The sequence below is a fragment of the Haliotis rubra genome, unplaced genomic scaffold (assembly GCF_003918875.1).
Source record: "Haliotis rubra isolate DU_JTF1 unplaced genomic scaffold, ASM391887v1 Scf54, whole genome shotgun sequence".
Lineage (NCBI taxonomy): Eukaryota > Metazoa > Mollusca > Gastropoda > Lepetellida > Haliotidae > Haliotis > Haliotis rubra.
The window spans coordinates 3,127-75,215 of NW_025767235.1; the positions used below are offsets into that span (position 1 = coordinate 3,127).

General features: G+C 41.6%; 1 protein-coding gene, 1 long non-coding RNA gene and 1 other non-coding gene across 3 annotated transcripts; 2 read left to right on the top strand and 1 right to left on the bottom strand.

Moving 5' to 3' along the window:
- The first annotated feature begins 16,677 nt into the window (after positions 1–16,677).
- On the top strand, positions 16,678–16,751 carry Trnan-guu. Its single transcript has one exon. It is a non-coding gene; the product is annotated as a tRNA-Asn (tRNA).
- Positions 16,752–19,769: 3,018 nt separating this feature from the next.
- On the top strand, positions 19,770–20,626 carry LOC124253432. Its single transcript, XR_006892212.1, has 2 exons — positions 19,770–19,925; positions 20,171–20,626. It is a non-coding gene; the product is annotated as an uncharacterized LOC124253432 (long non-coding RNA).
- Positions 20,627–21,336: 710 nt separating this feature from the next.
- Positions 21,337–33,527, bottom strand: LOC124253431 (Na(+)/H(+) exchange regulatory cofactor NHE-RF3-like). The gene is made up of 5 exons (XM_046687199.1): positions 32,847–33,527; positions 27,681–28,064; positions 23,694–24,089; positions 22,450–22,827; positions 21,337–21,980 (listed from the first exon to the last, which is right to left on the bottom strand). The coding sequence occupies exons 1-4, from the start codon at positions 33,343–33,345 to the stop codon at positions 22,454–22,456; spliced, it is 1,653 nt and encodes a 550-aa protein (XP_046543155.1). The 5' UTR covers positions 33,346–33,527; the 3' UTR covers positions 21,337–21,980; positions 22,450–22,453.
- Positions 33,528–72,089: the final 38,562 nt, after the last annotated feature.

Sequence of the window (72,089 nt, forward strand, 5' to 3'; positions counted from 1 at the left end):
TTACTTACAGAATATAAGCCAGCACATGCTAGAGCTTTTCGCTTGCATGGAATGAAATTAATGAAGGAAAAAGACCATTACTTACTTAATATAATGGATATAATGAATCAAACCACACTGTTTAAAAAATCCACTGATTACATTTAATGGAAAATCCCTCTCATGTTTCAATCGTTCATTTCAAGTGGGATTATTTGTATTGCATGTGTTTTGCTTGGAAGTCATTCCCAAATTCCGTATCCAGAACAAATTATTACGAGAAATAGTCCATGGCATCTACCTAGGAATAGACACAAGTACAATACAACAATGTTATAGGATTTAAACATGTGCACTTCCAAAAGTCTAGAGGTGAGAAGGATCATTTTACACATCTGTTGTTGGCAAAAACTTCCCTCACGGGGACATTATCTGCACACCAAGCTGAACAGGATGCTTATCTGTTGAAGTATTTACAGCTAAATATTGTTACGAATTTTCCAGGAAAAAAATATTTCCAAGGAACCAGTAGCTATCTGCTGGTGGGATAACTTATTACCTTAGATATTAATTGGAAAGATATTTGGCTAAAATGTATGCTTAGGCAGATAAAATCATCAGGATTCTAGGGGTGAATTTCAAAATTGCCTCATAATGTTATACTTTACATACATGAAAACTCTCCGAAATTGGACTGTCAAACTACAGATGTTTGCCCAGTGTGTCTAAATTAAGAAACAGAAGACATTTTACCATCTCTTCATCTATTGCAAAGAGTTATCTTCCTTGCAAAACCAAGCCGTGGCAATTGAAATGTTGACGGATGCTTGTGCCATGATTCAGGGTTTACCTTTGGACAGCTGTCACTCCTGGTTACTGTTAAGATTCCTACCAGAAAAGAGAATTATCATGTAAACCATTCATAGATATTGTATTAATAAGTATATCGTCTGTCTGTATTTAAAGGGAGAGTTATAATGACAAGTCACAACACCATCTCATTTGATGTGAGGGGCATTATTCAAGACTATATAAGGCGTCATTTTAAGATATTTTGCTGTTTAAATATTCGAAAGTAAATCAATCACACATCTTCATTCAAAAAATACATTATGACCAACAATACACTATGGAGTTGAACGGAAATGAGGTTGTTCACAAACGATCCGTTAGGATTAAGATGCTTTTCACCGTTAAGTATATATTTCTAAGGAGTAAAACTGTTTGCACTTGGGAAATGTGTTGTATAGTCATAAATACATATTGTTATAGAAACTGTACAAAACTATTCAATATATCTTTCCTGCCTTTAGAATAGAACTGTTAGGTCGCTGCCACCTAAACTCTGTGATAAACTCGCACTTTAAATTTTTGGGTGGTAGTGTCAGCTACTAATCTGCATCTGTAGCCAAACTCTAGTATGTAGAATAAATGCTTTTAAAGAAAAACAAAAAGGCGCTGGTTTAAGAAAAGCAGTCGCTGGGAGGCGTGGGTTTCAGATCCCACCACTGCCACATTTAACATTCCATCTCAAAATCTGGAATCGAGTCACTGTAGCAATCAAAACTTTGGTAATCTGGAAAACATTTATCCCGTGAGGCTCACTTCATTTGCTACCTCGTTAAGCATAGTCAATTCTTGGTTACACCAGAAATGAATATCACCTGACAGGCTTCTGAAGCCCTAGAAAAGAGGTGGTCTATTTCAGGCCAAAGAAGAATTATCCCGTGAATATACGTTTGCTATCGTTCGCTTTGTCAGTTCTTGGATTTTACACCCAGAATATAGATATCACCACCGAGAAGCTTGAAGCCCCTTAGAAAAGAGGTCTTATTCCAGGCCAGAAATGGAGAAAAATGAACGACGGGGTTTAGTGGAAAGTCCTGTTTACTCAAAGCTTTGTGGCAGGAGAGGGTGAAAGCAGAATCCCATCCTGCTGGGAACATTTTGAGAATCCAGGGATGGACATGGCACGAGGTTCCAAGTAACTTAGAATTTACTTGAATTTGAGTTAGCATAACATGTGATGTGTATCAAGTTCCCTGACCTGACTAGTGTAGTGAGTTATCTAGGCTCGTTAGGATAGAAGTCAGGGCTGAGGTCGTCCGTATGGGTGAAGTGGCCGAGCGGTCTGGTTGGGCGCCGAACTTGGGCAATCTTCAGTCTACTCGGAGGCGATAAGGGTTCGAATCCACGCCGCAAGCCACAATTCTTACCGCATTCCTCCATCTGGAGAAATCGAGTCCACCATAACGAAATCGCGGCTTGGGCAATCATCAGCGTAATTGTCCCGTGAGTATACATTTTACTATCGTTCGCTTTGTCCATTCTTGATTTACACACCCGAAATAGATATCACCTGAGAAGCTTGAAGCCCTAGAAAAGAGGTCTTATTTTAGGCCAGAAATGGAGAAAATGAACATTGAAGTTCGTGAAGTCCTAATGATACTCCAGCTTTGTGTGGCGGGAGGGGTGAAAAGCAGAGTCCATCTGCACTGAACACATTTTGGGAGTCCGGGGATGGATACATGCTTCTGAGTTCAAAGAAGTAGCAGAAATTGCACCGAAGATTTGGTTAGCATAACTTGTATGATGTATCCAAGTTCCCTGGACAAAGTAGTGTAGGAGTTATGCGAAACAATTGGAATAGAATCGGGGCTGGGAGGATTCATTGCTCTGGGTAGCGTAAGCCGAGAGCGGTCTAAGGCGCTGGTTTTAGGCACTTACGTCTCTTGAGGAGCTGGGTTCCGAATCCCACCGCTACCACTGGTGCTTTGCATTCCTCCATCTGAGAAATCAGTGCCATGGCGATAGCGGGTTGCAGACGTCACGAGCGCATTTGTCCCGTGAATATACATTTGCTATCGTTCGCTTTTGTCGATTCTTGAGTTTACACCCGGAAATGCCCAATTATCACCTGAGGAAGCTTGAAGCTCCTACAAAGAGGTCTTATTTCGGGCCCAGAAATAGAGACAATTAACATTAGAAGTTTAAGTAGATACCATTTGCTCCGGCTTTTGGCGTAGGAGGGGTGAAAAAGCAGGAATCCATCTGCGAGACACATTTTTGGGGAGTCAAGGGATGGACCTTAGCAACAAGGTTCCAAGAATGCCAGAATTTGCCGGAATTTGGTTAGCATAACATGTGATGTGTATCCAAGTTCCCGACAAATGATGTAGGAGTTATCTGAAACAATTAGATAGAGATCAGGGCTGGGGTCCGTATGGGTAAAGCGTGGCCGAGGCAGTCTACAAGGCGCTGGTTTTGAGCGCGAGTCTCTTGCCCTGAGGCGTGGGACAGGAATCCCTTCGCTGCTGCTGGCCTTTCACGCATTCTCCATCTGGAGAAATCAGCAGTCACCATGGCAATCGCGAGCTTGGCTGATCATGAGCGCAGTTATCCCGTGAATATACATTTGCTATCGTTTCAGCGCATGTCAATTCTTTGATTTACACCCAGAAATGGAATATCACCGAGAAGCTTGAAGGCCTAGAAAAAGGAGGTCTTGGCTCAGGCCAGAAATAGAGAGCAGAGTAACATTGAGGTTCGTGGTCTAGCTGCTCCAGCTTTGTGCCAGGAGGGGTGAAAAGCAGAATCCATCTGCTGGAAACATTTTTGGGGAGTCAAAGGGGATGGACATGGCACAAAGGTTCCAAGTACTTGAGAATTTACCCGAATTTTGGTTAGGTATAACATGCTTGTTAGCTGTATCCAAGTTCCCGACAAGTAGTGTAGGAGTTATCTGGAAACAATTGGAATAGAATCAGGGCTGAGGTCCGTATGGGTAGCGTGGCCAGAGCGGTCTAAGGCGCTGGTTTAAAGGGCACCAGTCTCTTCGGAGGAGGCGTGGGTTCGAACTCCACCGCTGCCATACAATTCTTTTTATTCTATATCTGGAGAGATGAGGAGTCACCATGGCGGAATCGCGAAGCTTGGGTGAAATCATAGGCTGCAATTGTCCCGGGAATGCTCACATTTTGCTATCGTTCAAAACTTGTCAATTCTTGATTTACACCTTCGAAGTGAATATCACCTGAGAAGCTTGAAGCCCTAGGAAAAGAGGTCTTATTTCAGGCAAGAAGAAGAATTGTCCCCGTGAATATACATTTGCTATCGTTCGCTTTTGTCAGTTCTTGATTTTACACCCCATTACAGATATCACCTGAGAAGCTTGAAGGCCTAGAAAGAGAGGTCTTATTTCAGGCCAGAAATGGAGAAAAATTAACGTTGAGGTTGTTGGTCTATTACTTTCAAGCTTTGTAGCAAGCGGGAGGGGTGAAAAGCAGAATCCATCTTCGCTAGACATTTTGGGAGTCGGGGATGGACATGGCACAAAGGGGACAAGTAAGCGCGAATTTGCCGCAGTTGCTTAGCAACATGTGATGCGTATCCAAGTTCCCGGCAGTAGTGTAGGAGTTATCTGAAACAATTGGAATAGAATCAGGGCTGGAGGTCCGTGGTATGGGTAAGCGTGGCCGAGGCGTTCACAAGGCGCTGGTTTAAAGGCCGCAGTCTCTTCGGAGGCGTGGGTTGAATCCCACCTCCAAGCCTACTAATTCTTTTGCATTTCTCCATCTGGAGAAATCGGAGCCGCCATGGCAATCGCGAAGCAGGCAATCATAGCGACGTAATTGTTCCCGTGAATATACATTTGCTTTATCGTTCGCTTTTGTGGTTCTTTGATTTACACCTTGAAATGCAATATCACCTGAGAAGCTTGAAGCCCTAGAAAGGAGGTCTTATTCCAGGCCAGAAATGGAGAGAAATGCAACATTGAGGTTCGTGGTCTATTTACTCCAGCTTTTATGGCGGGAGGGGTGAAAAAGCAGAGAATCCATCTGCTGAACGATTTTACCAGGGAGGTCAGGGATGGACATGGCAACAAGGTTCCAAGTACTTAGAATTTGCTGAAATTTGGTTAGCATAACATGTGATGTGTATCCAAGTTCCCGACAAGTAGGGTGGGAGTTATCTGCGAAACAATTGAATAGAATCAGGGCCAGAAGGTCCGTATGGGTAGCGTGGCCGAGCGGTCCTAAGGCGCTGGTTTAAGGCGCACCAGTCTCTCTTTCTGGAGGCGTGGTTCTGAACTCCCACCGCTGCTACAATTCGCGCGCATTCTCCATCTACCAGATCGAGCCGCCATTGGCAATCGCCGCGGCGGCAATCATGAGCGTAATTGTTCCGGTAGTGTACATTTGCTATCGTTCGCTTTTGTCAGTTCTTGATTTACACCCGAAATGAATATCACCTGAGAAGCTTGGAAGCCCTAGAAAGAGGTCTTATTTCAGGCCCGATAGAGACAACTGAATTAACATTGAGGTTCGTGAGATCTATTTTGCTCCGGCTTTTGTGGCAGGAGGGGTGAAAAGCAAGGAATCCATCTGCTGAACATTTTTGGGAGTCAGGGATGGACATGGCAACAAGGTTCAAGTACTTCTAGAATTTGCCGAATTTGGTTAGCGCATACTGATGTGATGTGTATCCAAGTTCCGACAGAAGTAGTGTAGGAGTTATCTGGGGGAAACAATTATAGCAGATAGGAATCAGGGCTAGAGGTCCGTATGGGTGGCAATGGCCGAGCGGTCCTAAGGCAGCTGGTTTAAAGACACCAATCTCTTCGGAGGCGTGGGGTTTCGAATCCCACCGCTGCCACAATTCTTTGCATTCTCCATCACGGGAGAATCGAGTCCACTCATGGCAATCGCGCTCTTGGGTAATCATGAGCGCAATTGTCCCGTGAATATACATTTGCTATCGTTCAGCATCCAGTGCCAGTTTACACCCAGAAATGAATATCACGCACAAGGCTTGGAAAGCCCTGAAAGAGGAATGCTGGCTAGGCAAGAAGAATTATTCCCGTGAATGCCATTTTGCTATCGTTCAGCATTAGGTTCTTGATTTACACACGAAATGAATATCACCTGAAGCTGACCTAGAAGAGGTCTTATTTCAGGCCAGAATGAGAGACAATTAAACATTGAGGTTCGTGGTCTGTTTCTCCGGCTTTTGTGGCAGGAGGGTGAAAAAGCAGAATCCATCTGCTGGGCATTTTTGGGGGTCAAGGAGTTGGACATGGCACAAGGGTTCAAATTGCTTAAAATTTGCTTACGTTGGATTTGGCAACATGTGATGTGTATCAAGTTCCGACCAGTAGATGTAGGAGTTATCTGGAAACAATTGAATAGAGATCAGGGCTGAAGGTCCGTATGGGTAAGCGTGGCCGAGCAGTCCTGGGCGCTGGGTTTGGGGCACCGAATCGCTGGAGCGTGGGTTCGAATCCACCGCTGCCACAATTCTTTTTGCGTTTCTCCATCACGGAGAATCGAGCCCGCCATGGCAATCGCCCGGCAGGCAATCATGAGCATGAATTGTTCCCGTGAATGGCATTTTGCTATCGTTCCGGCACATGCAGTTCTTGATTTACACGAAATGAATATCACCGAGGCTGACTGAAAGAGGTCTTATTTCAGGCCAGAAATGGAAATGAACGCGGTGAGGTTCGTGGATCCTATTTACTCCGGCTTTTGCTGTGCGGGAGAATTGAAAAAGCAGAATCCATCTGCTGAACATTTTGGGAGTCAGGGATGGACTGGCACAAGGTTCCAAGTACTTAAGTTGCCAGGTGGTTATGGCACCAGCACATGTGATGTATCCAAGTTCCGACCGAAGTAGTGTAGGAGTTATCTAGAAACAATTGAATAGGAATCAGGGCTGGTCCGTATGGGTAGCGTGGTAGCCGAGGCAGTCTAAGGCGCTGGTTTAAGGCTTTGAGAATCTCTTCCAGGCGTAGGTTCAGAGATCACGCTGCCACAATTCTTTTGCATTCTTTCCATCTGGAGAAATCCGGGCATAGCTGTAGCGATAGCGGCTTGGGCAATCATGAGAGCGTAATTGTTCCGTGAATATACATTTTACTATCGTTCGCTTTTTGTCAGTTCTTGGTTACACCCAGAAATGAATATCACCTATAGAAGCTTGAAACCCTAGAAAGAGGAGGAGTCTTATTCCAGGCCAGAAATAGAGACAATTAACATTGAGGTTCAGTAGGTCTATTTACTCAGCTTTTGTAGCGGGAGGGTGAAAAGCAGAATCCATCTGTGAACATTTTAGAGTCAGGGATGGACCTTGGCACAAGGTTCAAGAGATACTTAAATTTGCCGAATTTGGTTAGCGCAACATGTGATGTGTATCAAGTTCCCGACAAGTGAGTGTAGGAGTTATCTGAAACAATTGAATAGAATCAGGGCTGAGGAGTCCGTACTGGGTAAGCGTGAAGCCCGAGAGCGGTCTAAGGCGCTGGTTTAAAAGGCTTGTGATCTCTTCAGGCGTGGGTTCGAAGATCCACCGCGCCACAATTCTTTTGCATTCTCCATCTGGAAAATCGAGTCACCATGGCAATCGCGGCAGGTAATCATGAGCGCAATTGTCCGTGAATATACATTTGCTATCGTTCGCGCTGTCAATTCTTGATTTACACGAAATGAATATCACCGCAGAAACGTGGCCTAGAAAGGGTCTTATTTCAGGCAAGAAGAGATTGTCCGTGAATATACATTTGCTATCGTTCGCTTTTGTCAGTTCTTGATTTACACCCGGTGAATATCACCTGGGAAGCTTGAAGCCCTAGAAAAGAGGTCTTATTTCAGGCAAGAAGAATTGTCCCGTGAATATACATTTGCTATCGTTCGCTTTTGTCAGTTCTTGATTTACGCAGAAATAGATATCACTGAAGCTTGAAGCCCTAGGAAAGAGGTCTTATTTCAGGCCAGAAATGGAAAATTAACGGTGAGGTTCGTGGTCTATTTTACTCCAGCTTTTGTGGCAGGAGGGGTGTAAGAATCCATCACCCGCTTGAACATTTTGGGGAGTCAGGGATGGACATGGCACAAAGGTTCCAGTACTTTAGAATTTGCTTACGAATTTGAAGTTAGCATAACATGTGATGTGTCATCAAGAGTTCCCGACAAGTAGTGTAGGAGTTATCTAAGAAACAATTAGATAGAATCAGGGCGGCTGAGGTCCATTAGTGGGTAGCCCGTGGCCAGGCGTTAGAGCGCTGGTTTTAAAGGCACCGATCTCTTCGGAGGCGTGGGTTCAGATCCGCGCCGCGCAATTCTTTTGCATTCTCCATCTGGAGAATCAGTCACCATGGCGATCTTGGCTGGGTAATCCTGTAAGGCGCAGTTGTCCCGTGAATTATACGAACGCTGTCGTTACTTTTGTCAATTCTTGATTTACCCGAGTGAATATACGAAGCGGAAGCCCTGCGAAGAGGTGCTATTTCCTGGGGCAGAAGAATTGTCCCGTGAATATACATTTTGCTATCGTTTCTAACTTTTGGCAGTTCTTCCGGTTTTACCCGAAATAAGATATCACTTTGGGAAGCTTAGCGGAAGCCCTAGAAGAGGTCTTATTTCAGGCCAGAAATGGAGAAAATTAACATTGAGGGTTCGTGGTCTGTACTCCAGAAGCACGTGGCAGGAGGGTGAAAAGCAGAATCCATCTGCTGAACATTTTTAAGAGTCCAGGGATGGACATGGCACGGAGTTCAAGTACTTAGAATTTGCCGGAATTTGGTTGGCATAACATGTGATGTGTATCCAAGTTCCCGACAAGTAGTGTAGAGTTATCTGGAAACAATTAAGATAGAGATCAGATGAGGTCGTATGGGTAGCGTGGCCGAGCGGTCTAAGGCGCTGACACAGGCACCAGTCTCTCTTCAAGGAGGCATGGAGTTTAGATCCACCGCTGCTGCAATTGCTTTTAAAATTCTCCATCTGGAGAAATCGAGCCGCCATGGCAATCGCGAAGCCAGGCAATCATGAAGCGTAATTGTTCAAATGAATATACATTTGCTATCGTTCGCTTTTGTCAATTCTTGATTTACACCCAGAAATGAATATCACCTGAGGCTTGAAGCCCTAGAAAAGTCTTATTTCAGGCCAGAAATGGAGACAGTATATTGAGGAGTTTGTGGTCTATTTATAAAGCTTTTGTGGCAGGAGGGTGAAAAAGCAGAATCCATCTGCTTTGAACATTTTGGGAGTCAGGGATGGACGCAGCACAGGTTCCAAGTACTTAGGGTGCGTTTGGTTGGCATAGCTTATGTGATGTGTATCCAAGTTCCCGACAAGTAGTGTAGGAGTTATCTGAGAACAATTGAATAGAATCAGGGCTGAGGTCCGTATATGGGTAGCGTGATGGCCGAGCGGTCTAAGGCGCTGGTTTAAGGCACCAGTCTCTTCGGAGGCGTGGGTTCGAATCCACCGCTGCCACAATTCTTTGCATTCTCCATCTGGAGAAATCGAGCCGCCATGGCAATCGCGGCAGGCAATCATGAATAATTGTTCCGTGAATATACATTTGCTATCGTTCGCTTTTGTCAGTTCTTGATTTACCCAGAAATGAATATCACCTGAGAGCTTGAAGCCCTAGAAAGAGGTCTTATTTTCAGGCCAGAAATGGGAGACAATTAATGTGAGGTTCGTGGTCTATTTACTCCAGCTTTTTGTGGCGGGAGGGTGAAAAAAGCAGAATCCATCTGCTGAACATTTGGGGTCAAGGAGGATGGACATGGCACAAGGTTCAAGTACTTAGAATTTGCCGAATTTGGTTAGCGCAGCATGTGATGTACATCCAGGTTCCCGACAAGTAGTGTAGGAGTTATCTGGAAACAATTGAATAGAATCAGGGCTGAGGTCGTATGGAGTAGCCCTGGCCAGGCGGTCCTAAGGCGCTGGTTTAAAAGAGCACCAGTCTCTTCCGGAGGCGTGGGTTCCAGCGAATCCACCGCTGCCTCAATTCTTTGCATTCTCCATCTGGAGAAAATCAGTCACCATGGCAATCGCGGCAGGGAATCATAGGCGCAATTGTCCGTGAATATACATTTTCATCGTTCGCTTTTTGTCAATTCTTGATTTACACCCGAAATGAATATCACCTGAGAAGCTTGAAGCCCTAGAAAAGAGGTCTTATTTCAGGCAAGAAGAATTGTCCCGTGAATATACATTTGCTATCGTTCGCTTTTGTCAGTTCTTGATTTACACCCGAAATGAATATCACCTGAGAAGCTTGAAGCCCTAGAAAAGAGGTCTTATTTCAGGCCAGAAATGGAAAATTAACGACGAGTTCGTGAAGACCTGTTGCTCCAGCTTTTGTGGCGGGAGGGTGAAAAAGCAGAATCCATCTGCTGAACATTTTGTGGTAGTCAGGGGATGGACATGGCACAAGGTTCAAGTACTTAGAAATTTGCCGAGATTTGGTTAGCATAACATGTGATGTGTATCCAAGTTCCCGACCGTGTAGTGTAGGAGTTATCTGGAAACAATTGAATAGAATCCAGGGCTGGGAGTCCGTATGGGTAGCGTGGCCGAGAATAGGTCCTAAGGCGCTGGTTTAAAGGCACCAGTCTCTTCGGAGGCGTGGGTTCAGATCCACCGCTGCCACGAGATTCTTTTGCATTCTCCATCTGGAGAAATCCAGAGGCCGCCATGGCAATCGCGGCAGGCAATCATGAGGCGTAATTGTTCCGTGAATATACGCTTTATCGTTCGCTTTTGAGTTCTTGATTTACACGAAATGAATATCACCTGAAGCGGAAGCCCTAGAAGAGGTCTTTATTTCCGGGCCAGAAATGGAGAAAATTAACATTGGTTCGTGGTCTGTACTCCAGCTTTTGTGGCAGGATGGGTGAAAAAGCAGAATCCATCTGCTGAACATTTTGGGAGTCAGGGATGGACATGGCTTCAGGAGTTCAAGTACTTAGAATTTGCCGAATTTGGTTGGCATAACATGTGATGTGTATCAAGTTCCCGACAAATAGTGTAGGAGTTATCTGAAACAATTGAGATAAGTCAGGGCTGAGGTCCGTATGGGTAGCAGTAAGCCCGAGCAGGTCCTAAGGAAAGGCGCTGGTTTAAGGCACCAGGATTGCCTCCCTTGATTTAATTGAGGGTGGACGTGCTTTCATCGGCTCTCTGTAGTTTCAGCAAGTTTTCATATTTGCCGACTGATAAACACATCATGGAAGTCCTTAAACAACCGAAGGGATTGTGAGAAGTCACCACCTATCAGTAATAGAGAGGTGTGCTTGACACAATCTGCACGATGAAAGAACTGGGCTCAGATCATGACTGTGATGAAAACAAAGAAAATGGCGGACTGAACACGTCTGATTTTCACAAACGTGAGTACAAGAAAGAGGCTACATTGAGAGTTGAGACTGGATTTGACAAAGTAAAAGCTTCTGATAGTATTAATGCGATAGAAGATGATTTTGGTGAAGACAGTGTATTTGCATGTGTACCGAGAGGCGACTGGTATGAAATCACTGTGTGTGATGTGGAAACCGCAAACATTGTGGCGGGGGAGATTTCCATCAGTGGAAAAGCATACAACTGTAGACTTGTTACTGATAAATCCTTGGTTGTGTCATTTTTACATCTAAACCCCTACATCGAAGACAGTCAAATCATAGACATGCTACATGCATTCGGCGTAGAGGCAGTCTCAGATATCAAGAGACATTTCATAAAAGACGCAAAGAGGAAAATCACAGATGGAACTAGGTATGTCAGAGTTAAATTTCCATCGGGATTAAAGTCGCTTCCATACAGTGTGAAATTCGACACGTGTGATGGACCTCAACATTTCAGGGTCATTCATAATGGACAAGTTAAAACGTGCAACTTGTGTTTCGAAACAGACCATGTCATGGCTGAATGCCAGTTCGTGGAGTGCCGTGTTTGCCATGAAAAGGGACACATTGCACGAGCTTGTCCACGAAAACGACGTTGTGACATTTGCAAACATTTTATGAGACAATGCAAATGTGACATAAACAGGAATGAAGAACCAGTCACAGAACAGACTAGACATACATCTGTTTCAGAAGATGAGGCAATTCAAGACAGTGTGTATGTGGATCCATATAGTTTATGTATGGAACCGATTGAAGGGGAGACAGCCAATTATGAAAATGACTGGTGTTTGTCGGTCCCTACTAAAACCAACAGCAAAATAAACGACAAAACGGATAGTGGATCTGTCACTGAGCCTGATGATGTTGTACAAGAGAGAATGAATGTGGAAAGTGAGAACGAAAAGGGTGGGAGTAAAAGTGCGAATGAAGAAGAAGGAAAGGGAGAGAAAGAGGTTATTGGCGAGGAGAACACTGATCACAAACCATCTCCAGCCAATGGTAAGCAGAATACCAAATTTAAAAAAATACAAGGTATGAATGAAGAAAGCGTTGTCAGCTTGTCTGAGGAAAGAAAGAGGAAAAAATGCAGTAAATGGAGAAGCAAATGAGAAAGGTCAAGGCTAGAGGTAAAGTTGATGGTAAAACACATGATGTGAATGACTTTGAATGTGAATACGAAGATTAACAATGTATCACCTCTCTTACACCTTAATTGTCATTGTGGTAATCATGTCATGGAATGTGAATGGACTGAGAGATGTTTCTAAAGTTCATCATGTGAAAAATTCACATGCTGATATTTGTTTTCTTCAGGAAACCTTCTGGGATGACGATTTCGTAAAACACTATAAACATCTGTGGCAAGGGCAAATATTTTTCAATAATAGTCCCAATGAAAAAAGGAAGGGAGTGGCAATACTCTTCTCGTCACGGTTTCCCAGCAAAGTAAATTTTCACAGTTGTGACAACACTGGTAGACTTTTAAAAGTGACTTTTGAAAATGATAACGTTCTGTATTCATGTGTAAATGTTTACGCACCAAATAATGCAACTGAGAGAATTGTGTTTTATGACTTATTAGTTACATATTTATCAGGAGATAATGTGATAGCAGCAGGAGATTATAATGAGATAACAGATGTATTCATGGATAGAGCAGCTAATATGAAATCCTTTAATATAAAAAGTAGTAATAAATTACAAAACATCATACGGTGCAAACACCTATGTGATATATGGAGATACAGAAATCCTGATAAGAGAGAATTCACACGACAGCAAATTGTTGAAGGTGAAATGAAACAGTCTCGTATTGATTTCATTTTGATATCAAGATCCCTAATTCCTCATGTAATGAATACATATATAAAATATTCAACTAAAAGCGATCATAATATCACATGCCCTAATTTATATTTCTCTCATGTAGAGAAAGGTGCTGGATTATGGGTTTTCAATAATCAGTTGCTTCAGAACACTGAATTTCGGCTGAGGGTGATAAGCATTATCAATGAAAGTTTATTATGTCCACTTTATGAAGAAGAAACATTGATATGGTGGGATAACCTTAAATATAAACTTAAAAAATGTGCAATTTATTTTTCTTGCAAAAAAAGCAAAGAAGAAAAATGTGAATACTACAAATTGCAAAATAATTTACGACGCGAATATGACAAGTTATCTAAACATCCTAATCGTGATCTTACGTACATCCAAAGTCTTCATAGAGATTTGGAGAAATATGAACAAACTAAATGTCAAGGGGCTATTCTACGCTCAAAAGTTCAGTGGGCTTTAGGATATGATAAAAATACATCTTTTTTCTTATATTTAGAAAAATGAAAACAAGAATCTAATTGCATCAAAGAAATTATGACAAAAATGGTTTAACTCGTAGAACTGAAGATATTCTTGATCACGCATATTCATTTTATTCCAAGTTATATTCAATCGGAGAAACTGATCTATATAAGCAAGATAAAATTCTAGATTTAATAACTGATGTTCTTCCAGATAATGATAGAGAAAGTCTTGAAGCTGTTATTTCCATAGAAGATCTAACTAAAGCTCTGAAAGGTATGAAAAGAAATAAATCCCCAGGCAACGATGGACTTACAGTTGAATTTTATGCTGCATTTTGGGAGGTACTTAAACCCATATTTGGACGAGTGGTGAAATGTGTGTTTGATGAGAAAACCATGTCAAGATCAATGAAAAAAGGTGTTATTAGCCTCTTCTATAAGAAAAGGGGTGATAAAACAGACCTAAGAAATTTTAGACCAATTTCGTTACTCAATGTTGATTGTAAACTTATATCTCGTTCACTTGCTCTTAAATTAAAAACAATTATGTCAAAAATAATTTCGCCGGAACAGTCATGTTGTGTTCCAGGAAGGGATATTTCCGACAACATTCTCTCTGTAAGAGACGTTTTAGAAATAGTGGATAAAAGGTAATGAAGATGCATATCTAATCACGATTGATCAAGAAAAAGCATTTGATCGCGTCTCACATTCATTCATTTTCAAGATTTTGGAAAAACTAAATTTTGGTACATCATTCATTTCTTGGATCAAAACTTTGTACACTGACTTAAAAAGCAGTGTAAAAATCAATGGTCACCTTACACCATATTTTCCAATAGGACAACCTGTCCGACAAGGTGATCCCCTAAGTAGCTTAATTTTTGTTATTGTTAGTCAACCCTTGAACTTACTCCTTAAGGCTAACTCATCTATACATGCGGTGCAAATCACAAATCAGTGCTCATCTTTAATATATCAACATGCAGACGACACTACTGTTACAGTGTCTGATGCACAGTCTGTATATATAATACTTTCGACACTGTGAATGACTATTGTGATGCAACCGGGGTAAAGGTCAATCTAACAAAATCTCAAGTTCTGTGTTTAGGTAAAGCTCGGTCAAACAATATGAATTTTAACTTACCTGTTACTGTTAAAAATGACTGTGTCAAAATATTAGGGCTTTTCCTTGGTCCTGGTCAAGCTCAATGTGAAAGCAAAAACTGGAAAACCAAAATATCCAAAATCAAGTCTCTGTTAGGGTTGTGGTCACAAAGAAACTTATCCTTACAGGGTATGTCTATTGTGATAAATACGTTCATAATGTCAAGGTTGTGGTATATTGTACATGTAGTGCCTGTTCCAGAGTGGGCAAGGAAAGAAATAAATTCAGCAATTTCACATTTTATCTGGGGCGGTAAAACCCCACTGATCAAGCAGTCGACATGCTGTGGTCATTTTACACAGGAGGGATTATCAATTCCATATTTTAAATACAAAATATATGTATTTAGATTAAAAGTCATTCGAAAACTCATGGATGTTAATTTCCATGCAGTATGGAAGCAAACGTGTTCTATGTTCATGTCCCAACAGTATTGTTTACAGTCGTCCTGGTTTGACCCATATGAACACGTTCTATGCTGAGGTTTTGATTGCATGGGACGAAATCACGTGCGGCAGGCGACTGCTTGTCACTAAGCACGAGGATATCATGTCGCAGCCTTTGTTTCATAATCCGCACATTTGCTATAAGGGCAAAATGCTGCTGTTTAGATTTTTCATTGATTCAGGCATTGTCACTATTGCCGATATTTGTTATGAGTTTATCCCCGGCTTTTTACCCCTTCCAGCAATAAAAGAAATTATACACGATCACAGACATGATATACCTGTGTCAGAGATACAGACAGCATACTGTATTATCATTCAGTCACTACCAAGTGAGTGGTTGCCAATTTTGTCCAGTAAAACGATAAAACATAACAATGAACATTATTCTGATGCTGTTATTTGCAAAGATGATGTAAATATTTCTTCTAAAGATCTCACAGATAAATTTAATTATTCCTTATTTGTTACTGCATTATTTTGTGAGCCAACAGCCATTTCATTCTGGGATAACTATGCAATTGACATTAACTGGCCAAAAGTTTGGAAAAGTGTATTCTTGATAGATAAATCCTCTGAACAAATTGATTTGGATTTCAGGTTAAGCCATAATATTATCTACACAAATGAAAAATTATTCAAATATGGCAAAACAGACACTAACCTGTGTTCCGGTTTGTAAAACTGAAGTAGAAAATTTGCTTCATATGTTTGTATTCTGTGATGAATTGTTTGACACAATTTCCGTTCTTAAATCTCTGTTCACAGATTTAATGATGGACACTGGATTTTCATTTAATCAGTTAGTTTCCTGGCTTCTATTTGGTTTTAATCATGACAAATCAGTCTCGTCTGAGCACAGTATCAACATATTGCTATCTGTATATAGAATCTCTGTTGTCAAGAAAAGAGCGGTTCTTTCTTTACAGAGATCCAATCTCAGTCTGGAAAAATTATTCAACTGTTACGCAAAACAACACTTTAATCTGTTGTGGGCAAGGTTTCAATCTGAAAACCGTGCTGATAAGTTCATTCAGGGATATATCATGCCAGTAAACTTCCTGGAGTTAGACGGTAGTAAGCTTGTATTTAAGTATCCGTTTCAAGAATGAAATGCATGTAATGTTATACATGACTTGAATGCAATTCAACATCTGTGATACCTTTTAGCCCTTTTATGTAACATTGTAAATGCCTCATGTACAGTATCTTCTGTAATAACATTTTATCAAAGAGAAAAAAAGGATTCCTGGCTTTCACCCAGGCGGCCCGGGTACGATTCCCGGCATTGGAACAAATTCTTTTTCCATCTCACAAGAAAATGAGTTCAACTGCAAGAAGTATGCTTTTGTCATGTGCACAGTCATAAGTAAAAGGCATGCATTTGAATTCATAGATTTAAGTTCATGTATATCCTAGTGTCCACATTTTCCAATACATGCATCAAGTCAGCCAGTGTGTTATTGTGGAACACTATCCCATCCCTCACACACCATGAGACGTTTCCTTCTGCAAGGACACTTACCTTCCACCACACCAGTCACATCTCAAAATGAGCCCCACCTCGTCAGTTCCGTCTCTGTGGCGCAATCGGTTAGCGCGTTCGGCTGTTAACCGAAAGGTTGGTGGTTCAAGCCCACCCAGGGACGCACTTGCTTTTTGTAAACATAAGTAATTGATATTTCGCTCTTTTTCATTTTCATTTTTCATTTTAAAAATCACGCATTTCAATTGATAGATTTAAGTTTAAGCCCACCCAGGGACACAGTAAACCCTGTAAAATGAGGGTTGATATTTTGCTCTTTTACTTGCTTCACAGTGTTTTTTTTCATGTTGACATAAAAGTTCAGACAGCGTGACATGGCAACGTTTACGTCAGCAACATTTACGACTACCATTTGTCTTAGTCATGGCTCCGCAACGCCTACGCATTACCTGCGTGAGACACCGATCTTGTGATATTCGTGCCCATTCTTCATGCACTGCCTGCCTACGCTGAATGACGTGTTCAAGGAGCTGACCGTTGATGTTGTGGGAAACTGCGATCGTGTTCATCCATCTAAACAGGTTTACGTCGGGCGATATCGGTTGTAACGCAAACGTTAGTGCTCATATCGCAGAATAGTAACAACATACAACCTTCTGACTCGAAGTCCAGTCTCACGAAGATGACTCTGCATTGTCTTTGCCGACCCCCTACGCATACCAGGCACAATTGACCTGGCGTCCGTCGCCGTGAGGGTCCGATGACTTAGATGAAAGCCCCGTATGAACCTGCACGTTGCTGAGGCTTTGATCCTTGGTCTGCCAGATCTTGAGTGATGTCTTGACCTGTATTGGTGATACCTGTTCCAAAGACGTGCAACTGTGCTGAGCGAATGAGGACTGTGACCACCCTGCCTCAAAAGGTCTGATGGCGTTATTTCCAGTTGCAATGTCTAGTCGTTGCACACTGAAAATGACTAACATTACAAGCAATAGTAGATAGTTTCCATAAAAATGCCACGTCCTTACCATCCATTTCTCCAAAACGTGTGTAAATGTATTCCACTTATATTTCTAAACAAAATCAAACTACACCTGATTTCAGTCACAATAATACCAAATAATCTATTCGAGTGATGTAATCTAACCAATCAGAAAACAGAAGTCAACTCTGTGCCGTATGTAACTTGGGGATATGTGCAGAATGTTTAGTTCTCCACATCACTCAAGGTCGAACAGATCTGTGGGTTTCTTTTTCTCAACAATCTAAATGTTTGATGGATGTGTATATATGACTAGCATGTGACACAATGTTCTATTTTTGTATAAGTTGTTACTACTATGCCACTCAAAACTCTCCATAGAATATTGATATTAGTAACCCATTCTTGTCGTAAGGGGCAACTAACGGGATCAGGTGGTCAGGCTCGCTGGCTTGGTTGACACATGTCATAGGTTCCCAATTGAGCAGATCGATGCTCATGCTGTTGATCACTGGATTGTCTGGTCCAGACTCAATTATTTACAGACCGCCGCCATATAACTGGAATATTGCTGAGAGCGGCGCAAAACTAAACTCACTCACTCACTCAACACCCTTCCAACCGAAACATTAAATTGTCTCAAAGACACTTCCAGGCCAATCATGAGTATTTAATAGACACGGCTTTTACCTGCACATATACTGTTCGAAAGCAACAACGGAATATTACAGGTTCCTACACTACCGTATAGAACAACAAAACAGTGAATGTGCATGTGTCTCATACACTGAAGGGTATAACAACAAAACAGTGAATGTGCATGTGTCTCATACACTGAAGGGTATAACAACAAAACAGTGAATGTGCATGTGTCTCATACACTGAAGTGTACAACAACAAAACAGTGAATGTGCATGTGTCTCATACACTGAAGTGTACAACAACAAAACAGTGAATGTGCATGTGTCTCATACACTGAAGGGTACAACAACAAAACTGTGAATGTGCATGTGTCTCATACACTGAAGGGTACAACAACAAAACAGTGAATGCCCATGTGTCTCATACACTGAAGTGTACAACAACAAAACAGTGAATGTGCATGTGTCTCATACACTGAATGTGCATGTGTCTCATAAGGGTATAACAACAACAAAACAGTGAATGTGCATGTGTCTCATACACTGAAGTGTAAACAAAACAGTGAATGTGCATGTGTATCATACAACAACAACAAACTGTGAATGCCCATGTGTCTCATACACTGAAGTGTACAACTGTGAACAAATGTGTACAACAACAAACAAAACAGTGAATGTACATGTGTCATACACTGAAGTGTACAACTGAATGTGTGTCTCAACAACACAACAACAACACAGTGTGAATGTGCATGTGTCTCATACACTGAAGTGAATATAACAACAACAACAACTGTGAATGTGCATGTGATACACTGAAGTGTGTGAATGCCCATGTGTCTCATACACTGAAGGGTACAACAACAAAACTGTGAATGTGCATGTGTCTCATACACTGAAGGGTACGACAACAAAACAGTGAATGTGCACGTCTCATACACTGAAGGGTACAACAACACAACAGTGAATGTGCATGTGTCTCATACACTGAAGGGTATAACAACAGTGAAACATGTGTCTCATACACCGAAGGTGCATGTGTCTCATACACTGTCTCAAGAAGGGTATAACAACAAAACAGTGAATGTGCATGTGTCTCATACACTGAAGGGTACAACAACAAAACAGTGAATGTGCATGTGTCTCATACACTGAAGTGTACAACAACAAAACAACTGTGAATGTGCATACACTGAACTGAAGGGTACAACAACAAAACAGTGAATGTGCATGTGTCTCATACACTGAAGTGAACAACAAAACTGTGAATGTGCATGTGTCTCAACACAACAGTGAATGTGAATGTGTCTCATACACTGAAGTGTACAACAACAAAACAGTGAATGTGCATGTGTCTCATACACTGAAGGGTACAACAACAAAAAGCAGTGAATGTGCATGTGTCTCATACACTGACAACAACAAAACAGTGAATACACAACAAAACAGTGAATGTGCATGAAGTGCGTGCATGTACAACAACAAGTGTACAACAACAAAACAGTGAATGTGCATGTGTCTCATACACTGAAGGGTACAACAACTGAACAGTGTGAATGTGCATGTGTCTCATACACTGAAGGGTATAACAACAACAAAACAGTGAATGTGCATGTGTCTCATACACTGAAGTGTGTGAATGTGCATGTGTCTCATACACTGAAGGGTGTACAACAACACAACTGTGAATGCCCATGTGTCTCATACACTGAAGGTGTAAGAATGTGCAAATGTGTCTCATACACTGAAGTGTACAACAACACAACAGTGAATGTGCATGTGTCTCATACACTGACAAAACAGTGAAGTGTACACTGATACACTGAAGTGTACAACAACAATGCCCAACAGTGAATGTGCATGTGTCTCATACACTGAAGTGTACAACAACAAAATGCAGTGAATGTGCATGTGTCTCTCGTACACTGATACACTGAAGGCAGTACAACAACACTGAAGGGTAAACAGTGAATGTGCATGTGTCTCATACACTCGATTTTCGTGATGTGAATCACTGGATTGTCTGGTCCAGACTCGAGATCGCCCTCCTAGAGTAGGTTAATTGCTGAGCGTGGCTCTAAATAACAAGCAACTATACCAAACATATCCTGCCGGATACAACTACAGAATATGATATGTACATGTGTATCATATGCACACGGATATACCTGTTTGAGTCAACCCAAAGTGCATAGAAAGAACAACTTACTCTCTTACTTATTTGCATACGGTTTATTTAGTAAAAATATAATATCTGTTCACATAGACATATTAGTATATAAAGACACGATTTTGTGAGGAATATACACAATTAACAATGACATATAATATCAAGATGGCGAAACACCTGCTACACCAAGGGAAACATACATGGTCCAAACGTATTGCATTGTTGCACTGTTCACTGCAGCAGGGTGAAACTATGAGGCATATGCGTATATATATTTTCCTGTCACGCAACCCCGTAAACATCGTCGTGCATATTCCGTGTATTCCACGTACACCAGCAGACTCTTGTTCAGCGAGGATCCAGATAATCTGTCGATAGGATAACGTCCATAGGGCCCTACAACACTGCACGTCAGCACTGTTTACAAGAGGGACATCAAATAAAACATAACAGGTTCTGAACCTACTTTCGCTTTCTTTTTACATTAAGCAGTCCTTACCATGTACTTAAATGCAAAATTAGTAACAAAGAAAACTGATATTTGTATCTGTACTTCATTTAACATGTTCTCTGTTTATTCGTTAATCTGAACATGACGTCATCCTTTAGATAAACTTGTCGTTAACCTTCACTGCGTGTTTACCCGACGTCTAGGGTCATGAAGCATTGCTACACTATAAGTACATACAGTCTCACCGTTGTAATCTCACCATGCTAACTACAAAAGCAAAAATAATTGAAAAATCCTCGGTTAACATAAATGTGGTAACAAACTACGTTGGCAGCAAAACGTCTATGTTATAACCAGTTCACATGTGGGCAGCATAACGTTTATGTTATAACCAGTTCACATGTGGTCAGAATAACGCCTATGTTATAACCAGTTCACATGTGGTCAGAATAACGTCTATGTTATAACCAGTTCACATGTGGGCAGCATAACGTCTATGTTATAACCAGTTCACATGTAATAACGTCTATGTTATAACCAGTTCACATGTGGGCAGCATAACGTCTATGTTATAACCAGTTCACATGTGGTCAGAATAACGTCTATGTTATAACCAGTTCACATGTGGGCAGCATAACGTCTATGTTATAACCAGTTCACATGTGGTCAGAAAAACGTCTATGTTATAACCAGTTCACATGTGGGCAGCAAAACGTCTATGTTATAACCAGTTCCCATGTGGTCAGAATAACGTCTATGTTATAACCAGTTCCCATGTGGTCAGAATAACGTCTATGTTATAACCAGTTCACATGTGGTCAGAATAACGTCTATGTTATAACCAGTTCACATGTGGGCAGCATAACGTCTATGTTATAACCAGTTCACATGTGGTCAGAATAACGTCTATGTTACAACCAGTTCACATGTGGGCTGCATAACGTCTATGTTATAACCAGTTCACATGTGGTCAGAATAACGTCTATGTTATAACCAATTCATGGGCGATGAAGTAGTGTACATACACGCACTGGGTAATTTAACACAGAATCAGTTTCAAAGGGAAATGAATGTCTTTGATTTCAGCTGCAACGGCGATGCGCGAGTAACGATTTGGCACGCATCTTTTCGTGAAGTTCCATCGCCATCTGGAAAGAAACACAAATCGATCTGTTATTGAAGGGTATTTTCGGTGATAAAACTTCCGTTTACAGACAATAAGGCCTTGGAGTTGTTTATTCATACGAGAAGTGGCATATGATGTGTTATTTTGCAAGATATATTTACATGGTATTGGCAACTGTTGCCAAAATACCATCTGACAAAAAATCATGTGCGCATTCATAAGTCAATTAAACCCATTCATATGTAGAGGCCCACACAAAGATTTAATTTACGGCCCTTATCAGCAGTGATCGGGCCATTTGTATATTTCAACATATACTGAGGGCAACACGTTTGGTGATCAAAATGCAAATGGTGAGTTGTCTACTCATAAAGGTACATAATTTAATGCAATAATTAGCCTATTAGTTTTTGATTGACAGACTAATGTCTAATAGACATCTTCAGCAAATATTTGAGTAGCATATGTATTTATTATTTATGACCACGTACCAGTTTATCGGTCAGGGGCTTCAATGACATCCACATCTGTCATGTTTCCGTTAACCATGATACCGGCGTCCAGAAAGTATTGAAACGTAGCGCTGTCGGCTACTAGAAGCCTTGTTTCCTCGGGAATAGCCACAACCTTTTCTACAAGATCGTTCTGAGAGTCATCCTCCACATTGACGCCGTTCACCTCGACAATCCGGTCGTTTTTACGCAGTCCCGCGGCCTCGGCAGGGGAGTCGGGGTCAACCTTCCCGACACAGATGCCTCTGACTCCTTCCTCTGACTGCAGGTAGAAGCCGTAGCCGTCAAACGTCGACCATTTCTTGAGGTGACACAGGCGGGCCCTGTATTGAGAGTTACTGTTTCTGGACTGTGGTTCTGTGGAACAAGAAGACAAAATGGTAAAGCCGCTAATGACAAATGTTGGGTTTTTAACTTTTATTTGGAAAACCGTGCGAGTGCAACCTGTAGACCCGGGCGAGCTTGCATTTTATTATCTAGCGTGGACGTTTTGAAATATATTATCATCCCATACTTAAGACATTATACTGCAGTCTCTACTACAGGCTAGCTTGGGTTATTGAGACAATAACATAAACCAGAATAAACATATCATCTGCTCCGTTCATTGATACAGAATTCCGTACAATGGCAGTAAGGCCCATGAAGGGTGTGACCCGAGCAGCTTGCCACAGACGACAAAGATTGGGTAGGCTGGGCAACAGCAGAGACGGCTGTGCGCTAATACAACACGTATATAGACAAATTAAGGTTTGCCGCTGCTTTAAAAAACAATGGCGGAACACGTTCCTGGCAACGAAGCGGCGAACGGTATGCCAGAGAAACAATTTGTTATCATGATCGAGGCCTGTTACACTTTTGACATATTACGGATGCTTCATTAAATTTGTTGGTGATTTCTTCAACCACTTCACGAAAACAATGTGCCGCATCTCCGTTCACTGCAATGTGTCGGTGCTTCCATCTGGACCAGAAAAACCAAACCAGTGGATTACATTACGATCAACCCTCCTGAGGATCGTCGCAATTAAGTCAGTCAGCTGCCTCCTGATCTCCGCTCTTATATCATGAACTGAGGAACTGAGGACCTTTTTCGCACCAAATATCCAATGGTGAGATCATGTTTGTAATTGTCAAGTAACGTGTCACAGAAACATCCATTTACTAGAGTAACTGGTCACAGAAACATAGATACACTTAAATCATTGTGATCATCAACTTACCTATGACAGGGGGTGGAGGAAGTAGTTCCCTCTCCGGGTTAGTTAAGTAAACAACATCTGCCATGGAACCCGAGACCTGGACCTGTTGTCTCTTGTAGTATCGCTCTGACTCAGGGTCCACCACCAGGAGTCTTGTCTCATTGGTGTTGCCGTCGATTCCCATCTGGATGTGTCTGATGGCCCCCGGCTGCTCCTCACCTTCAACGTTCACACCATTGATCTCAATGATTTTGTCACCGTCCAGTAATCCGGCTGCTACCGCTGGGGACCCCTCGTCAATGTTGGTGATGAAAGTGCCCGGGACGCCCCTTTCTCCATGCAGGATGAAGCCGTACCCAGAGAAATCTGCCCATTTCTTTACGTGACATAATCTCACTTTTATGTTTCCAGTGTACGCTGAAATATACGAAAGAACAAGCATTGAAAGTACCACCCGATATACGAACAGTAACATCGTCCCCATCGTCATTACTTTGAAAATATGGAATGCCTCACTTTCCTCATCACGCGCCCTAACCGGAAAATATCACATTTAGGACAGGTGTAGCAGCAGCTGATGCATCGTGAGTGGAACAATCTGCCAAGGACATTCTTCAAGAATTGATGTGATTGGTGTGTGTCGGCGGTGGCAAAGAATGGTGTGAAATTGCATGATAGAGCTGTGTCCTGTTAAATATCCTATTGTATAATGAAAATCCTTAATCGATACGAAATGATAAAAGACATGGCTGCAGGCTGAATATTTATTCATGTGAGCATTTAGTGTTTCATTTACCCATTACAATGGGGTTTTTCTTCGTATTAACTACACCCTATCTGGGTCTTACCGTTTACATTGTCTTCAAGACTTCAAGATTTTCAAATGCACGCTAAGAAGGTTAAATTACTTCAATATTCTTTTCAAGACATTCAAACATTATGGAGCTTCAGTTCAACAGTAAACGACTGTTGATCAAGATCAGTGTGATGGGATGGTGGCGAAATAACGAGTACAACAGGCTGGTCGCGACCATGGCTATGGTGGAAGACAATACGATAGGGAGACGCTCACAGGCAAACAAAGTGCACCGTCTCACACGAGGCAAAGAGTGCGGATGGGGCATTTTCTCAACGTGGAAGCATTGCTGACATGATATGTGTGGGGTTGATTTTATGAGTGAAGGAAATTCATGGTTTTTCATTTGCGAATGCGATGATCATGTTATGTACGCGTTATTTATATGAATGATGCTTTCTCGGTATATATTGGTTTATCATCATTATCACCATAACCATCATCATCATCATCATCATAATCACCATCATCGTCCTGGTCAGTTATGCAGGTTACAACAACTCATAAAAAAATTAATTTTGGTTTAATCATAACATTAATACGAGTATTATATTTTTCAATTGTCAGGGACCACTATTGGGCAAGATTATATCAAGAATTCACGGGATGGTAGTTCTACTGTAGAAATAGTTCACAAATAATGCCTTGGTCTGATTCAGAAATATGTTACACAAATAAGAAAGTATGAGTTGATGCACAAATCTCTTACGCAGGTAAGCAAGTCTAGGTTTACACATATATGCGATTCATGACAAGTCGAGCAAGAGTAGATAGGGCGAAATATGCTCGCTCTGTCAGTTATCTATGGGTACATTAGGCAAGGAATGTCTAGAGTTTCATGAATGAGATTTGATTTCGTTTACCTAGTTCTGTCTATAGAGACAAGTCAACGTGTGGCACATTTACAGGTAACACAGCAAGTCTACATGACAATGTGGCCCGCAGCTAAACAGTCACCGCTGCAATATAAGCTTCACACAAACAGGTTTTACCCGCGGCGGCTTTTTGTCCCTGACAATACCCCTGTCACCATGGTCTCTTGTGCTGAAGGGAATTTCTATATAGGTCACAGTCTATTCACACAGGTCTTTCTTACCATGGGGTGGTGTACATACATATACATACGTATGAAAAGATGTTTCAAGGATAAAATCGTCGAGTTGTGATCCAGGTTTGATCTGCAGTCAGCTAAAGTATATACTTGGGTGCGCCTGCTAGAGCAGGTTGCTTTCTTGTGCACTATGAATACTATACTGCTTGCGGTCCTTTGTTGACCTGCCGCCCGGCCGTATTCACTAATATTTGATCGTCAGTCGTAGTTTGTGTGTACTTTTGTATTTCGTATATCTCGGGCTTTGAAGGAAAACAAGTTCATAGTTGAACGTATTCTGCTGTGTGTGGAGTGGGATATTCAGATGTGGGTTGGGTTGTACTGTTTGGCGTGTGTGTGTTATGTGAGGGAGTAGAAAGTTATGTGTTCGTGGAGGGTATTTGGGTTTGTGCTTGTGTGAGGGTATCTTGGCGTGAGTTAATGTGGATGTATATCGGCGAAAGTGTGAGGACAATTGTGTGAGCGTTGGTGTGGGGGTATATTAGAAAGTGTTCATGAGGGCAATTGGACGAGTGTTAGTGTATGGGTATGTGGGGGTTCATGTAGGTTGTATAGGTATGTGACCTTCAGGTGTGTAAGTATGGAACTACAGCTGTGTAAATGTGGGATTTTTACATGTATTATCACGGTTCTTCTTGTGTGAAAGTATGGCATCTTGTATTAGTATATCTATGGTGTGTTCATATGGTACTTTCAGATGTGTTGATCAGGTGTGTTCATGAAGAGATCTTAGGTACTGTAATTTTGACGTATTGCTTTGAAATCTCCAAATGTTTTAGTGCATGATTTTCAGGTGTATACTAGGATATGTACAAGAGGCAATGTGTGTCATAGTATCGCGGAATTTATCAATGGGTCACTATAGTATTTTATCATCGGTTAGTCATGGATCTTGTGACACTGTCAAGAACAGTCTAAATATACTACTGGAAGCTATGTGCCTCGGGACAACGAAAGTATTTTTCATCCGCTGTCCATCACTGTAACATATTTTCTACATTCTTTCATGTGAAATGATTTACAATATATCTCTTAAAATAACCAGCCAATGAAATAATCTATGTTAGGCAGGAAGCAGCTCAAGGGAGAGGCAACCATGTCACACTTTATGTCAAGTAAAAGCACGGGTGTTTTTAATAATGAGAATATTTATAACGCGCCTTTTCCAGGCTTGATATCCTACTCAAAGCGCACAATGTGATCATTATTTCCCCGGATAACCCAATCTGCCTGTTAGGCGCTGGAAGGTTAATGGTCTCACGACTTATTTCACCGGGTACCCATTTTTTCTGCTGGGTGAACAGAGGCAATTTTGAACAAACTCACTTGCCTAAGGTGAGACCATATGTATCACACGTGCTTCGTTGTGGGGCAGGACTGAAGTCCCAGAAACTCTCAGGAGTCAAGCTGTCACACACGGTTACGCATCAAAGAATTCTCCGCGCCCAACATTGCTTAACTTCAACTGATCTGTGACCTGAGCTCTATGCACAGGACCGCACACCACCACTTTTTAGTAGATGAAAAGTTACGACACATGTAAAGAAGGGCAATTTCTGTTGCCGTTAGTTATTGTCAGCTTACATAAAGGCAGTTTCATCTGCAAAGACCTGCAGTAAATACACATACCCCAGCAACCATCTAATACCGAGTTGTTTTCTTGTTTTAGCACAAGTAGTATATGTGTGACCTCATACGCTGAGAACAGTCCTCCAATACAATCCGCGAGAAAACCAACGGAGCATATCATGTCAAGTTTGCGGCATACTAAGCCTCGGAAAAGTCTTCAGAGAGGACGTTTGCAAATTTGACGCATCAGTGGCACTGATTCTACCTGTGTCTTGTGTTCCCGTGTTATTTTTGTGGGGAATACTTGACTTGCCTTTACATGTGTTTGTGATCACACGGCATCATTATAATTCCAAAGCTATTCATAATCACATGTTTGATAATAAAAAGGCATAGTACAGTCAACTATGTTTTCAGAAGGACTTTCTTATAAATATTGAAGGGTTTGTATTTAGTGACAAAATCAACCTACCTGGTACTAGCGCCCGCGGGGGAGTCTCGATCCGTTCTATGTCCACCATCGAGCCGTGGACTGAAACACTGTGGCCACGAAAGAAGCGGAGTGTGTCAGGGTCGACCACCAGTAGAGTAGTTTGTTGTGGAACCGGGCCATTAGCGATCCTCCCCACCACCTGCTGCTGGTACTCGGCCTCAACATTTACACCATTCACCTCCACGACGAGGTCTCCTGGCCGCAGTCCCGCTGCCTCTGCGGGGGAACCACTCTCCACTTTGCCGATGCTCTGCCCGGGATCGTCTTTGTCGCCGTGCAAGATAAAGCCGAAACCCTGGTAGTCGGGCCATTTCTTGACGGTGCACAGTCGGGCCTTCATTGGACTCGATTCGGAATGGATGACTGGAAAACAACAAAGAAATACAATGGGGATACCGTATACACAGCATATTGTATTATCAATCGTTTCAGAATTTTGGGGTCTATATGCATACTTGAAAGGTTCTGACTATGGAAGTCTAACTAGTGAACTTCGGATTATGGCACCCCAAAGGGACGCAACTCCTCAGAGGTGGTTTGACAATGGATCCCTAACTGTATACTGTCCTTAAAAATAGAAAACTGGAATGCATTAAGTATATCAAGATGAGCAGTCTTTCGTTCAGTCCGAACATCATTCACTCATCTTGCACGCCCTATTTCTTTCATTCGTATGGCCAAAGAATTCTGAGATTATATTAGAATTCCGAAAACAGCATTATCACCGTATATTCAGGGATAGCTTTATCACATGACATTTGTTCTTAACTACGAATTGTGAAGCGGCAGCCTCGCAGACTATTCAAAACGCTGACAGAGTGAGGTAAGCAGTCAGCTGATCTGTGCTATAAGGTTAATGTTTATTGATACCATTAACATCGTCATAATGTTGCCTTCAATGATATATCACAATCTGAAATCTCCCAGACGTTTCCTCGTTTGCAACAATAGATAAATGCCACAAAATATTTTTTCTATTAAGCCTGAATTAAAATGTTTACAAACTCGACAGTATGCTCTACAGAGCAAGGCTTATGTCACACACGTTTATAAACATTAGTCACTTACTCTATGTGGATTTTGTCATTCTTTTCAAGCTTACATTTCCCAAATTCGTCACAGAAATAAGAAGTATGAGTACATAGCACTGACGCACAGTAAACTGGTTTTGTGGATGAAGTCATGCACAACCCTTTTAGTACATATCCACAGACAGTACGGCCGAAGTTGTTTAAAACTTTAAGACTAGTTTTCAAACGCTTCACGCTTCACACTTCACTATGGACGTCATAAACATAACAGCAAACATCATGCATATGGGTTGCTTAACAATATGGGAATCAGTGCGAGTATATATGCTCCAGTGAAAAACATGTCACAAATGCTTTTTAAAAACAAATCAAATACATTCTTACACAAAAGAGCGTCACCTCACAGTATTTTAAATACTTCTAATCATTTATGGACCCGAGGTAGTCATGCTCACCTTCCTCAACAACATCGGCTGATGCGCATGCCATGGTAGTATCTTTCAAGGAGAGACTGACTGTCTTATTATTAACCATACGCACAACGACTGCTTCCACCGTCCTGTGAAGCAGTGTTGGACGGTCAGCAGGTATAGCTGTGGGTGGGGCTTAGAGTGCAATGTGCTACGTGTGTGGAGCCTTGTCAAGTATCTACCCAATCCTTATCTTCTCCAAAAACGAGATACTTCAGACACAGTCTGCAAATACACTCACATGTCAACACAGCCCAGGAATTTGGAATCTTTCAAGTCTTTTTTCCGACCTGAATTTTCGGATTTGATCATATGAACGGTGTCAACGTTTATAAATTATGTACATTCAAAATAGGAAGAAGGTACAGATATGAGAGTTGTTCGTTGGTTAATGAGGGATCACCTTCGTCCGTGTTGACAAGTCACACAATGGCCTGGTGTTTGACATGCTGCAAGTGTCTGGTCACATCGCGTCGCATTAGGTAAAGGGGTTTGTACCGAACATAACGTGTCACTCATTAAAATGGCAGGCCACCCCCTCTTGTCATGAAACGTCATTCGCGGATTCAGCAGTGTGGAAACAGTTATGTTTTCTTCATTTAATATTCGTGAATAGCAATTTAAAAGATTCTTTGGTTGGTCACAACGAAAGTGAGATCACAATATTATTCTGAGACAATTTCCCACCAGCATAATGTGTTAGAGGTACATCTGCCAAGTTATTACCCAGTTTGACAAGTCTACAACTACAGTGCCACTTTTAAAACCTGCACTTAGATATAATGTAACACAGAACGGACTGGCAGCACGTGCAGCTTTGGGGATACACGTCATTAGGGAAAGTGTCATTATAGCGATTATTGGGTAACAGTATGTCAACTATCATAGAGAAATTTTATACCCGCCGCCACACTGAGAATATACGAAAATCGCTGAAGATTCATAAGTTAACGTGAGTCACTACAGTGATAACATGGACATGAAAGCACTGCACTGAATTAACTCAGAAGCACTGCAGTTTGTGAACACATGGGGACTGCAGTTTAGGAACACAGACGGACTGCAGTTTGGGAACACAGAAGCACTGCAGTTTGGGAGCTCAGAGGGACTGCAGTTTGGGAACACGGAGAGACAGCAGTTTGGGAACTCAGAAGCACTGCAGTTTGGGAACACAGAGGGACTGCAGTTTGGGAACACAGAAGGACTGCAGTTTGGGAACACAGAAGCACTGCAGTTTGGGAACACAGAGGGACTGCAGTTTGGGAACACAGAGGGACTGCAGTTTGGGAACACAGAAGGACTGCAGTTTGGGAACACAGAAGCACTGCAGTTTGGGAACACAGAGGGACTGCAGTTTGGGAACACAGAGGGACTGCAGTTTGGGAACACAGAAGGACTGCAGTTTGGGAACACAGAAGGACTGCAGTTTGGGAACACAGAAGGACTGCAGTTTGGGAACACAGAAGGACTGCAGTTTGGGAACACAGAGGGACTGCAGTTTGGGAACACAGAGGGACTGCAGTTTGGGAACACAGAGGGACTGCAGTTTGGGAACACAGAGGGACTGCAGTTTGGGAACACAGAAGGACTGCAGTTTGGGAACACAGAAGGACTGCAGTTTGGGAACTCAGAAGCACTGCAGTTTGGGAACACAGAGGGACTGCAGTTTGGGAACACAGAAGGACTGCAGTTTGGGAACACAGAGGGACTGCAGTTTGGGAACACAGAAGCACTGCAGTTTGGGAACACAGAGGGACTGCAGTTTGGGAACACAGAAGGACTGCAGTTTGGGAACACAGAGGGACTGCAGTTTGGGAACACAGAGGGACTGCAGTTTGGGAACTCAGAAGCACTGCAGTTTGGGAACACAGAAGCACTGAAGTTTGGGAACACAGAAGCACTGCAGTTTGGGAACTCAGAAGCACTGCAGTTTGGGAACACAGAGGGACTGCAGTTTGGGAACACAGAAGTACTGTAGTTTGGGAACACAGAAGCACTGCAGTTTGGGAACACAGAAGGACTGCAGTTTGGGAACACATCTCATGGTCTGTAGAGCGACAGTGATCGTGTCCAGACATGTATTGTGAGATTGGGATTGGATCATCGTATTACTCAACTTATCATGAGAATGGGCATCGGTGGTTATGCAACCTACGACATGTGCCTTGAAATGGGTGCTCAGTCAGTGACGTGAGGAGAGATGGGACTTTAGTTGGGACACAATTCATGGCGTGGGAGGGATGGGACGTTAGTTGGGACACAATTCATGATGGCAGAAGAGAGAGGACTTAGTTGGGACACAGTTAGTGGCAGTATGAGAGATGGGACGTTAGTTGGGACACAATTCATGATGGCAGAAGAGATAAGACTTAGTTGGGACAAAGTTAGTGACAGTATGAGAGATGGGACGTTAGTTGGGACACAATTCATGAGGACTTTAGTTGGGACACAATTCATGACGTTAGGAGAGATGGGACTTGAGATGTGACTCAGCTCCAGGTATGTGTGGTGAAGTGGCAATTTCTTTCACATAAAAACAAATACACTCGTTTGTTTCTAAATCATAACCGACTCGAAAGACGCCATACTACAGTGTATTCAGTGTTAATGGAGATAAATCTGTGTGTACTTGATTACCATTTTGACATGAATAGACCTAGAGCAAACTGACACGTAATTAGTGTTCTTTTCTATACCCAATAAATAGAACATTAACTGATCTGTCTGTCAAATAGAGGGTAAAGAGAGTGATCTCGTTACTCATATTATAGCTGGGTTTGCTGAACAGGTCACATTTCACATGTTATTTAATTTATTTGATGAAAGAACTATCTTTTATTATTACTCATCCGTTGAAGATATCACTGTTTAATAATTTTACAATGTTATTACACATGTTATTACACATTGTGCAGACACCTGTCTGCCTGAAGTTTGTACATTTAATGTGATTTAAACTTTCATTACAGTCAATACATGCTCAAAGTTAATACCACTTTAAGCCTCTTGTTGGAAGTAGTTAAGAACGAAAAGAGATTTTCCGGATAATCAGAATGTATGAGAAAAACACTAATTGTAAGAAAAGAAACAATAGGCGTTAGACGTGTACACCAGCGTCGATGTAATTTCCCAGCTTAAGTGGATCGATTGATCATTTGTACGCCCTCACAGGTAAGCCGGCAGAACAAGTAGGGCAAGATCTGTGGCCCCTGAAGCATGACCACGACAGGCTGGATCAGCTGACAACCCGAACAATGCAGCCGCTATTGTTGTAGAGTGACCGCTTATGTAATACAGGGCCTTCCCGTGTTGCCACGTTGTACGTTCTCGCCTAATTATGATACGCATTTGTCTTGACACTGACACAGCTTAATCCCCAGGGTACACAGTGAGCCCGAGTTGCAAACTATCAAACCCTGTTTAGAATATGCAACGATCAATGAATACAAGACACGGTGTCAATGTTTTACATATAAACATCTGTGCATGTTGTGAATGAGTTATATGATTCGAAGGTATGTACGAGTACCGACTCCGTTATGAGCACATAATGACATACACAAACATGCCAGTGATGATGGCGGAATATCTCAAAGTGGCCTATTTAACGCTCCCGAGTCCACACAATAGTAATAACAACCTACCTCCGTTCGATTGATACCCTGTGATAGGAGGAGGTATGTCCTCCATTCCATCGTCGCCAAGGAACGTGTCGGGGTCCACAACTTCAGCCTCGATCTCCTCCACACCATTTGTAAATTCTTGTTGGCTTGGCGAGACGTCATCTGATGGCACCTGGATGCAGATAGTTTCTGGCAGCCCCCCTCTGATCACTTCGTTGTTGTCACGGTATAGCTGGTCGGTCATGGGGTCTGCCACAAGGAGATCCACCCGGTCCCGTCGCTGGGCCACCATGCCCTGGACATCTGGTAAAGGTAGTCCGTCCACCGGTACACCATTGACTTCGTGCACTCTGTCCCCACTTCTCAGACCAGCCTGTTTGGCCAGCGAGTTGTCCACCACGATACCGACGTAGCGGAACGGCTCCGATCTTGTAGCAGTTACATTGAATCCAAAGGAGACCACACCCGGTTGTTTCACTAAAACAACAAGCCTCGGCTTTAACGTAGGCATGGAACTCATCTCGACGTTGGTAGTTCGATCAACACGAATAGTTAATACTCTGTCCGCTGAACACAACCCGGTACCCCTGAACCACCTCCTACTACCACTGGTCTTACGGGTGTTGCAGGGTAGAGCAAGTAGACGCCCCTCCTAAATAGCGGTGTGCGTGGAGCCCTGTCACAGCTAGGTCACGTGACTCCACTCGATATTACAGTTATAACTGAGAGAGTCGAAAAGCGTGTCTATTTTTGAACATTCAGCCAAGCGGTGCGAGCTGGCTGTACACAATGCCGCGGGTAGCGCGAGTATACGGAGAACAAAACCAGTCATGAAGAAACATACTCCTGGTATACACACAATGAAGCTGTATTCTTGTCACGGCGTTATGGACGTGGGCATGAATAATTACAGCATATGCTAGTCACAGAGAACTTCTGTTTATTTATCACACATATCTGGACAGAGCTACAACATCAACATCTTCTTCAGTGATTTACCAAAGAAAATGGCATGTGGTTATCATGTGACTGGGCGTGATCTTAACCCTTTAGTATAGTTGTAATGAGTGTCTCTCAAAAGAAGTTCAACGTCAGCCAATCTCCTGTCAAATTCTTTTGGTTGCGTGGATGGGGGGAGCATGTGTAGGTTAGGGTGGGTGGGGACAGGGTGTGTAGGTTAGGGTGGGGTGGATGGGAGAGCATGTGTAGGTTAGGGTGGAGTGGATGGGTAGAGGATGTGTAGGTTAGGGTGGATGGGGACAGGGTGTGTAGGTTAGGGTGGATGGAAGAGCATGTGTAGGTTAGGGTGGGGTAGATGGGAGGGCATGTGTAGGTTATTTTTGGGGTGGATGGGAGAGCATGTGTAGGTTAGGGTGAATGGGGAGGGCATGTATAGGTTATGGTGGGGTGGATGGGAAAGCATGTGTGAGATTACGGTGGGGTGGATGGGAGAGAATGTGTAGGTTAGGGTAGATGGGGACAGGGTGTTGTAGGTTAGGGTGGATGGAAGAGCATGTGTAGGTTAGGGTGGGGTGGATGGGAGAGGGCATGTGCAGGTTATTTTAGGGTGGATTGGAGAGCATGTGGGTTAGGGTGGATGGGAGAGCATGTGTGGGTTAGAATTAGGGTGGATGGGGAGAGGCATGTGTAGGTAAGGGTAGGGTGGATGGGAGGGCATGTGTGTGGAGTTAGGGTGGGAGTGGATGGGAGAGCATGTGTAGAGTTAGTGTAGGGTGCATGGGGAGAGGAAGTGTAGGTTAGGGTGGATGGGGAGGGCATGTGTAGGTTAGGGTGGGGTGGATGGGAGATCATGTGTGGGAGTTAGGCAGAGTGGATGGGAGAGCATGTGTAGGTTAAGGGTGGGGGTGGGTGGGGAGGGCATGTGTGAGGATTAAGGGGTGGATAGGAGAGCATGTGTAGGTTAGGGTGGGGTGGATGGGAGCATTGGGGTGGATGGGAGGATGGGATGCATGTGGAGTTAGGGTGGGGTGGATGGGGAGATCATGTGTGGGTTAGGCAGAGTGGATGGGAGAGCATGTGTAGGTTAGGGTGGGTGGATAGGGAGGGGCATGTGTAGGTTAAAGGTGGATGGGAATGCATATGTGTAGGAGTTAGGGTGGGGTGGATGGGAGAGGCATGTGTGGTTAGGGTTAGGGATTAGGGTGGATGGGAGAGGATATGTAGGTTAGGGTGGATGGGAATGCATATACATGTGTAGAGTTAGGAGTGGGTGGATGGGGAGGAGCATGTGTAGGTTAGGGTGGATGGATGGGAAGCATGTGTAGAGTTAGGGTGGGGTGGATGGGGAGAGCATGTGTAGGTTAGGGTGGATTGGGGTGGATGAGGGATGTGTATGTTAGGGTGGATGGGGGAGAGGATGTGTATGTTAGAGGTGGATGGGAGAGGATGTAGGAGTTTAATTAGGGGGTGGATGGGAGAGCATGTGTAGTTAGGGTGGATGGATGGGGAGAACATGTATAGAGTTAGGGTGGATGGGGAGGAGGATGAAGTTAGGGTGGAGATGTGGATAGTGTAGAGGTTATGTCTATGGAGTGGATAGGGTGGCATGGAATTAGGATGATAGGAGAGGATGTGTAGGTTATGATGGGGTGGATGAGGGAGAGGATGTGTTAAGATTAGGGTGGGGACGTGGAAGTGTGTATAGAAGTTATGATGGAGTGGATGGGGACAGGATGTGTAGGTTAGGGTAGATGTGGAGAGTGTGTGTAGGTTATGATGGGGTGGATGGGGAGAGGATGTGTAAGTTTGGGTGGACGTGGAGAGTGTGTATAGTGTATGTTATGATGGAGTGGATGGGGACAGGATGTGTAAGTTAGGAGTAGATGTGGAGGTGTGTGTGTATGTAGTGGATGGATGGACAGGATGTGTAGTTAGGGTAGATGTGGAGAGTGTGTATAGGTTATGATGGGATGGATGGATGGGGACAGGAAGTGTAGGTTAGGGGTGGATGGGGAGAGATGTGTGTAGAGGTTATGTGGGGTGGATGGGGAGAGGATGTGTTGGTTAGGGTGGATGTGGGAGAGGATGTGAAGTTACCCGTTGATAGATGGGAGAGGATATGAGTAGAAATTAGGGTGGAATGTGGTGTGTGTATAGTAGGGTGGATGGATATAGAGGATGTGCCAAGTGTAGGTTATGATGGGGTGGATAGGGACAGGATGTGTAAGTTAGGGTAGATGTGGAGAGTGTGTATAGGTTATGATGGAGTGGATGGGGACAGGATGTGTAAGTTAGGGTAGATGTGGAGAGTGTGTATAGGTTATGATGGAGTGGATGGGGACAGGATGTGTAAGTTAGGGTAGATGTGGAGAGTGTGTATAGGTTATGATGGGGTGGATGGGGACAGGATGTGTAAGAGATTAGGAAGTAAGATGTGGAGAGTGTGTATAGGTTATGATAGAGGGTGGATGGGGACAGGATGTGTATAAGTTAGGGTAGATGTGTGGAAGTGTGTGTAGGTTATGATGGAGTGGATGGGGAGGATGTGTAAGTTAGGGTGGATGTGGAAGTGTGTGTAGGTTACTGATGGAGTGGATGGGGGAGGGGATATGTGTAAGTTAGGGTAGATGTGGAAGTGTGTATAGGTTATGATGGAGTGGATAGGGGACAGGATGTAAGAAAGTTAGGAGTAGATGTGGAAGTGTGTATAGAGTTATGATGGAGTGGATAGGGGACAGGATGTGTAAAGAAATTAGGAGTAGATGTGGAGAGAGATATACTTAAATGTATAGGTTATGATGGAGGTGGATGGGGACAGGATGTATAAGTTAGGAGTAGATGTGGAGAAGTGTGTATAGGTTATGTATGGAAGTGGATAGGGACAGGATGTGCCAAGTTAGAGGTAGATGTGAAGTGTGTATAGAGTTATGATGGAGTGGATAGGGACAGGATGTGTAAGTTAGGAGTAGATGTGGAAGAAGTGTGTATAGGTTATGATGGGGTGGATAGGGACAGGATGTGTAAGTTTAGGGTAGATGTGGAGAAGTGTGTATAGAGTTATGTTGGAGTGGATAGGGACAGGATATGTGTAAGAAGGATTAGGGAAGTAGATGTGGAAGCGTGTATAGGTTATGTTGGGAGTGGATAGGACAGGATGTGTAAGTTAGGGTAGATGTGGAGAGTGTGTATAGGTTATGATGGAGCGGATGGGGACAGGATGTGTAAGATTAGGAATGTATAGATGTGGAAATTGTGTGTATAGGTTATGATGGAGTGGATAGGGACAGGATGTGTAAGGTTAGGAGTAGATGTGGAAGTGTGTATAGGTTATGATTTAGGGTGGATAGGGACAGGATGTATACAGTGCAGAGTTAGGGTAGATGTGGAAGTGTGTATAGGTTATGATGGAAGTGGATAGGGACAGGATGTGTATAGAAGTTAGGAGTAGATGTGGAGAAGTGTGTATAGGTTATGATGGGGTGGATAGGGACAGGATGTGTAAGTTAGGAGTAGATGTGGAGACAGTGTAGTATGGGGGTTATGATGGGGTGGATAGGGACAGGATGTGTAATTAGGGTAGATGTGGAAGTGTGTGTATAGGTTATGATAGGTGGATGGGGACAGGATGTGTGTAGAGTTAGGGTAGATGTGGAGAGTGTGTATAGGTTATGATGGAGTGGATGGGGACAGGATGTGTAAGTTAGGGTAGATGTGGAGAGTGTGTATAGGTTATGATGGAGTGGATGGGGACAGGATGTGTTTTAAGGTAGGATGGATGTGGAAGTGTGTATATAGGTTATGATGGAGTGGATGGGGACAGGATGTGTAGGTTAGGGTAGATGTGGAGAGTGTGTGTATGTTATGATGGAGTGGATGGGGACAGATGTGTAAGTTAGGGTGGATGTGGAGAGTGTGTGTAGGTTATGTTTGGTGGGGAGGTCATGTGTAGGGATGGGTTGATATAGAGAGATATCAATTATTCATTATGTTGATATGTATTTAGATGTGAATGATTTACACTTTGGAACCATAACCGCACCAAGGACACAGCCATTTGTTATGTTTTGCGGCTGCGAAAGAGTCTCCGCCCCCTTTATTTAACTTATGTGTTTAACTGTTAACAGCATCATAGAAATTATGTAAGGGATATTTCAGTTATCACTACCACATATTTGACCACTTTACCTTTCACCAGCGACTATGAGATTGACATTCTCCAACATCCAACCCACATTATTGTTTCATTACACTGATCTGAATAACCGATCAACGTACATTTTGTTACATCCCCTTAACTATAACGACCAAGCCAATATAATGTGTTCCAATGATCCCACAGGAATCGGTTTCGGTAGATAATGGAGACTGGTTATTCCCTAGCATTATATAGTAGGCCCCCTCATAGACAACGACTCAACCCGTGAAGATCAGGGTTAGAATATTGATCTTCAGTAACCCATGCTTGTTGTAAGAGGCGACTAACGGGATCGGTTGGTCAGGCTCGCTGACTTGGTTGACACATGTCATCGGTTCCCAATTGTGTAGATTGATGCTCATGATGGATTGTCGGGTCCAGACTCGATTATGTACAGACCGCCGCCATAATGCTGGAATATTGCTGAGTGCGGCGCAAAACTGCACTCACTAGACAACGACTCAATCTGTATACTGTGTTCATTCATCGATAACGGCTCGGGGAATATTCTGTTATATCCCTCCATCGATAACGGCTCGGGGAATATTCTGTGTTATATTCTGCCATCAATAATGGCTCAGCCATTACATTTAATAAGAGGTGATTGGCTTATTGTTATCACTGTGTGCGTAATGATATTCACCTAAATGGAATTCACACTGGGATCCGTTGACTGAGGCAATGATATCGACAGCTTTGAGCATTCGTATTGTTGAGACATTATCTTAATTATTTTGTACAGATTAGAATGATAAAGGTGATCCTGGCAGTCTGGTTGGTTGTACCGTGCAAACCCAAATATGAAAAAAATATTCAGATTCGGGATTCGAATCCCGAATCCCCAATCCCGAATCCGTTTCTAACTTCATGTTCCGGCATACGCAGCCGACTTCTCTCGGGCAGTGCTTGTTGGTTGCCTCCATCCTTTTAATCAGGCTGAATTTGTCTCTCACATGAACTTTCTCTCTACAGTATACACTTGGATTATTCAAAATGAACTTTTAGCCAATGATACTTAGTCTCTTTGTATTTTAGTAATTCAAAAAGACCAATGAACATAACCGTAGCAAATAAGGAGCCACATGACCATGTGGGTCATCCGCTTTACTTGATAGTTAATGCGTAAATCGAGTTTTCTATTAAATCTCTAATTTAAACACATTCTGTGTTTTTACTGATCAAAAACGTTGATAAACTGATACACTTTCAATTCAAAACAATTTTACAATAGAGCACACTTGTACTAGTTCAGTGGTAATTTCGAATTGCAGAATCGGAAAATCAAATTATTTTTGGTAGAACCCATTAGGTTTTCCAGGAATTCAGCGATGGGCCGACTGGTTTTCTAGAATCGGTTCGAAGCGTGTTCAGTACCGCGAATGCTTAGCGTTCATGTTATACCGCTTAGGAATCACTGCGCTAACCCACGTGCGCTCATAGACGCTGGCTCGGCAGTGGCACTTCTTAACAGTCTTAGTCTCGGATTCGTGAAGCCCTTGAAATAAGCTTCACCCCTCCCCTCCCCACCCCCAAATCATCTCACCTCCTTGTCACTAAATTTCTTAATTTACCCAGGTGCCTCCAGCGTTGCCTTTTCATTTTATTAGTTGAAATCACCAAAAACGTTTTTGAAAATGTAATAAACTCTGCAACAACACTGCAGGCTTCTGCATTATGCAGATGGTCAGGAGCGCTATGTTCCTAGCATCTAATCAATGTCAGCCAACAGATGGGAAAGTACCAAACCTAGGCAGAGTTGGGAGTTAGACAGAGCATTCAATGACATAATTGATTTCAGCAGTTTCAGTAGTAGTAGTAGTAGTAGTAGTAGTAGTTGTAGTAGTAGTAGTAGTAGTAGTAGTAGTAGTAGTAGTAGTAGTAGTAGTAGTGTAGTAGTAGTACGTAGTAGTAGTAGTAGTAGTAGTTGTAGTAGTAGTAGTAGTAGTAGTAGTTGTTTGTAGTAGTTGTTGTAGTAGTAGTAGTTGTAGTGGTAGTAGTTGTAGTAGTAGTAGTGCAGTAGTGTTGTAGTAGTAGTAGTGGCAGTAGTTGTAGCAGTAGTAGTTGTAGTGTAGAAGTAGTAGTAGTAGTAGCAGTTGTAGTAGTAGTAGTAGTAGTAGTTGTAGTAGTAGTAGTAGTAGTAGTAGTAGTAGTTGTAGTTGTAGTAAGTAGTAGTAGTAGTTGTAGTTGTAGTAGTAGTGGTAGTAGTAGTAGTAGTGGTAGTAGTTGTAGCAGTAGTAGTAGTAGTAGTAGTAGTAGTAGTAGTAGTTGTAGTTGTAGTTGCAGTAGTAGTAGTAGTAGTAGTAGTAGTTGTAGTAGTAGTAGTAGTAGTAGTAGTAGTAGTACAGTAGTAGTAGTAGTAGTAGTAGTTGTAGTAGTAGTAGTAGTAGTAGTAGTAGTAGTTGTAGTAGTAGTAGTAGTAGTAGTAGTAGTACTAGTAGTAGTTGTAGTTGTAGTAGTAGTTGTAGTAGTTGTAGTAGTAGTAGTAGTTGTAGTAGTAGAAGTTGTAGTTGTAGTAGTAGTAGTAGTTGTAGTAGTAGTAGTAGTAGTATGAGTAGTTGTAGTTGTAGTTGTAGTAGTAGTAGTTGTAGTAGTTGTAGTAGTAGTAGGAGGAGGAGGAGGAGGAGGAAGAAGAGGAGGAGGAGTAGAAGAAGAGTTTGTTCGTCGTGTTGCGTGAGCTGAATGGATGAAGAAGCATTTTAGACTATAAAATGTTTGGGGAAGGGATGCTGTGAATATTTTATGTCCGTTTCAGTTGTTGTCGGTCGGGATATATCGCTTTTTGCTTCTAATCCAAGCATGAATAGTCTACGGTAACGTTTTAATCCAAGAACTTGTACTTATTTGTAGTGAATCTGTCAAACAAAATGGCCATATTTTTTTTCTGTACCTTTGTAAAAGGACTAAAACTGTCTCGTTAGTTATATACTTCCTGAAAGAATCACATTATAAAGTGTTGAGTGTAACAGATATTCGTCATCGTAGGCACCACAATGACTGGCTGATTGATGCACATTTTTTATTCCATACTTGTGTGGCTAATCATGTTGACTAGACACAAACACTGGAACTATGAACGCGATAGTCCCCCGAATTAACATGGCTTGACTCCAACATTCCCAACCAGGACTGCCAGGACTGTTACATCTGTTCAGGATGAGGATTTCAAAGTTGGATGTAGGAGTGTCAGCAGGGGAGAGAGAGAAAACGAAAACATGGATGCCGTCCTCAGCCAGGATCCATGTGTTTGAAGATAGTACATCATTCCTGCATGGACACAAGCCTTCACATGCCAAAGATTTGTCCCCAACTGGTTCCTAAAATGCCAGTGGGTGAATTGAAGGCTGTGTTGCTCTGCTTATTATATACTGAACAGGGGCTCCTTTCACGAAGCAACCTTTACTAAGTTTAACCAGGGATACTCTACAACATATATAGTCTCCCTGGTTTAACTTTAACTCCCATTCTTTAACATTGCACTAAGATTACCTTTGTGACCCACGATCACCTTATTGCTTTGTGAAAGGAGGCCCTGACCAGGTGAAAAATAATGAGGCTGGACCGATCACCATGGCCCCCAGACCAAACAAGAATCCTGGGAATGGAAACAATTCGAGTGTTCCAAAACAACAACCAAACCTACTGGGAAAGTTGTGCCCACAGTCGTTTAGGACGCAATCAACAAAGGCATACTACACATCTATTATTCACCAATGAATGACGAATTCCTTGCCAACTCATTGCACAGTTTCGCGAGTTTATCGAAGAGAGGCGTCGCGGCAATCTCCCCACCAAGACAATGCCCCGGTGTTGCAATGACCGAGTAGGATCCGAGAAGATCCGAGTAAGAAGTGATCTTCGGTAACGTATGCTTGTCGCAAGTGGCGACTAATGGGATTAGGTGATCAAGCTGGGTCACTTGACTGATGCATGTCATGTTATCCCAATTGCGTAGGTCGATCCTCACGATGTTAATCACTGGATTGTCTGATCCACTCTTGATGATTTCCAGACCACCATCATACAGATGTAATATTTACAAACAAAGAAGAATCTTTAAAATATTATGAGGTTGTCCGGGATTTAACGAGTTACAAGAACTGGTAGCTTATGAGGAAAACAGGGGCGGTGCAATAGCCTAGTGGTTAAAGCTCGTCACGCCAAAACACGGGTTCGATTCCCCAGATGGTGTCCCCCCGCCGTGATATTGCTTGAATATTGCTAAAAGCGGCGTAAAACTAAACTCATTCACTAACATGAAGGAAACCAGAGATTACTGACCTGGAAAAGTCGAAGAGCAACATGTGTTCATTTCCCAAATTAATCCTTCAAAAGAAGGTGATTTTACGAGTCTTTGAGAAATAATTAGCTCTGTCAGTGACTCATTGCGTGCGACACCAGAAACGGGCTTCAAACATTGTACCCACGTGGAAAGTCTGATTCGGGCTTTCGACGTGAGGATCTACTCTACCACTTGACTGGCCCACCGTCCCCAGTTAAAGATCTATGATTCAGTGTATATTTCCAGTATACGCTTCGATGAAATTAGTGTCACATGTGAGTGAGTGAGTTTAGTTTTACGCCGAACTCAGCAATATTCCAGCTATATGGCGGCGGTCTGTAAATAATCGAGTCTGGACCAGACAATCTAGTGATCAACAGCATGAGCATCGATCTGCGCAATTGGGAACCGATGACATGTGTCAACCAAGCCAGCGAGCCTGACCACCTGATCCCGTTAGTCGCCTCTTACGACAAGCATGGGTTACTGAAGACCAATTCTAACCCGGGACCTTCACGGGTCGTCACATGTGAAGGCCAACAGGCCAGAATAAACGTTATCAGAACATTTGGGTTTGAAGACAAAGGAACTAATGTTTGTTGGATTGAATACCCTTGCTGGGACTAACCTTCCCCGTTAACATACGTAGTTTGGCTTCGACTTACGTGTTATTGTAGCGGCAATATCAACACTATGTGAGAACTATGTCCAATTGCTGTGGAGGCCCATTCGTTTAAGGCAGTGCTCTTGCTATGATCGTTGGTTCGAACCCTCTACCCAACCTGTATGTGTTTCTTGCTTTGCGAGCAGCACATCCGTATTCGCCTCGGGATTTTCACATTAGGCTAGCACATGATGTGATATTACTGGAATACTGTTAAACGCGATATTTAATCTCTCTCACTAACTCATTCACTCTCACACGAACACCAACCCTCTTACTCACTAAAATTTGTTATCACAGTTATCGATACCAGGCATACCAACGAACATCCTTAGTTGATGCCAATCCGTTTCAAGACTGTTGGGGATTGGTATACACGCCATCGACGGCTGAAATATATTACGATTTGGCAGCTATCCGTGTTGCCTTTCCTCATGGTGGGAACGTAGTTCTGACGTCCGTTTGCAACGGTAATAGTTCTGCGGCGGATCAGGGTGATGGTTGATACGACAGAAGCCTAACTCGGCGGGATCAATGACAATTCGTGGGCTTTCCTCCCACACCACGCTGAGACGCTGAGACATTAACAAAGCCTCATTAAGCCAAATCTGATGCTCTATAATGACTAATTCACGGGTTAAACCATTTTCCCAAGGGCATATGGAAGCCACTTCACATTATCTCGGGATATTGCGACACGCGTCTCATTTGTAATCGGTGATTACACCTTGAATAACTACCATTTCCGGCCGTTGCACATGTTTGAGAAAAAGCGAAACGTCTACATTCTCCACCACAGTAGCCGATGACGTTGACCCAGTTTGATTACGCTTGTTGCAGATATTGAACAGCATCCTTCAAGCTTTCGACAATCCTCATGGGGGTATCAAAGTGGTGACTCCGAAGCTTAGTATGTGTCAATGTTGGTGATAGTCACGCGAGATATTGACCCAAAGACACTGGAGCAACTGTCCGCTTTCTCAGGCTTTTCATTTTAGGTCGTCATTTCCTGGGAAGCTATTCGTAGTGAACGTATATGTCAACCTTGCCTCCTGCATCCACTGGCAACGCTCGTTAAGAGCACAGTTTAGTGTAGCGTTATTTGATTGGAGGCTCTTTCATTCGAAGAGTATGTAAAATCAATGGTTTTAACAAAAGAATATACTTTGTGGTGACTACAGCACTCATAAAATCAGCGTAAACCCACTGTTCTTCGTGTAAGGTCTTTCGTTGATATTTTGTAGTGTTATTCTGGCTATTTTAAAAGTAGGGAATATTTAATCTTGTGGGGTTATTATTTGGGAACCAAGTTGTAAGATTGTACATGGATGTAGAAAACGATTATTCCATTCAGAACGTGGTTTGAATTTCGTCCAAGCGTTTTTCATTATGAGAACATGAACATGGCAGGGGGTAAAATTCGAAATTTACAGTGTGTTGCAGTACATTTCAGTGATAAAGACCAGGCTGACAGCTCTTCCGACATTGTTTTAAACTCAATTACACGGTTTTGTGACATGCGGGGTTTGAAACGGCTACATGCAATTCGCATTTGTGGTACGAGCTCCGAACGTTTTACAATCAGTAAGTATCAGATTACACATTCGGTCCGGTATTCACATTCATGGCATATAATGGAGGACCAATGGCGGCACTTGACCATATCTTAGTACCTGAAGAACTGTGCAACCTTATAACTAACGCTAAAGTCAGAGATGATAACCCACTAAATGTGTCTGATCACAATCCAATCTCATGCTATCTCAAGCTAAATCTGCATTCTACAGAGGCAGAAGGGAAGCATATTTATGAAAAGTATGCTTGGAATAAAGCAGTGGAAAATGGCTCCATACTAGACTATACTTATGCAGTATCCAACGCCCTGTGGCCACTGACCTTAAAGATCAAACCATGTGATCAAGAAATAGAATGGTTGTACCAAACTATCACAGAGTCTCTATTCCAAGCAAGTGAACTGTGCACCCCCAAGAAACAATTCCGGAAGTATCTCAAGCCCTTCTGGAAGGATACCTTCAAAGATAATCACAAACTTATGACGAGAAGGAGACTTGAATGGGTGGATGCGGGCAGACCGAGGGGAATGGAATATAGCACATTCAAGCTCTACAAGGCTGCAAAGGACGTTTTCAGACAAAGTCTGAGAAAAGGAGGCTTCACGCTATGAATCAGAATACCTCAAAGACATAGATGACGCAGGTAATATAGACCAGAAAGGTTTCTGGTCCTTCTTGTGCCAAGGAAAGAAACAACAACAAATTCCATGCCTTGATGTAGATGGTGAGAGGATATATGACCCGAACAACCGAGAAACAAACTACGCTCGCTAGAGTCGGACAGAAGTAGTATAACCACATCTGCAAAAGAAATCTCCTCATTATGTAAAAGTCTCAAGAGCAACAAAGGAGCAGGAATAGATGGTATAAGTCATGAACATCTGAAATACGATGGATCTTACCTGTATGTAGCCTTAGCCAAGCTGTTCAACGCCATCTTGATGTCAGGATACATTCCAAGAGAGTGGTCCAAGGGTCTCATCATTCCCATATATAAAGGCGGCCAGAAGTCGAAGGTCCAACCAGACTCCTACCGGGGTGTCACGCTGTTTCCTGTAGTATTCAAGCTGTTTGAATCTGTCCTTAGTAAGCGGTTTCCGGAATTTGCAGATTCTACATCATTCCCGTCTAATCAACAGTATGGCTTCCAGAAAGGACTGTCTTCGTGTCACACATCTTTTGTCATTCAACAAACTGTTCACCACTACCTTGAGAGATCAGATAATGTCATGAGATGATAGCGCTAGAACGAGCACTATTCGGTTGTGAACTGCGGTCCAATATCTCCAGTCATGAGATGATAGCGCTGGAACGAGCACAGTGTTTTGCCCTTAAGATTATACAAGGCCTCCCTCGCCACACTAGAACTGACATATGCAGTGCACTCCTCGGCTGGACTTCACTGGAAGCACATATTGAAGCACATATTGATGTCAAGAAGCTCCTCTTTCTTGGACAGCTGTGTAATAACAAGAAGCATCTTCTCCCACGACAGATCCTCAGGACCAGGTTGTATTTACACAGACATAACGGTGGAAGACCCAGTACTGGTTTCATCCCAGACATTTACAGAATTCCCGGAAAACACAAACTACTGGCACATTTGGAGACTTTTCTAAATTCAGGCACATTCGAAAAACAACAGAAATGGAAAAGAATGGTAAAGACAGCAGTTCACAACACAGAGATCACCAACTGGAACACACGTCTCAACTCTGACCCTGACCTTCAACACTTCAAGACCATCCATCCAACACTGCGACCTCATACAGCTTGGCTGATCTCCAAAGACTATCCTGAACTGAAAAGAGCAGCATTATCCATCATAAGAAAATGTGCATCATGGAGACCAGGAAGAGACACGGGGGTGTGCAAACTGTGTGACAGAATATGTGCTGACCTCCTGACTCATGGTGTATGTCAATGTGAGCCGGCTACTAACCTGAGGGATATCCTGTGGTCTGACATCAGCTGTGTTGGTCCGCTTGAGATCAGAGTTTGTCTTCACCAGAAGCCAGATGTAGAAATTGTTGCATGCCTGTTGTCGTGCAACCCTCCAATACAGACCGATGCAGAAACAAGCCGACTATACGCCAAGAGTGTCACAAAAGACTTCTATCTTCACCTCAATTATCAGTAGCGCATAGCGAAGTAATCTCTCTGTAATCTATGTAAATATCTTTCGACATATCCTTGTACTCTCCTTTGGAGAAAATAAAAAAGAATATATATATGGCGACAACTGGCGCACAAGACCGTTTCACCAGTGCCTCTCAAATTGGGGATAAGCTTCACAGAGCTACAGCTAGACCCTCCCCGATGCCCGTTAACGTTAGACAAAACGATCATTTTGGAGATGGCTTAGTAGTGGTGTGAGGTGGGATCACTGTGACTGGAAGAAAACCGTTACATTTTATTCACGGCCGTCTCACTTTGCGTGGTGCCATCATGGACATGTTTCAGGATGACAACGAAAGCGCACACATAGCTCGCTTTGTTACACTAACAAGCGAACATAACCACCTTACCATGACCAGCATTCAGTTACTCAGTCACCCATCGATCATGCCTGTGGTATCCATGGACCACCGACCACTCTCAGCGAACATCGCGCTGCCCTAGTAGTATAGGTAATAGCAGGAAAAGCACGTGTAGGTGGACCCTCCTCCTCGAAGACCTCTGTCCAGCTTGGCCCCGTTTGTGTTTCGGAATCTGGGTCTGTTTGTGTCTCCGTGTGTGTTTTTATCTCGGAGCTTATACTGCATCGGATTCGCATATATCTGGATTGCGATATATCATAATTCTTCTTTGCCTCCTGAAGATACATATTGCCAGATCGGATCTCAGCATAGGCTTCTCGTGATAGCTTAGTTCCTGGCATTGTAGCGTCTGTTTATTCTATTTCCATACACCTGCATATCTCTAATTGGGGTGCACTCCATCGGTAGCATATGTGTGCGCGTGTGTGACTACTTTTGTGTGTTGGACTACTTTTGTGTGTTGGACTACCTTTTTGTGTCGGACTACTTTTTGTATTCCTGGACTATTTTTGTTCGTGTATACATCTTTTGTGGGGTTTTAGTGGGCTGTGGGAGCCGTATTGGACCGTTTGGAGGCTCCTAGAGGAGGGTGCACCTACACGTGCTTTTCCTGCTATTACCAACACTACCACTGCCCTGCAGGAGGAAAAATGGAATGGAATGAACCAATTTGGCATTGGACGTTTGATTAGGAGTCTGTCTCGTCGAATTGTCTTGAGAATATAAGTGGATTCATATTAATGAGTTTGAGTTTATCATGGTAAATGACCTGATGGACTGCAGGGAGCTTACTAACAAAATCTATAGTTACATGACGTTTAACAACTAGTGCAAATCCCAGTCAGATGTCCTCGTTACACCGTTCGACTATATATATATGATTAAACATATAATTTAATTATAAATTGAGCATTTATATTGAGCTAAATCCACACCGACAGCATGTTCATTGTGAAGACATTTCATTATTACCTCGGATAACCCAAGCTGCCTGTGAGGAGCCAAAAGGTTATAGTCACATGACTTATCCCACCGGGTACCCATTTTCTGCTGGGTGAACAAAGGCAATTTGAACAAACTCACTTGCCTAAAGTGAGACCACATGTATCTTCGTTGTAGGGCAGGACTGACGTCCTAGAACCTCTCAGGAGTCAAGCTGCCAAACATGGTCACCCATCCGCGCGCAACGTTGCTCAACTTCGACTGATATATGAACTCATCTCAATGCACAGGACCACACATAAAATAGCAATAGTTGTTGCATCTTTTTATTGAATATCCCTACGTTTTTGAAGATATATCGTTTTTGTTGATTCAGTGGACAGTGGTGTGCTAGTTACTATATTTAGACTTGTTCTGGAATGTTCTGAAATATTCCAGTATATAGTCAAATCCAACTTTATCCTGGATTCTCAGCCCAGGCCTGTTTTACAGACAGACAGACAGACTGATATTATATTTAGGTCTCACCTCGTGCAATGCAACATAAAAATAAATTATTATACATAAATTCATTGACGAGCCACCCATATAGGGTTACGAGACACACATAAACAGTTAGAAAACAGTATATACAGTAAAATATATAAAGTGTTTCAAACATTACTATATAAAATACCCCTTCTTCTTTCTAAAATAAACTTGCAGGTTTGGGCCGATAAAAATACAATATCTGGGCTAGACATAACTGACTATATAAAACTGACTTTATCACAGGCGCTCAAAAGATTAAAATTATCACAAATACTACTACATTCAGCTAGAAGAACTTCCCTGACATCAGTGTAAATAGCGCAATCCAATAAAACATGACATTCATCTTCAACACAGTTCATACATTTAAAACACACTCGCTCAGCTAGAGGTAGATTGTTGTAACGCCCAGTCTCCACGCGTAGAGGGTCAACTCCAGATCTGAAGAGGGCTAGCGCACGACAATGTGTCCTAGGGAGGGAACTCTGTACATACGGTTCTACATCACAGGAGCGCTTAAACTGGTAGTACAGTCGTAGTTTGTTGCCACCACTGCCGTGCTTACTGTTTGGGTTCTCCAATGTCGCCCGCCACTCCTCCTTAATAGAGCTCATTATTCTGCTAGCAACCTCTGATGTGATATGGTTGATATGAAACCAATTTCCAATAGGTATAAAGTGATCTAAGCCCATACTGTGTATCTTATTATGTATTCGGAGATTCCAATTACGTCGTTTATTTCGAGCCATCTCATTTGCCCAGCTAAATACTTTAAAACACAGTCTATCTTGATTTATTTCATACATACATACATACATACATACATACATACATACATACATACATACATACATACATACATACATACATACATACATACATACATACATACATACATACATACATACATAACATATAGCGCCGATATCCAGCTCAGCAGCTGCTCAAAGGCGTTTTGTTTTTCCCTCGTTCACTGGATGTCAATCTCAACGGCACATCGTATTGTCAATCTCAACTTCCTGGGGATCATACAACTCTTGCAGCCACTAGGCGTACCGAGTTATTATGGCATTCCCATCCTTAAGAGGTACCCATTTACAGCTGGGTGGACTGGGACACATAGTCACAGTACTTTGTCCATGCTTTACTGCATGTTGCTGTACCCGCAACTGGGTGTTTGCACGTATTCATGTGGCCACCATCTGGTCATATACCAACGGATTCGTGGGTTCTTTTAAGTGCACAGGGTTGTGTACCGTACACTAGGGGTTGTGACAACACTGAAAGAGTCTGCACACAAAGTTGACTCCAGGGTTTTTACACCCGGTCACAGGTGGGCTCGATCCCGGCACCTCAAGTTCGCTGGATCACTAACCTGGCGCTTTAGCCAGTTCGCCCACCCACCTTCTTGTAGAATCTGCAGACACTTTTCCATTGGCGTACAGCCGGGGGTACCCAGCCCATATCGCCTGCTACACTGCTGGTAGGAGTGAATCGTCTCACACCTAAAAAGAATTTCATTGCACGATTATGCACGGTGTTCACTGCTGGAATGTTATATGTTCCCCATGTTGCCGAACCATAGTCAATAGTGGACCACACCATGGCATCGTACAACTTTGTAAAAGTCCCATACTGCATTCCTCCAAGACTCTTCCATTTAGAGGGGGTGGTGGGGTAGCCTAGTGGTTAAAGCGTTGGCTCGTCACGCCGAAGACCCGGGTTCGAATCCCCACATGGGCACAATATGTGAAGCCCATTTCTGGTGTTCCCCGCCGTGATGTTGCTGGAATATTGCTAAAAGCGGCGTAAAACCAAACTCAGTCAGTCAGTCAGTCGTCACGCCGAAGACCCGGGTTCGAATCCCCACATGGGTACAATGTGTGAAGCCCATTTCTGGTGTCCCCCGCCGTGATGTTGCTGGAATATTGCTAAAAGCGGCGTAAAACCAAACTCAGTCAGTCAGTCAGTCCATTTAGAGATTAGCAGACCCAGCGCTCTACCCGCCGGGCTAGCCACAGCCTTACCCAACGCATAAAACTTATAGCACTAAACAAGCTCCAGATTCATGTCCCCGCACTTGAAACTAACTTGCGTTCTTCCGACCGACGGACGTCTAAAGTGAACTATTTTGGATTTCGTAAGATTGACAGTCATCTTGTTAAAAGTACACCACGAGTTCAGCCCATCTAAAAGCACATTCAAGCCATTCTCCTCTTCTGCAAGCAGCACCATGTCGTCAGCATACGCTAAAACACTTATTCGTTTATCATCAATCTGCACACCAACATTCAGACTATTGAGATATGTCAACAAATCATTGATATACAGGTTAAATATAATTGGAGATAACAACATCCTTGTCGTAGGCCACCCTTCACGTTAAAGTATCCTGTGCTGATTCCATTTATTCTGACACATGACTGAACGTTTTTATATAAGGACACAATTGCATGGTACATATTTCCACTTATTTTCTCACACAGAACACTTCGGTCTATACAGTCATAGGCTTTCTTGAAGTCGATAAAAGCGGCAAAGGTCTGTTTTCCCATACTTTTTCTGTTCTCAATGAGCGACGTCAACGTCGAGATATGCTCAGTTGTACTCCTCTTCTTCCGAAAGCCGTTTTGCTCATCGCATAGAAGTTCATTAGTTCATTTACATGTAGCCTGTCTCACAGTCCCTGAACCACATTATTTTCCCTACTGCCAAGCCCTCTCTGCAGTGCTAAAACCCTAAATAAAGCAAGTTTAGATTTCCTCAATAATCTCTCCCTGAGGCTCCTTTTCAATTTAATAGGCTTGTTTGTTACCATCAAAATTATATATATTCAGAGACTAAACATTAGTCTAATTTACATGCTGCAGTGAGGTGAATGCCAGCATCACTGCCTTTGATGCTACCGCCGCTGCTTTTATATTCTATTGATTTACATTATTTCTGCTGCCTCTGCAACTCCTATGTGCTGGTTTATACTGATTTGTAAACTAAGTGAATTTCGGAATTATACAATTGTTAATTATGTCACATTTCTTTGTTGTTGTTAGGGTTGTTGTTGTCGTTGTTGTTGATTTACGCTATTCAGAAATATTCAAACTGAATGACAGTGATATGTAAAGATCAGAATTTCCCTTGTTTGACCACGTAATTAGGATACAATGAAAGGCAACGACAAAGTAATCCGATCCACTGCCCGCCTCTTATCGACAAGCATGTATTATTTAGGAGCTTCTAATCTTACCTGGTTGTTCCCTGGGGTTAATATGCTGTGAGTGAAGACAAATATAACGGAGTCTAAACGCAGCATTGTATGGGCAACGTACGGACTAACGATTAGTCTCTGTGTATAGCTAACTATGCAACTCCAAAGACATAATGACGTCAAACACATAAATTGTGCGTCGCCTGTGACTACGCTCAGTTTTTATTACACCTGAAGAGCCGTTGGGTGGCGAAACATCTTATGTACAAAGAGGGGTTTTGACAGACAGAAATATCTGGACTCCATATATAAGTATCAGATATATATGATATATATGGAGACCATATATATATATACATAATAGAGTCCAGAAATTGGATACATTTCACAGAATCATATATAAATTGTTATTTAAAAAGCGCCAGCGAGACTGATACTGAGGAAAATTTACACTAGCTTCATTTGGAGTGTCATTTTTTCATTACAGTAAGAGCTGGGTGTGGACTTGAGCTGGTATGTGTATTATGAGTGGGTGTGAGTCTCTGTGTGGGGACTACGACGTGCGAGCGTAAGATGACACAGAATCGGCCAACTCCAACATTGTATGGTAACTACTGTAACGACGTCCAGCCGGAGCATCTCCTCCTGCCGACAATCTCCACAGGGTATAATATCAGATCCAATGGCTCAATGGAGTTTATTCATGTTGTGATTTCAATCCCTGGGCTGTAGATCAGCTTGATGGCAGGATTAATGATGATGTTGATTAATTCCACACATCTGATAACATTTCCTGTCCCATTCCATCTCTAGATGACATCATAAGCAATAATGACAAAATTTTCCCGGATGTCCGTATGGTATTTTATATTGTTAACGGAATATTCAAGTCATAGAATACATGCAGTCGGACATACATTACACATTCTGAGTGCAACTGATGTTTTTATGTTTGGGGTTTCCCTTTAGCAAATAATACAAACGTGTGTCGTACGGTACACTGAGTCATATCATAGGCCACTGTTAGACTCTCTTAATAACAATATACCCCTGGGCCTGGAACGTTTTTGTTTTTAAATCTGACATTTAAGTACACACCCTGAAGATAAGATAACTTCGTATTAAAACCTTGCATGCAACAATGTTAGAAAGGAAACGTTCAATGAATGCAGCGTGTTATTCGACGAGAACGTTGATACTGCTGTTGGAAAATGTAATCTTATTTTAATGCACTGTTGTATAAATACAAACACAATCCACCAAACCGCCCTGGTTTGCCATAGGCTGTGCTAAACTAACATTACGAAACAAAATGCTGTGGAACAAATTAGGAACAAAATATATTATAACTATCACCTTTTTTTACAATACGAAATCTCAGTAGATGAAATGTTGTGCAGGAAAGAAGAATGCAGGAAACGCTAAACTGTCATGGTATGGAATCCTGGAAGGGACATTGTCGCGTTGTCGCATTGTCGCGTTGTCGCCCTCTCAAAAACAAGCAAAATGAGGCAAAATTAACCAAAGCCCGACAATGCGACAATGCGACAACGCGACAATGTCCCTTCCAGGATTCCATATGATGGTGTGAAAGTGGCAGCTACACAAGGAGGCTGTCAATGACTTTGGGAGTACATTAAGGGCGACACAAGGTAATGCATCTTGTTTTATACATCTTGTCAACCTCTGTCTAATTCTCATGTTTTAGGTATCACCTCAAACTTGTACTGCAACACTTACTATTAGTAGCTCAATATTAGGGAGAGACATTGGAGATGCGCTACAAAATCTGAAAGCTCGTAAATCTGCTGGTGAAGAATAAACACAAGACCTCTTCGGGTTCAGATACACTGATTTCTTAAAATTCTATATTTGAAACTGTTGTTCAATATAATTATAAATACTGTACTGTTTCATGGACGTCGAACATTGTAATGAAGCTCAGAACCCAATAATTACACATTTATATTTCTGTTAATGTCACAGTAAGGTATTTACTTTTGCTATATAAGAGACATTAGAGTCTGGTTGGATGTGATTATTTACAGAATAGTCTTCCAAGTAAATGTCAGGCTGTGTTTTCATTAACTATACTAGGATTGGCTATTGATTTATATTGCAGTCTTAATGTTCTTAATAATGATGTAACCCTAGAAAGGTTGTCCTTGTACACTTGTAGATTTCCCCAAAATGCTTTCGAGTATGTAGCTATGGAGAAAATGTTATATGAACTTCTTACTAAAGGATGGGGAATGTATTTTAGTTTCAGTAATCACCGAGAAAGACTTGGATTAAAACAATATCCTGGTCAAGGACAGCGCTTCTCTATAGAATTACAAGGATGCTAACGACAATGCTAATAAAACCCAGTAACTCTAAATCAGTGTGTGCAATGCAATCAGGTAGGAGAAGTAGTGGACAATAGATCTTTCGCTCACCTGATTATTATTATAGCCTCACCCCTCTCACATTACTCCACCTATGCAGTCTTGTCAAATGTATCTTGTTGGTTATACACAGTCACTAAATGTTCCCACTGTTCCCATTGTCCCTGACATTTGGCATCCCCGCGCGTTGGAAGTTGTATTCAGGCTTTAATGTCTAGAAGTCATTTCTCACCCAAGGGAAAAGAAATGTGCTGACATTTCATTTAAGCAGCTTGCCCAACCCATTACTGTTCTTACTGACCATCCTGCCATATTTCCCCTGACTGAACTATGTTCCATAAATGTGATTATGCATCTGACAAGGACACAACGTCCACTGGTGCGATGCTGGAGTGTTCTTGATAGTCGCTCATCACAGGGTGGACGAGAGGGCAGAGGGACACAGCACCAGCCCTCATGCACATACTCAGTTTAATACTGACCTATCAACAACATCCTTGAGATACCAGAATAATAGTGGTATAAAAGTGAGTAAGTGAGTTTAGTTTTACGCCAAACTCAGCAATATTCCAGCTATATGGCGGCGGTCTGTAAATAATCCAGTCAGGGCCAGACAATCCAGTGATCAACAGTATGACCATCGATCTGCGCAATTGGGATACGATGACATGTGTCAACCAAACCAGCGAGCCTGACCACCCGATCCCGTTAGTCGCCTCTTACGACAAGCATTGTTTACTGAAGGTACATTCTAACCCGGACCTTCACGGGCAGTGGTATAATAGAAATTTGATAAAGCGGCAGTGCTATTCGACACTATTTAGCAAACAGTGTTGAACAAATCGGGGAAGTGCTTCTTAGTGTCTCGTAGACACATCTGTAATTTTTACATGCATGACCAGATCGTACATGGATACTCATGTCTCTTAATATACTACCCATCAAAAGTTTAGACTCACTAGTGTAAATGTAGCCACTTACTTGTCCACTGTTCTAAACTAGCTTTTTGCAAAATATTCCATACTGTTTAAAGGTACTGTTTAGTTATGAACTGGTGTATTGTAAAACATATTCGTAACATTGAAAAGATTATTGTCATGAGTTCAGTAAATGATTAAAATCTGTGAAAATTGGCGAATTCTTAACAAAACTTTACACCAAAACGCATCTGTTCACATGCACGACATTTGCTCATGCCTTTCGCAATTTGAAGCATCATCCTTGTGCAATTCATCTGCATAAGGTTTTCAGTTGGTTCCCCCAAGTTGGTGGAGAAATTCATCTTCGATGTAACCACATACATATACATAACATATAGTGAGTGCTTTAAGTGAGTCTAAACTTTTGATGGGTAGTATAGATCTCAACGACTTGTCAAGGTAACGATTAACAGGTTGGTTTTATTCATGTCAACAAACATACATACAAACTGTTTGTCGATTGTACCGATAATGCAGCTGTGCATAGATTATAATCGTTCATGTTCTATTTTTTGCAGTTGAAACACATCATCTTGTGTTAAGCGAATACCAAGTACAACATAGTACTGCGTAATGGCCTTTGCTCTGCGTGCGTGCGTGTGTGTACACACTCTCGTATTAGATTATCATGAGCCTGAGCATTACGAGCACCCGTTATATCTGCAATGTGAGAGGAGGATGTCCAACGGAGGTTTTTTTATATTGGTAACCAGGTATATCCATGAAAATCCCGAAAGTTAACAGAAAAGATCGCAGGAGTGCGTACTTCATCTCAGATCTGACAAACTGCAGATTATCTCTATAATCAATTCGAAAGGCCTATTTTCCACGCTGTAAGCAGATGAGAAATTGGGGGTGATCACTCAGCAAAGTGTAAAATAAACATAACTACTGTATCTAGATTATCTGTGTTTTGTCACTGACTTTAAACACGATCTCACCTCATTCTAATACTACAACAATAATGAAAAATAAGTCTTTATATCATAAACATATATCAAAAGAAAGTATATGTTGTTGGGTGTTTTAATTTTCAAAATAACTTTAATACTCAAATGAAAATCTGCATAATAGTGATATGTGTCCAAGTATAGAGGGTGACATACATATAGCCAAAACGAAAGAAAGTGGTAAAACACTTTTTCTCGTGCTATGCGAAAATGCACGTGCAGAACTTGGGTATAAAGCAGACGTTTTTACACGTTCCCATGTCACTTAACCAAAACACATTAAAGTAATGCCACGTTTAACCCAGGAGCAGAGAGAGAGAGACATAGGTATGGCAACTATGGGTGCCACGCAAGCCCATATTGCAAGAACGTTCGGCTGCAATCCCCTGACAATTTCAAGATTGTTCCAGCGGTACAATACAACAGGGCGAACTCAGGACAGGCCACGAAGTGGGCGACCGCGTGTCACCATTGAACGAGAAGACCGCTATATCCGCACCCTTCACCTGCGAAACCGCTTTTTGACGGCAACGTCAACGGCGGCAACGGCGTTGGGTCGACGCATCAGCCTGTGGACCGTGTTGAGAAGATTGGGAGCAGCGGGAATCAGAGCTCGGCGTCCCTTCCGCGGCATGGCCTTGACCCTTCGACATCGACAGAACCGGTTGCGTTGGGCGAGACAAGTTCTACGGTGGCAAGTGCGAAATTGTCATGGAGTGCTTTTTAGTGATGAAAGTCGATTTTGTTTGTTCCGCAACGATGGCAGAGAAAGGGTATTTAGGCGTCGAGGTGAACGATTGGCGTCAGTTTGTGTTCGTCAGGTTCATTCTTACGGCGAAGGTGGCGTAATGGTATGGGGCGACATTTGTGGTGATGAGAAAACGGACTTGGTGATATTCCGGGGACATCTAAACGCAAACGAATACAGGCGTCAAGTTTTGGAACCAGTTGCACTGCCGTTCTTGAACAATCGGTCACGAGGAACGTTGTTTCAGCATGACAACGCAAGACCCCACATTGCAAGAGCCACGTTAGATTTCCTCAATCAGCCTTGGCCAGCTTGAATTCGACTGAACATTTATGGGACGAGTTGGACAGACGACTACGACGTCGCCAACACCCTCCACAAAACGTTCAAGAGCTTCAACAGGCACTAACAGAGGAATGGCGGGTAACGTCATCCGACGTTTGACAACGTCCATGAGGCGACGTGTGCAGGCTTGCATTGGCGCCGCAGGAGGTCACACTCGATATTGACATTGAAATTATCCCTTAATTAAAGTCTTGTTAACTTGAAAATGGCATTGTTTTTTTTCACACATTGACCAAAATGGTAAATTCTGACCAAGACGTGTTTGGCATACATCTTAAGTCATTCTCTAGCAATGTGCAAATATTGAAATGGGTTTGACACATTGATAACATAAAACAATTCTTGTCTGAATATCTACCATATTCTGCTTGTTATTTAAATCTACAAATGACCTATACTTTCTTTTGCAAGGTTGTTTATGATATATGTTGGATGTAATTTTTACGTACATACTCCCAATGATCCAAATCATCTTGTTCCAAGTAAACCAATATTGGATCCATTTGGCACAATGTTAATAACATTCTAACCCAATCCATTCCACGTAGACATCAAGTGCTACATTCATACAATGAGATCATTCACTGGGTTGACATTATCATTACACAGCAAGGGTGAAATAAACCAAAACGGATCTACAAAGGATCTGACGCTGTCCCAAGATGTCCAATAATGAAATACGTTTGATAGCTTCTTCATTTTTGTGGAATAATTGAATCTGAATGTAGATTTCAATGTTAGTTCATAGTGTTTTGGCTCGATAAGACTTCAGATGGCCAAATCATGTGAAAAATGATAACGACAAACCCCATAAATGTTCAAATGTTTATGAAAGTAATCAAATCCGCAATTACTTACGATTCCCAACTCTCCATAAACGGTAGTGGCGGAGCATGGCTATCGCAGCGCACATCGAGTTGGGAACCAGACCGGAAGAGAGAATCATTTCCGTTCGACCGTTGGAGTATAATCAACCATTCCAGATATCATTAATTAACACACATCAGAAACTGAATAACTGATCTATAAGAAAAAGTAAACGAATTTGTCTATATCTTTAAATCCTGTCCTGAGGGGCGATGGGGTAGCCTAGTGGTTAAAACGTTCGCTCGTCAAGCTGAAAACACGGGTTCGATTCCCCACATGGGTACAATGTGTGAATCCTATTTCTGATATCCCTAGCCGTGATGTTGCTGGAATATTGATAACGCGGCGTAAAATTAACTCTAATTGAAGATATCATCAATTATCTTCACGATATACTTCTATGTCCTGAATATATTTCGTGATACAATCATCTCTATTCAAGTTTTTTAATTCATTTCAATATGTCTCAAATTTAATTCACGATATCTTTACAATGTATCAGTAATTTGTTAATAAATAGGAAAACGGTTTGCATTACGAACGTACTTTGTATGTTAAACTTCAGTAAAGATACAGATGGCAAACCACCACCTTTGGCCTCAATTACACAGTATAAAATCGCATACCCATTACGTGGGTACCCAACGAAAGGAACTTGTTATGGGATTTCAGCTCAGATCGCTGTACCAGCAGCAATTATTCTCAGTTGGTCAATCTCAGTTTTTAGTTGCTTCGACTTCATGAATTCACTGTACCCGCAATGGCAAATGGTCTTCAGTCCGTCGTCGCTTTCCGTTAGACAAATCTTTAAATTGTCTTCGCTTCTAACAAAACATGGCTCTGTTTCCTGCGAAAATCGATTACGGTCCTTGCAGCTGTCGTTATTTAGATAAAAAAAAACCTTGACTGTTTTAATTTGAAACATTTGCATTTTATCAGTTTAAACCTAGTGTGTCAAGACAAATATAAATGGCTTGAAACAATTTTTATGTTTCAAATGTTTCTATTGTGATATGATAAAGATATATTATGATTGCTACTGTCTCTTTGAGGATATAGCATATGGAGTTAATTAGACCATACAAGGTATATTAGTTGGATTCGTTGAAAGCATCTGATAATATTTCTTGTCTTTAATGATGTATGTTCCGAGGAGAAATGAGAATAGACTTGTCGGCGCAGCTTGTCTAACACCTCTAATGGCAATACACAATGGACCTCATTATATCAACTATGTTTTTCTGACAGACATTTGATAGCTACAACCATACAAGGAAGTCAGCGACGACAGCAACACGTGACATCAGCATATTATTCCTGTCACCAAATCAATGTATCGCGGTATGATAAGCTGGCGATAATTAATTACTGCATTTGTAATGTTGTCAGAAACATGTTATGGTGTGTGATGTATGGGAGAATAGAGAGGTGAGGCAGGGTGCAGCGTGGGGTAGGCTAGTATTTATTATCTCCCTCTCTCACTTCCTTTATTACAGGGAGGTTTCGTTCTGCAACCTGGTACAAAGTTCAAGTGTTAGTCTAGACGTTTGACATTGATATATTCTGTCTATGTAATAAATCATTTATCGACTTCGGTCGCAACTCATGGGTCAAACGACCAATCAAATGACGGATTGATAAACAAACGACCAATCAAATGACGGATTGATAAAATAATTCAAACCTCCAATCACTCGTAATCAACCGACTTGATGGCGATTATAAAAGAAAGGTTACATGTCTCGTAAACTGGACATACATGTATTGGCAAACCCCGTACCACATCAGACAGTCTACGTCCCTGTAAAAGTCCTCGTAAAGATGACGAAGGCAAGGCTCCTGGTTGAATGTCACATGTGTGAACCGACCGCCTCCGTGGTGTTGTGGTTAGAGCGTCCGCCCGGAGAGCGGAAGGTCGCGGGTTCGATCCCCGACCGTGCCATACCAAAAGACGTTAAATTATGGTACTTGTTGGTCCCTGCCTGGCGCTCGGCATTAATGGGTACAACAAGGACTGGTCGGTTCGGAGTCAGTATAATGTGTCTGAGTGGGGTATTCATGCTTCACTGCGGCATGGTATCTCAGTGGCCTGGCACTATAAAATCAGCTTAAGTCTGGGCTAGTACAAGCAGCCGCACATACACATACATACGCATGCACGTCGTCATATGAGCGAAATATTCTCAAGTACGACGTTAAACCCAATTTCACCTCACCTCACCTCACATGTGTCAACCCAGGTAGAAAAATGGCACGAATATAATGACATTTAGCCTCATGGTAATCTCTGACGTTGTCACACTACCATACCACTATACCACAGCACTGAGTAGAGATGAGAAGCGTCTGGTTATCTGGCGCTGATAGAGTGAACATCGCTGGCCATTTCCCAGGATTACCATGAAAACATGTCATGTCACAACAACGTTTGTCCCTGAGTATATAATGCTATCATACAATATCATTCTATTTTTGACACAATGTTGCAAGATTTTTCCTTTTACCATTCCTACAATACACACTGTAGTTATTACAGATTGTTGCAATTCACCTTTTTTACTGTGCCTTATTCCGTTGTTACAATATCAATATCCACTGCTCACCGAGTACCACTTAGGGCTTTTAACCTTTGATAAGGCACCATTCATCGCTCTTGCAGCATCATATCCGCTTATCACAACATTGGTAAGCTCACACGGTATTTTACGCCCGTCTTACTATATTATTCCAGCCATTTTCGCTCTCACAGTAAAGTTGACCCTTGTTTACAGACAGACAGTTTATTCTCAAAAGAACCCACCAACGGTGGTACATGAGAACAGTACAATATAAATTTGCATATGATAATATAATCAATCAAGATGACAGCAATATAAGGTATATATATATATATATATAAGTTACAAAATAAGTTAACATGATTCTCATGCAGCTGCAACTAGTCTAAAGATGACGTTGATGAATTTAGACAGGTTTTTCACATTTTTTACTCTGATGCTACATAAACATTTTTTTTTAGCTTGAACATATTAGGCCATTCGTAGAGATCTTTACGTATGTGTATAGACCGCGGCTGGAGAAGGGCTTCACACCTGAACAGGTAGTGGAACTCATCACCAACCGCCGGGGAATTACATAGATGGCACAAACGTTCCACTCTTGGGGTATCAGACCAGCGTCCGGGGTCAACTGGTAGGTTGTGATTTGTTGTTCTAAATTTCAAGATTGGATAATAGACGTTTTAAGGTAGATAAAAGTATTTTTCAAAACTTATATTTTCTTTAAACATGTTATAGTACACACCTTTCGGGCTTTCAGTAATGGAGCTATGCCAGTTCTGCAGGAACTGGTCTTTCAATATTTCTTCAACTTTTGAAGCTAACCACCGTGAAGAACACATAAACGGATTGTCAAATATATCACCTAATCCACAGTTATTTAATATTTTCTTAACGAACGTTGTCCATAGCAGTTTTTCAGTGTTGTCAGTGAAATTACTGGTGATAAATCTGTAGTTAATATTTGTTAGTTTTGGAGTTTCATTATGACTTGCCATTTTGTGCCAGAATAGAATAGCACGTTTATATATTTTGATGTAGAGGGGTTCCCTACCAAGTTCTCCATAAATCATATAGTTTGGTGTTGAATTTCGAAGACCTGCTGCCAACTTTAAATTTTAAATGAACTTTTCCAATTAGGTTTATGTTTTCAAATGCCCAGGTTTCAAAGCAGTACATTAGGATCGGAGCAATCAAAGTGTCAAATGCCGATATTAAACAGTCCAACGGTAGATTAACTCGTCGTGCTTTTTTTAATAATAAGAACATAGCTTTTGTTGCATTTTCTGCTAAGACTTTAATGGCTTCTACAAATCTCCCGTTTCTGTGTTACGTTATCCCAAGGTAGGTATAAGTATCAACAATTTCTATAGTTTGATTGCCGAACGTGAATCTATATTTTAGTTTACTGTTTTTAGCACGCCCGCTTCCAAAAACTATTATTTTGGTTTTGGACAAGTTTACTTTTAGTTTCCATCGTGAACAATATACATGAAAAGTGTCGAGTGATTGTTGTAAGTCTTCAGGGTCTTCACTGAATACGACAGCATCATCTGCATATAGCAAGACAATAAACTGCAGGCAAAGTATCAATTTGGTTTCGGTTTGGTATTCTAGATTAACACCTTTACTTCCTCGTTTCAGTAGAAAGGGCTCAATATCATTTATAAAAAGTGAAAACAGAAGTGGCGATAGATTTTCCCCTTGTCTTACTCCCGTGTTGCATGGGAAGAATGAGGATATTTGATTATGTAACATGACAGTGGATTTTATATTCTTATACATGTTCTTTACTAAGTTAAGAAATTTACCAGATATTCCACGGTTTAGCAGTTTATACCACAGACCAGCCCTCCACACAGTGTCGAACGCTTTTGTGAAATCAACAAAGAGGCAATAGAGTTTTCGTTTAGTTTGTTTTAAAATTTCCTTAATAGCATGTAGAGCATATACATTGTCGCTGGTAGAGAAACCTCTTCTGAATCCTGCTCGAGCTGGAGTTAAAATATTATTTACTTCGACAAACTTAAACATTAAGTATACTTGTGAATAGTTTACCGAAACAACTGAAAATTGTTATTGGTCTATATGAGTTTGGATCCAGGTGTTCGCCCTTTTTCTTATATATCGGTCTTATTATACCCTTTAGCCAATAGTCTGGTACAACTCCGGAACAAAGTATCAAGTTAAAGAAATGGGTTAGGAGTGGTATTAAATGTGTGGAAGCATCAATAAAATAATCATTTTCAACAAAGTCTAGTCCAGTAGCTTTATTTCTTTTAAGATTATTAATTGCTGAAAGGATTTCCTCACCCGTTATAATGTGACAATGTGATTACTGGTCAGCCATGGAGGCAGACTTGGTTTGACGGCAAGGTTTACAATGGAAGATATACTTCAGCTCCCTTTAACTGCATGATGTACTGTAAAAGTGAAACGTCAAGGTTTCGAGCAAAATTTTCAATGAAGCTTTCACTGAATATAATCTGACGACGAAACCGCGTGTACTCATTACTGAGTGTTTGAATCATTACTGAGTGTTTGAAAGGATTTTTTATCAGCATTGACTCAGTGCGGTCAATATTTCTAGAGATCATCTTTGTTGCTATATCAGCACTCGATGTTTTACTTACACAGGTAATCTAGTCTTCCACAAGCAAACGCTTAGACAGGATGTAAGCCAATAAGGCTTATGAAGGAGTGAAACATGAAAAATGATACTGCCACGTTAGCAGTCGGTGTTCCCTTATCATGTGGCATTGTCGATTTCTTCCATTTTTATAGTTTCTTATTTTGTGTTCAACGCGGCACTCAGCACTATTCCAGCTATGTGACGAGGTCTGTAATTAATGGAGTCTTGCCCATTCGATCCAGAGATTCACATCAAGAGCATCGATATACGCAATTTGGATACAATGACATGTGTAAGGACATTTCAAGCATATATAATTATTTATACTCAAAACCAGTACCAACCGAGAACGTCAAGTTTAACTTGTGGCGAATCATAGCAACACGGATTGTTGTTGTATAGGCCCGCACAAGGCGGACAACGTTTATTAACCGTTGATGAAAATCTAATTACCGTAATAATTAGATGTATATAACAAATAGGCCACAAAGGTGGGGAAGCCCACACCAGAGAAACATACAAAGGTATAGAGAGATGTCCTCCCATTACGCAGACAGCCAGTTCGCAGGCACCTTAAAACAACAACATTTACGGTTCAGTGAACAGATTATCCACTACCTGTTACCTACGCGTTATAATGGAATAGTCCAAATAAAAACACAGGAACAAACTGAAGCTATATTAGTTATTTTGAAAGATGGACGAAAAGACAGTAATTTGAATTTTTATTGCTGCTATAAAAACAGTATATTTTCAGAATGTTTTCAAATATGTACATATCTATACCTCTCCAACAAAACGTTTTCTCAGTTAACTTCTGTTGTACATATGCTATTATTGGGAGGGGGTCTTTTCTATCAATAAACACAATCAAACCTCTCAGTGACAAAGCTGTTTTATATTCGATTGTAATTGATAGTAAAATCAATTTTGAGAAGAGAAATCATTTATCATTTAATCACAACAAAGTTCTATTTACCCACAATCAAACTTCTCAGTAACGAACCTGTTTCAGGCTCACCCTGCTCTACTCACTATACAGTGGACTGTCCCATTATACCCATAGGTGTTACCCTAATTAACCTTCTAGTTCAGTGTCTGTCAATTGGGTGTCTGTCAAATGGGTGTCTGTCAATTGGGAGATAACCTATATAGAGAAAGAGAGGAGGAGGCTTGGGAGGAGGTGGGTTTAAATTCCTGTGCAGAGATGCGATGTAGCGTCGAAGCCGGCCTGAAGTGAACTGAGCAGCACCACGAAAAGGCAAAGATGGCGTGTGCATATGACGTCACAATTTACGTCACACCCGTAAATAAGGCGTAGGGTTTCGCGCCAAGATTGTATGGGAACTGTGCGGAGAAATTGAAAACATGAAAGTTTCTTTTTTCTTATAAAATGAATTTTCATTTAATTCTGCATTTATGTGCACTGAATTGATCAAAAGTATTATTTCCTCATCATAATAATGCGTCTGTAATACCCATAACGTACCCTATGTTGAAGACGGACAAATGTTATGGATTGACAACTCCTGTGTTGCAATAGATGGTATGTTTCAGTGTAGACGATAACACCGTTGTCAAGCAAGCGATATAATGCATGTTGTTTTTCACCAACACCACTAGTTCATGTACAACACTTGAGATATTAACAAACAATAAAGAAAAGGTACTACCTGGTACAACTTTACAGGTTTATAGGCTTTTGGTATTACATCTTTCTATGATAACATCATATTGAATCTATACATATTTGGATTATAGCAAAATGGTTGTTAAATACATCTGTCTTATAACATCGCAATACTTTCATTGCAATGTAAAACGATATTTATCCTTTGAAAGGGTCTCGCGTTCATATCATACTACCCACCTTTGTTCACCTTTAGTCTTAGATTCCTAGCTCAAACCCTTCTCATAACATTACGATATTGTATTTCAGCAACAAAGAAAAGGCCCTTTTCACTTTCAAACCTTTTATACAGGATGTGGCAGAAACTTGATGCATGTTGAAGACGTATGCCCGCTTGGGGAAATCCACACGCACGTGAATGGTGCTGAATACTAAGAATTATTATCAGTGCTGAAATAGGATTCGAACCCATGATTATAGGATCCTGGATCGGAAAAGGAAGATGCAACACTGCACAGCAACTGCTTACAATTTCAAGTGGTTTTTCCATGCCCTATCACACTGCACCTTATGTAATGTACTATTACTATCATTACGTTTTATTTTCTTAGCAATAATATCTATCACAGCTGCAGCGTAACCTACCGATGTGACATTTGGTCTCTCTCTTTGCTCCTAAATTGTTTTAAATAGTTAACTCAGTGTTGTCAGTTGTCAATATTGTTAAAGTTTACCACTGATGTTATAAACAACTATTGTTTGTCTGACATAAGCACGACTCTCCTTGCCAGATGTTGAGAAGTTATAGTAGCCTTCATGGACTGAAGGGGTAAAGAAAGTATGCATTTAAAATTATCAATACGTTACTTTGCACTACTAATATTCATATACATTCATATACATCATGTTCATTGCCATCGAATTACCATTTCATTTATTTTTTGTTTCTGTAACAACAATATGTCCGGCAATATAGTTTAGAAAACCCGGATGTACTTACATATACATATCAATACATGTGAATTTAACATTACAACATTACAAACCCCAAAAGACAAATGTTCTTGCTATTTCAAAACGTTTAATAGTCTCTTCTCGAGTCCTACTTTCAGGTTCCATAGGTTTTAGGCTTAGCTTAAAAGTGCATGAGTTTAGTTTTATGCCACTTTAAGCAATATTCCAGCAATATCCCGTTGGGGGACACCAGAAATGGGCTGCACACATTGTACCCATGTGGGGAATCGAACCCGGGTCTTCGGCGTGACGAGCGAACGCTTTAACCACTAAGCTACCCGACCGCCCCCTTACGTAAAGAGATTTGTGTAATAGGCGACTAACGGGAACGGGTGGTCAGACTCAATGACTTGGTTGACACATGTCATCGTATTGCGTAGATTGATGCTCATGCTATTGATCACTGTATTGTCTTATCCAGTCTCGATTATTTGCAGCGCGCCGCCATATAGCTGGAATATTGCTGAGTGTGGCGTTAAACAACAATCAAACCAAACAGATTTGTAAATCCCAAAGTGTACATACACTCTTGAAAGGAATCAATCTCCAATCCAAAGAGACATACAGTAAATAAATAACAGATACAGTAGCTCCAATCAACACACTCTCCAATATCGTGTTTAGCTTCCTTGGAGACAGGATCACAAAGAGATGATCCAATCTTCTAGCATGTTCCACGTCAATACCGAGCATGATGTCCCAGGTTTATCTCTGTCCTGCTTTATGCTACTTCCTGTCATATGTACTGGCGAGATCACACCCTTGACCTTAGCGCTGGGAGAACGCGTCTACGCAGTTAGGGAGACTGCTGCCATTTCCGAGATAAGGCTTCACAGGATTTCTCTGTAATTGGATGAGTGGGAGAATCAACATGAATTGTACTTGAATGTACGTTTATGAACCAAAAACTGTTCTTAAGATACACAAATGATGATGAGTGACAGCAATTTTTATACTTACAAATTTTATGTATACAAATACATAAATCACTTTTTGGCATCATTATAAATGAAACCCCGTCATTAAAACTACTCATTTCGATCTTTAATTAACTTAAATCGACCTTTTTGACAAAAGTGAACTATTCTGACCCGCGAACGAAATTTCAACCAATCAGAGGGACGCGTCTCTGTGACGTCACATGAGGAATAGATATGAGGGCCAATGCAGAATTCATGTACAATTCAGGGGGTAAATTATCTTGTTTACAGGTTAGTATAAACCTGAAATCGTGACAACTGTTGTGAAAAATGAAAGCCATATGTTCTCACAATCTACTGTCATTTAATTTTGTCTCCTGCTTTGCCTAGCTTCCGAGTTACAACTTGTTTTCATAGACGATTCTGTCAAAATCGCTTGGTGTCCCTAGGCCTTATTTGTTCGAGCCAGACGCTAGTGATAGTGAAAAACGATGATCAGCCTCGCTCACCAAGGTTACGGTTAATTTCTGCAACCTAAACAATGCGACATTAAGAAGGGTGGATGCCCATCAGATGCAGTTATTTGAAAATATCCCCGGTAGTTCTTGTCTGATTGTAATAAAGTTTCAAAGCAGTAAAGCAGTGTGGGCTTTTTCAGGCTTTCTAATGCCTGGATGGTATAATGACTGATCCAAATTGATCCCATTTCTGTGTTTTTTTACCTCGATATTTAATCATGTCATGTAAAAATATGACGTCTATTACGCATGATATTAAAAATTGACATTTGATTTATTTGATGTCGAGAAATCATCAAAATGACGAGCTTGCTACATACTTTATATACAACTAACTAAAACTCCTACCTCATATGATGTCACAGCAGTGCTCTGGCGACAGAGTTACGTAACCTGTATGTGGTTTCTTTGGCGGACGAGAGTGAAGCAGGCGACTTTTTGGCAACTTTTAATCGCTCGGTATTAATTAAGCACAAGTTTTTTAAGAATGAATCTTTCATATGTAATGGGTAAAGAGTACGAAAAACAAAGTTTACTTGTTCTTTAAAATAAAGGCGACCTTAACTATTATGTTGATATGCCTTGATGTAATGCACATATGACACCATTTTGTAATTATCAAACATACCTTCACATTTCTCATTGTCTCATAAAGGATATTATTTGTAACATCCATTCCAATTCCAAATGTGGCTTTGGTTTTCGTGCTACAATTCCGGATGACGCACACACACACGGTTTTGTGTACTGGTGTTAATTATTTTGGAGGAAGGATGCTGACTAGATGTAGGGTTCACCACATGAGTTGACGCCGAACCAACTTTCCGATGTGTGATGCATTGAGACCCACCACACTGATGTGGTGTCAGAGTAGTTTTAGAACTTGTTCACTACAAGAAGGCATCTTTCGGGACCCGTCTGTTTTGGTGTCACAAGTGAAGTCAAGTATTAGTTACCGTGCGCCCGAGTTGTATCTAAAGATGGCCCATTGTTCCCAATCTCGTCAAGCACACAACTTTGGCCTTTGCATCAAATTTCTTCAGTGTACCTGTTCAATCAATCACCCATTGAGAGCACTCTCTTTTAATCACAAGAAGGTCGGATGAATGACCAATCACTCGGCATTCATTAACCGAAATTCCCTTCTTTCTTTATGAAAAAAAACATTTGAGCACACTTATTTTGATTAAGTGTACAATTACTTCGGATACTGAATGTGCCTGGATGGGCCTGGCATCCAGCCGGTATTGGTATGGGCAGCAGGATTTATGGTCTTTATCTGTGGGAAGTAGAGGACTGATTATCGACCACCAGACCTTTTTTCAATATCTCGGCTCCCGGGTTCCATCACATAACACTAACAGTAACAGGAATGATACCTGTTTTCTCACAGTCGTATAAGCATGCAAAAAGTCTGTAGCTTACTCGTATTATCTGATTTGGGAGAGAAAGAACAGGCTAGGAACATGTTCGTCTGGCCATGTATAAATACCTCAAGAAAGCAACAGTTTATCAATATTCTTGCCATGACCAGGCAACTGTGATTGACAGCCCCCACCAGTTGTTGCCAAAGACAGGAATGTGTTTAGAGATCTGTCTTGAGGTGCGATTCTCAAAGGACACTTTGACACAAAGACAGAGTAATGTGCCTTGTTGTGCCCCACCGCCAGCTGAGTAAAGTAACTTGACACTAATGTGAGTCATATCTCTTTACTGGGCCTTGGTGCCGCCAGACGAAAAAGACACATTCAAACAGATATTGATTAACGTGTCGTCATTTTCTGTCCCCTTGAAATAATTGACATTGCATCATTAGCCAAGACATTAAGCATTTAACTTGAAGTATCCCGACTCTGATATTGGGAGAAAGGTGGGACACGTTGACACACTTTTGTAATGGTATGCCGCATTGTGGCTCGGCTCCGACGTATTTACGGGGACTCTAAAACCGCGGATACCACATCCTGTTATCTGTTCCTGTTACGTTTTCTTTCTGTGCCACGTCATAAGGCTGTACATCTACAACATTGTACATCTTCAGTCAACATAGGAAAGATGTAACCAGATAACAAATCATGAAATCTGTTCATTAAATGGAAGCCTCGTCTTTTCTTTCTGTTGGTAACAATCTCTCTTTCGGGTATTTGAGTTTTGAAATATCAAGGAAGAACTTTACCTAGTAATAGCCATATCCCAGTTTATAAAATATAAAAATATATAAATATTATTGAATACGTGGAGGTCCGGGTTAGAATGTACCTTCAGCAACCCATGCTTGTCGTTAGATGTGACTAACGGGATCGGGTGGTCAGGCTCACTGGTTTGGTTGACACATGTCATCGGTTCCCAATTGCGCATATCGATGTTCATGCTGTTGATCACTGGGTTGTCTGGTCCAGACAGGATTATTTACAGACCGCCGCCATATAGCTGGAATATTGCTGAGTTCGGCGTAAAACTAAACTCATTCACTAAAATATATATTGAGGGTGTGTAACTGTTGTAAAAAGTAAGAAACTGTCACAAAAATCGTATCAATCTAAACAAAAGTACGGATAACTATTTGAATATATATCCCCACAACTATGCTTACATCAACTAATTTCAACATACTATTGCTCGTTTATTTCATAGTTTAGGAACCACCAACCATACTTTTTCTACGAATATTTCAAATTGTTTCATACAAATATTGCTCCCAATCGTTTGATGAGGATCACCATATTTATGGCTTCAAACAGTTTAGTTATTACCCTTTTTTATAGAAATGAAAAGATTTAAGCAAACGTTTTCCAACTTAAAACGCAGAACGTTTTAGGGTAGACATGTGGAGGATATTTACAAAATTCACATATCAGCGATAATATAATATCCTCCCTTGACTTGGTGTCTTCCGGTGCTTTGTTTAGTCTGGCATTTCTTGGCGAGAACAACTGATTTGTCACTTCTACTGGGTCGTGTGGTCATCAGTCATTCGTTCAGTGACACATGGAATTTAATATGACTTATCTCGAGACAGAAACCTTTGCAAATCCTTTTCATGAACTACTTTGAATCGTCTCCTAAGGGTCTGGCGAGACAAGCGACAAAAGGCACATCTGGATAATCAGAGATACGCTGATTTAAGTTTTCTTAGTACAACCGAGATCAAACGTACACGAACCCCTCGAGAAAAGCTAAAAGAAAACTTCATCAAAACTAAATGATTCCTATACATATTTTTCAGGCGGCTTTTTTCCATCTAGTTATATGTAAGGAAAGGTGTTTGACAAAATAATATTGTCCCGCATTCTGCTTTAAGATCACCTCTTGTTTTTAGCTGACAGAAAATGCATTTTCGTTTCTCCACCAGAGTTGGAAATCACTAGTCTTTACTATCCCTACAGGAAGCAAGATACATTTATCAAGGCAAAATCTCCGACATTGAATGTTACAGGGACATATACACACGGACAAAAGTATCGCAACAGGCCATATCCAAACCTTAATTTCACTTACTATCTCGATACACTGACCATCAACGAATAATTATATGGCAAATCTAATCGTTAAAAGAACGAAAACTTGTCCAGTATCATGGAAGCAAAAGTGGCAAGAAATTGACTCATTTTGTAATGCTGATAACATGACGTAACAAGTGCGGTTATTTGACAGATTCTGGCATTCAATACTCAAGAAATCATATAAGTAACTGATTTTTGTAACCAAGGATATCCATTAAAATCTCGAAGGTTGACAGAAAAGATCGGAGGAGCGCACTTTATATCACATCTGTAAAACTGCAGATTATCTTTATAACCTTTTCGTAAGGCCTATATTCCATGTTGTAAGCAGCAGACAATTTGAGTCTTCTGAGACAGTGAGGAAAACATCTCATGCTGTGGGATGGGGCATGCTGCTTCAGATGACACTGACCAAGGGACAATTGAAGTCATCACACTGCAATTATTTGTGCTGTTATGTCATTGTTTTCGATATGGCTTCATTTGTCCAAATCATGTGAAAAATGATAACGGCAAACACCCAAAATGTTGAAATGTTTCTGATAGTGATCAAATCCGCAAAACCTTCCGATTCCAAACTGGGGAGCAGGGGAGATTGGAGAATCATTTCAAAAGGAGAGTTATATGAATATAATCACCCATTCAAGATAGCAATAATTAATTAATTATATATGTATTTAATTGCAATACATTATTCCATTTCAATATTTACCTGATTTAATTAAGATCAACAATTTACAACAATTCAGTATATCAGTAATTTGTTAATACATGGGAAAACGGTTTGCATTAAGAACGTAGTTTGTATGTTAAACATCAATAAATGTCAGTAAAGATGACTCCAGATGGCAATTCGTCACCCTTTGCCTCAATTACACAGGTATAAAATCACGTACCCTTTACGTGGGTACCCAACGAAAGGAACCTTTTACGGGATTTCAGCTCAGATCGCTGTACCAACAGCAATTATTGTCAGTTTGTCAGTTTAAGTTTTTCGTTGCATCGAATTCATGAATTCACTGTCATGGTCTTCAGTCCGTCGTCGTTTTCCTTCAGACAAATCTATAAATTGTCTTCATTTGTCTGGACTGTTTCAATTTGAAGCATTTGCTTTTAATCATTTTAAACCTAGTGTGTCAAGACAAATTTAAATAGCTTAATACCTTTTTTATGTTTCAAATGTTCCTATTGTGATATGATAAAGATATATTATGATTGCTACTGTCTCTTTGAGGATATAGCATATGGAGTTAAGTACACGATGAAGGTATCAATTGTACTCGTTGTAAGCATCTGCATCATATTTCTTGTCTTTAATGATG

Bases quoted from the DNA above. Each gene is read 5' to 3' on its own strand.
- LOC124253431 (XM_046687199.1), bottom strand. From the start codon at position 33,345: ATGAGTTCCATGCCTACGTTAAAGCCGAGGCTTGTTGTTTTAGTGAAA. The intron at 28,065-32,846 runs GTAGGTTGTTAT...GTTGTTTTCCAG, and splicing joins AGGGTATCAATCGAACGGAG to TCATCCATTCCGAATCGAGT. The intron at 24,090-27,680 runs GTAGGTTGATTT...CGTATATTTCAG, and splicing joins CCCGCGGGCGCTAGTACCAG to CGTACACTGGAAACATAAAA.